Source organism: Macrobrachium rosenbergii, chromosome 31, assembly GCF_040412425.1.
Source record: "Macrobrachium rosenbergii isolate ZJJX-2024 chromosome 31, ASM4041242v1, whole genome shotgun sequence".
NCBI lineage: Eukaryota > Metazoa > Arthropoda > Malacostraca > Decapoda > Palaemonidae > Macrobrachium > Macrobrachium rosenbergii.
In genome coordinates, this window is record NC_089771.1 from 24,416,950 (window position 1) to 24,479,401 (window position 62,452).

General features: G+C 35.8%; 3 protein-coding genes and 2 long non-coding RNA genes across 6 annotated transcripts; all 5 read left to right on the forward strand.

Annotated features, from left to right (window-relative positions):
* Positions 1-22,827: 22,827 nt before the first annotated feature.
* On the forward strand, positions 22,828-28,649 carry LOC136855255 (uncharacterized). The gene is made up of 5 exons (XR_010857969.1): positions 22,828-24,035; positions 26,213-26,308; positions 26,584-26,715; positions 28,044-28,113; positions 28,598-28,649. It is a non-coding gene; the product is annotated as an uncharacterized lncRNA (long non-coding RNA).
* Positions 28,650-28,687: 38 nt separating this feature from the next.
* Positions 28,688-60,503, forward strand: LOC136855421 (uncharacterized). Of its 2 annotated transcripts, none has more exons than XM_067132421.1 (9): positions 28,688-28,720; positions 28,853-28,921; positions 29,351-29,488; positions 30,058-30,121; positions 30,432-30,484; positions 31,166-31,288; positions 31,768-31,894; positions 32,697-32,992; positions 60,426-60,503. In XM_067132421.1, the coding sequence occupies exons 1-9, from the start codon at positions 28,700-28,702 to the stop codon at positions 60,447-60,449; spliced, it is 915 nt and encodes a 304-aa protein (XP_066988522.1). In that variant the 5' UTR covers positions 28,688-28,699; the 3' UTR covers positions 60,450-60,503. The 2 variants fall into 2 exon arrangements, with proteins under 2 accessions (XP_066988522.1, XP_066988523.1); XM_067132422.1 differs by lacking the exon at positions 60,426-60,503 and adding an exon at positions 52,015-52,121.
* On the forward strand, positions 40,470-49,620 carry LOC136855420 (uncharacterized). The gene is made up of 4 exons (XM_067132419.1): positions 40,470-40,694; positions 47,237-48,055; positions 48,365-48,520; positions 48,810-49,620. Exons 1-4 carry the CDS (start codon positions 40,590-40,592, stop codon positions 49,338-49,340), a joined length of 1,611 nt encoding a protein of 536 aa, XP_066988520.1. The 5' UTR covers positions 40,470-40,589; the 3' UTR covers positions 49,341-49,620.
* LOC136855422 (uncharacterized) lies at positions 42,481-43,634 on the forward strand. The gene is made up of 3 exons (XR_010858029.1): positions 42,481-42,581; positions 42,777-42,932; positions 43,200-43,634. It is a non-coding gene; the product is annotated as an uncharacterized lncRNA (long non-coding RNA).
* On the forward strand, positions 53,693-57,310 carry LOC136855419 (uncharacterized). Its single transcript, XM_067132418.1, has 4 exons — positions 53,693-53,947; positions 54,894-55,721; positions 56,027-56,182; positions 56,472-57,310. The coding sequence occupies exons 1-4, from the start codon at positions 53,843-53,845 to the stop codon at positions 57,021-57,023; spliced, it is 1,641 nt and encodes a 546-aa protein (XP_066988519.1). The 5' UTR covers positions 53,693-53,842; the 3' UTR covers positions 57,024-57,310.
* Positions 60,504-62,452: the final 1,949 nt, after the last annotated feature.

Below are 62,452 nucleotides of genomic sequence, written 5' to 3' on the forward strand. Positions count from 1 at the left end.
GTTGCAAAGAGAAGGAATCCAGCAATATCACATTTGTTCAACCAGTTACACAATGCTCTTCCGATACATGGTTATAGCAGAAGCAAAAGAGTCAAAATGACATTGTTTATGTATGAAGACCTGGACTTGGACAAAGTTGTAAATTGAAAGCCTTTTTCAGATGGTCAGTGTCCTCCAGTGCTTGCAGTCCTGACAACTTTGACAACTTACCAAGTTATAAGAAATTACATAGCTGTCATGAAGTAAAAGCTGATGTAGTAATGTACTACAAGTGGGTGACTGCCTGCAGCAGGAAGGATGAACTTCCTGCTGCAGGCCTTTGTATACTTTCTTGTCCAATGTTTAAAAGCTGCCCCACTTTTTTTTCCTGCACATTGACCTCCAACAAAGAGCATGTTAGATCAGGTCTGTAGCTTTCATAATGCCATGTTCGTCTCCAGGCTAACACTAACAGTATTAGCAGGTTATACCCAAAAACTATTTTAGGATGTATCTTTACCTCTTATAACATTAAAAAAAATTATTGTAGGGGTATTATTAGCTCCATTAGAGAGTTGTGCCAGTAGTTCCGTTAAATTGATGTGGCTTCCTTTATTTAGTCATCTGAACTCTCAGGGTCTGATTTTACCTTTGTTTTCCGTGTTGCTCAGTTGTGAATAGAATTGCTGCAATTATTCGTCTTTGTTATTGGTTGGGAAAAAAAGGATTCTTATTTTTTGTGTTCATTTTTCAAAATTTATAAAATATTTTCTGTTTGCATTTTTACCATTGTTGTAACCTTACACCTGACCTCTGTCACAGTTTGGTAACTCCCCTTTTTAGCATCTCTTTTAATCTGTTTGATTTGACTTTAGTGTTAGTTTTTTTAACCCGTTACTTAAGGTAACGGTGTTTTTGAAGTTGAACCATTACCCTTGGTTATATGTTCTGTTAATCTCTCTCAAAGTAACTAGAGTTTGCCAGGAAAATTGAGGGATTCCTGAGCTTTCTTTTGAATGGCCCACGTTTCATCAGTGGTGTTCAGAAGAGGACTGCCATTTGACCTTGTTTTCTTGCATTTCTGTTCATCGTTGGTGTGTTTTTCATAAGTTTTCACTTTATTGATTTAGATGTATACTAAATTCCCTCTTCACTCTTGTCGTGTGCACTTTCTGCCTGAATGTTTGATATCTTCTCATTTTTGTACCAACTGGTGTGCTCCCTTCTCATCACATGTCAGTCTTGTGATGTCAGCTGTTTTTGAGCTGTACCAGTCCAAAGTATCATGTAAAACCATCAGTTACAGTAAGTTTCCCAATTGGACATACTTGGTTTTTCCTTTTCATTCACTTTTAAGTTGAGTTTTGCTAATATTGATTTTCCAATTCCAAGACTTCGTCCTCGGTGTGGCTCTGCTAGTAACAACAGTTCATGATTTTGTATAGTAACAGCCCTCTGGTGCTTCCATTTTTATATATTATTTCGGTTTCTGCTGTTACACATAAACCAATAAGCACCAATGCTTAACGAACGCCAACATACACAGTATCTCAAAGTGTAATGGTATACTGAACCTGTTACTGTTAGTGCTTCACTTACACAATTGGTCTTGCTGGCGCCCTCATATTCTTAATACTCTGTCAGATACCCTCTTAAGATCATGCTTATGTTGTTTCGTGTGTCACTTTCATGTACATACATACGCATGAAGTTTAATTTTTCTGTTGTAGAGAGCCAACCAGACAATTAAGTTCTAAACTGCTCCTCACTTTTTTGTTGTGGGGGTCCATTGGTTTTCAAGCCTGGGGGCATTTTATACAGATTGAAAAATTTTGAACATATCAAAGGGAATTATATGTACTACAGTCAAACGGAAGAATTTTGTGGTCCAAGAAGCAATTTGTAGAAACACCAGACATACAACTTCTGTATGGTGGGTTTTGTTTCAATCAGTTACTGTATGTAAAAGTTACGGAAGATTTTATTGTCATAAGGTGGATGACAGTAGCCCAGTACTTAATGCAAATGTAAGATTATATATTGGCTTATATGATTATTATTTTATGTTCACTTGACTGAAAAGAGTACTAATTTTTAGCTTCCATCAATTCATTTGAAAATATGAAAAAGAAGTATTTTTGTGGCAGGTGTATTTTTTACGGTTTAGTAACTTTTTAATTAAAAATATCTGTGTTTTGTTGACCCATGCACTTTTCATTATTGTTATATAAATCAATCTTGTGTGTGTCTCACACAGCCATTTTCATTGTTTTATTGAATATCTATTCCTCGTTCTCTTACTCAACCCTTTGCATTATGCTCTCTCTCTCTCTCTCTCTCATGTTTATTATTGTTATATTAAATCTTTTGCTCATTCTCTCTCTCTCAGAGCCATGTTCATTGTTTTAATGAATATCATTTCCTCGTTCTCTTACTCAACCCTTTTGCGTCTCTCTCTCTCTCTCTCTCTCTCTCTCTCTCTCTCTCTCTCATCTCTCTCTCTCTCTCTCTCTCTCTCTCTCACACAGGGCCGTTTTCATTGTTTTAATGAATATCTCTCTCTCTCTCTCTCTCTCTCTCTCTCTCTCTCTCTCTCTCTCTCTCTCTCTCTCTCTCTCTCTCTCTCTCTCTCTCTCAAGTCTCTACCAGGTTCGATACATAAAGCTATTCTGTACTAAAAAGTGGTGGGAAACCAAAACTTTTTCATTGAGAGTGCCGGATGGGCCAAAGAATAAGTGAGTAATTGCTGGCTACAGCTCGTGAAGCTCGTAAAAAATCCACACGGTTACAGTATTGTTGGAAAGTGGCCCAAAGCTGTTACTATAATGGGAAGCGCAAAATGCGTTGGATTTCTTTTTAAAAAGGTCTCTCAAACTATTAAAAACGCTCCATTTAGATCATTATTCCATAGGTAAGTTTGATAAAGAATTTTGTGAAGGAACCCCATTTTACAAAGGAAAAAAATCCGATTGGATGTAGAAAAAGTGGCCGTTTTATGAACAGGTGGTAAGTGACAGTTATGCCTCACTTGGCTAGAAATATATACTTGACACTAAAAGTAGGCAAGTTGCTCGCAATACACTGCAAAAATATGGTTCGCTTGGCCAGTGGACGCAGTTATTTTATTGCAGTTTAATTTGGAAATGAACCACATTACTCCTGTTTTGACCAACAAATTCCAGTAGGCAAAGCAGCTCAATACGTTGTAATTTCGGATGTATACAATGAGGAAATAAAATCACTATATAACCAAAGACTTTTATTCAATCCCAACCTAACAAGACAGAACTAATTTTTTTTTTTATGAAACCGCCAATGCGATACCCCCAAGAAGGGAATGTCATGACAGAAGGAATAGTCAGTTATCACATTTGAAAGACTCCAAAGAGTTGCTCTCAAGGCAACAGCTGAGTGCCAAGATGGGAAATACCCAAAGACACTTCCTTTGTGCTTTCCCAGATGTATTCTCTAGAATGTTCGACCCTTTAAAATGTAAATGAAAACTTGTGTACAAAATTCAAGGGCATACTGGTAAGGTTACCATTGAGACAAGCTTTAGCTTATGTTAACACTCTTGACTGTGATCTCGTACTTAGGCAAAAGCTAGGCCGACATACAGTCTTATGAAACATGGCGTGAAAAACCTGTAGCCTTTTACATCCAGAAATTTCATTCGTAAGCATAATGGCCAAAAAATATCCCATTTTCTCTGAATAACTAGTGAGAATATCTACGGTGTAAGACACACATTACGACATTCTACTTTCGTTTGAGATTCTGAAACCATGAGAGTCTCTCTGACGTCTTCACAAAGAAAATGGGTCTTTTATCTAACCTTCAAAGAAAATATGACACTAAGCAATGGACACTATAAGATTATTTATTTCGAACGTCTCAGCCATTTGACATTGGATTTCTACCTGGCAAAATTCTCCACTTTGAGCTCTAACGAATAATTAATTGTAAATATCACTTGATAAGGCTATTTTATATTCACCTACTGTAATATTTTGTATAAAAAATTTACTTTATTTTCAAAACGGAGTTGACAGAGATAACTAGATTTTGGGGCCACAAGGCTATTTCCTGGCATCTTCCAGTATTATGCTGTCACATTTAATGTAAAATTGTCATTACTGGCAAAATTGGAGTCCCTTCTACTTCAAATTTTTAAAACAGATTATTAAGTTTCATTTGGCAGTTTTATCATTAGATTTTGTTCATTGAAATACTTTTGCCTGTCCAACTTGACCAATCTAAATTTGAAGATACAATACATTTAATTACAATTTGTTAAATACCATTCATATTGCGTTTAATTATAACTTGTTAAATACCATTTATATATTTGCCTACTTTACATTTTTACTTATATAACTTTAGCTAATCTTAAATTTCTGTGATTACATTTTTAGTCATCCTATCAACATTATATGCACCAAAATATTTTTGTAATTGCAGATTAAATTCCTTAATTCAAAACTTTTAGAAGTTATGATCTGATGCAATACTCAGCTTACATATTCTTGGCTACAAGATAAGCAAAGCACGGATTATATTTTCAGATGTCTTTGTCCAAACAAATGAATTACAGGAATTTTACAAGTACACCAAAGAAAAGGCTAATTAATTTTATTTACTTCTGAATTACATGTTATCCTTTTGGTCTCTGTTACAACAAAAACAATTAATTACACCAAGCCACATACAGTCTCCCCAAAAGCAGACAAGTGACCCAAATGCCTAATTTGTCTTATGGCCAGACACCATTCAATGTAAGTGATTGAGTCAGGTAAATGGTCAGAGACGTGCAAAGCTAATGTCCTCCTGCCCCGTTCTTCCTCCCCCAGCAGGACAGCAGGTCGGACTAACGTCAGCCTTCACTGTACACGTGGACCACCAGGCCAATTTAGGTTCTGTGTGATATACCTTGCAAAATTCATCCCATTGCCAAGTAATTAGGAGAAATGCCCTGCACTCGATTGGTATGTTCCTTCAGGTGTTTTGAAGGTAGAATGTCATTCAAATATTTCAGCCTCCAGTTTTTACATGACTATGAAAAAGTTTTGCTCTGATCACCAAAAAAAGGGGGGCCAGATTAAGAATAGTAATTTCATATTGTTCATCAAATACAAGACTAACAATTTCTGTATGTTTTGCTCATCAGTTTAAGTAACAAGACCGAGCTGACAAAAATGAAGATTTCTGTTCAATACTGAACAGTGCAACATGTCTATGAATATTACAACTTCATGTTGCTCACTAGAACTAGCCTACACATTCAAATTCCAGTTTCACATATTCACTAGGCAGTATAAGACAACTAAAACTGCTGCTCTGTATCAATCACCAGCACAGGGCTACAGAATAAACAACAATGCCTTTTCATACTGACCATTATGACAAGCTTACCAATGCTACACCCATGATCAAAGAGTATTGGCAGAAAAAACTTCACTGTAAGCTCACTGCTTTTAATTGACATATCATACTTCAAAATCTGCCTTTAAAATGCCAATACCAAACTAATGACAAACTAATTTTCAATTATTTTTTTTTTAGTCTGCATTTAGGATACTTTAAATCATGGCCTTTTATCTTATCCCATCTATAACCATCACAACTGGCTTTCATAAAACAGTAAAAGTAGCCAATTTATGTATTGTTTCATACAGTACTGAAACGTACTACTGTTATCAAGTGTTTCGCCTAAGCTGAAACACTTTTTAGGTAAAAACATCCCTAAACACCCTTTTATCCAAAAATCTCTACCAAAGACACACAATTATCAGATTAAACCTTTTCAAAACAACCTTTTTTGGGAGATCACTCAGTTTTTAGGTAAAATTACCACACACTTAAAGACCTTCAAGCCAAAACCCCAAGAACTTAACATGCTTTCTAAGCATAAACCTAATAAGGCAGAAGACAAATTAAGCCAAAGTCTTATGAATCCTAAGAATAACTCCCTGGCTTAAATTTTAAACAAAAACTCTCTCAAACCAGAAAAAAAATCTAACAGATTTTCTGGTAAAAAATCACTGAAAATAACTGAATTTTTACAGCCATTATATATCTCTAACATACTTCACAGTCAAAACTCCTGATTTAAAAGGCTTTCTACCTCAAAACACAAACAAACTAAGTTTCTACCAAAAATAATAACTAACACAATTCCACTAAATATCACAAACTAAGAATTTTTGCAAAAACAACAGGCTAAAAGTCTCTTTAGGTAGAAACACCAGTTAGGACATCTTGAAAGCCCAAAGTATCAAAGCTAACAGACATCTTGAAAGCCAAAGTATCAGAGCTAACAGACATCCTGAAGGGCAAGTTATAAAGCTAACAGATTTCCTAAAGGCAAAACCATGAGAGTTTACAGACCCCCTAAAGGGAAAACAAATAACAAACAGAATACATGACGGTAAAGGCATCACATAAAAATCATAAATGAGAACTTATCACTTTATAGAAAATACAAAAACTAGCATACTTTCTAACACAAAACTTTAATAAATGAACACGTCCCCAGAATGTAAACAATACAAGCAGCATATTTTCTGAAGGTAAGATACTGTTCAGAAGCAAACCTTCTTAGCTTAAGTTTCACAAATTAGCAGGCTTCAATAAAAATGTCACACAATAACAAACTTCCTAAAAGCTGAGGTGTCAAAACAAACTTCCTGAATGGGAAATGTTAAGAGAAACTTCCTGAAACCTCAAAGTGTACCAAACTAACATATTCCTTAAAACGTGAAATTAACACACAATTTCACTCACTTTCTAAAAACCAAAATTATCATAAACTAACAGGATTTTCTACACCAAAATCTAGCATGAATAAAAGACTTCCTGAAACTCAATTGATCTCAAACCAATTTTCCCTTGAATCCTGGCCTTGTTTCAAACACCAGCAAACATATCCAGTGCTTTAAACTTTGTCATGTCCTCAGATGATTCTAATCATGATGAATCCTGATTCAACAACCCTGTGCTAACAAAGCAATCTCAAATTATCAGAGGCAGAGCCTGAAGCCTAAAATTACTGTAAAGAAACAACCCACAAACTGAATCTCAAACTACTGTACTTACTCCAAACAACATTAGACTTAGCTAATATGAACTAATACTGAATGGCATACTCAATTGTTACAAATTTGTACTGGAACACCAAATTCCACCATCACCAGCTAATTCATGAATTACTAAACTTCTATGTCACTAAGTGATTTCTGCATACCTAACTCTACTATCACCAACAAACTGTTCAAAACTAAAGTCACTGTCTTCAACATGCTCAATACCAAATCCACTGTCACCAACAAATTGCTCAACACCAAATCCACTGTCACCAATGAACTGCTCAATACCAAGTCCAATGTCAACAACAAATTGCTCAATACCAAATCCACTGTCACCAATAAATTGTTCAGCACCAAATCCATTGTCAACAACAAATTGGTCCATACAAATCCACTGTCACCAACAAATTGCTCAATATTGAATCTATTGTCAGCAAGAAATTACTCAATGTTGAATCTATTGTCACAAACAAATTGCTCAAAATCAGACCATCAAAACCTGTTGTGAATCCCACATACTGACTGAACAAAAAATCTGATCATGATGGACCCTTAACAATCACAAGCCATAGCCAAAGATTGTGAAGCTTTCCTGTACACCAAAATTTACAACCACGAGCTAAGAGAACATCAACCCCAACAACTACGATTAACCAAACTTATTTTCAACAATACTCCAATTGTTAAGTCATCATTCCAAATCTTTACTATTGCAAACTTTTACCTGGCTTTCCAAGTACCATGAGTAAGTTGACTAAAACATAAACCAACACCATAAAAAATGACATATTCAATCCTTAGCTCACTATCTTCTGTAGGCTTCCTGAACAACATTACTAAATGAACATTGTTAACTTAGACCTTCATAATACTGTAGCTGCAAAAGACCAAAACTTACAAAACCTCTACACAAATCCACTGACAACGATAAGCAAATTGAATATCAATGTAAACACCAGGAAAATGTTTAACCTAAAATCACAACCAGTGTCTTATTACCAATATCATGCATATTAACTGCAAAATCTTCTGACATTCTTGCGAATTCTCAAGTTATCAAGACTCAGTAAAGTCTGCCAAGAACATTTTGGAGCAATGAAAACACTATAAAGGTTACACATCTACATATCAGCCAGGCAAAAAAAAATAAAAAAAGCAATTCTCATATCACATATTCTTCCAGCAACAAACTGACCCCAAAATATGCCCCACAATTACTTAACCACTTCACATCAAGGACATGCATTTCCAATTCTAAGGGCCAACATAAATCTCAGTACACTATTACTGTACATCACTTCCATTGTCTACTGTAGACTGTAGGCAAAGTCTACAGACTGCTGAAACCTATGAATATGAAGTCAACTGACACATTTCAAAATCTGACATTAATTAATTCTGTAACTTCTGTAAGGAAATGGCAACTAGCTTCTCCATAGAAACCACTTCACCTAAATTTTACAAAGCTTTACATGGAATAAATTCATCAGTTAAGCCTTCCATTACAAAGGTAACCTAAAAATGAGTTCAGTTTCCCCATTCCATTAAATGGCAGAGAAAAAAAATTGTAAAATTAACCTTTTGGGTGCAGTGAAGTCTTGATACAGTATTACCCCACACAGCCTTGCAATGCAAGTATGCATTTTGCCAAGGTATTTGCTCATAGTTTGACAACTTTTCCAATATAGCCAAAACCACATTTTTACACACTACCTTGTCAAAAGACCTGTCAAACAGTTTTGTTTCTCTAAATTTTTTACACATTACCTTGTCAAAAGACCTGTCAAACAGTTTTGTTTCTCTAAATTTTATGTAAAAGCCTACCATTAAAATTCTTTCTGGATTAACAAACACCTGCTTTTGCCTAATTACTGGCTATGTTACGAACTTGCAAGGTCCCTCACACAGACTTCTAAAAATGACCACCGTGGTATTTAGCCCTCCTTTATTTCAAGTACACGAATGTAATGTTAACCTAAGACAAGAAGGCGTTTGAACCCCAAGCTGGTACCCCCTTTTGAAACGACTGTATGTGTCAAAAATATACTTAAAAGTACTGTCATATACTCAACCAAAAGGATGACCTGGAATTTTGTAAATGTTCTGAGACTCTCATTTTATACCTTTAAAGACATCTGATGGGATATAAATTACATTCAACACTTAAGAAATAAAAATTAGTATGTGATTCAACTAAAAAAATCAGTAAAATTATCAATTCTGTCCAAGAAAACAAGCTTTCTAATCTTAGTAAGTGATACTCTTCTAGTTAAAATTTTTTATACAGTACTGTATCATGAAATAGTACTTTCAACAACAGGACCTAATAATTAACTTATAGTAAAATGTGTCATTTCAGAAAAAACTTCCCCAAATGAGAATTATTCTTGGAAATTATTGAAGATTTTGAAGTCTTCTTTTACAGCATTTTTTTATATTTCACTAAAGTAAATTTAAACAATTAGCCCTGCTGGCCAGGAGTCAGTTTTGCTTATAAACGTTTATAAGACAGTCCATTAACCTATCACACGTTTATAAATAAATTTGCACAAAGCTCTAAGGAAAGAATTTTGCCAGATATTAAACCAATTATACAATGGTTAAGAAATAAAAAAATATATACTTAATAACATGTCTTTTGCTCAACTGTTTCTTGTTTTCCACAAAATTAAATAAAAGAATAAAGTTCTGTAACAAGACTCTGGAGAAAATCATGCTTGAAATCTCAAAGAAAATTTAAAACAGAATGTCAAAATGTTTAAACATCACAGATCTTCTCAAGTTAATCAAAAAAATGAAATATAGGTTAATAACAATGGTATAATGATATAATTCTAGCAATAAAAATCAAAAGCCTTGCCACACTATATCATAAGACACTACATGTCAAGCATGCATTTATGTACAATTACAGCCATAATAGTAAACATACTCTAAACCATGTCTTAATAGTATCCTTACCACAGGCCCCCTTTCACTTCCTACACAAACTTTCTTTTACATCTGAAACGGTCTAACATTTGGAAAACATCTGAACAAGCACAAAGGAAGTATCTTAGGCTTTTTCCATCTCAGCAATCAGCTGTCAACTTTGAAAACAGCTCTCTGAGTCGATTTCCAAGCTGATAACTAGTTATTCCTTCTGCTGAAGCATTCCCTCCTCAGGGCCTTGCAATGCTGACTCCAAGTTCTTTATTTTGAGTCTCCAATTTTCAATCTCCAAATTTTTTCCAGGTTTATATCTATGCAAGGTATATATATGAGGACTTCTGAACTTGGACTTATTCCCCATCAATAGCTAGCCATAAATCACGTAGTTTTCTTAAAAATTCCCAGGTTTATGGATTAATGTTTAAAGACAATGCTCAAATACTCACTTTGTCCTCACCATCTAAAGAGCAGACCCTCCCTTTGCAAAAATTAAGACGAGTTAAATAAACTCAAAGTTTATGGTGCAAACTTGAGAATTATGGTCATTCCATAAACCAACCAACAATTACTGTAGTTACCTTTCTTAGCTAAATGAGGTTCAAGAGACTTGATGAGAACTGAGCAATAAGTAGAAGTACAGATGTCCTTGCACAATATAATCAACATATAATTAGGTATTATAAATTTTTCTCATTATCTAAATCAAATTTCACATGCTAATAGAACTCTTGATTATATTACTAACATTCAATAAGAACTGTATGAGACACGCTAAGAATCAAAACTCAAAAAACAACAGAAGAATATTTTATACTTTAACCCTAAACCAAAAATAGTCCCCATATGTCAAGACACTCCTGTATAGTGTTGAAGGTTCTAAAATCTAAGAGACCTATGTCTGAATGAATAGAAAGGAAATCTTTAAATTATTAACATTTATAGTGAAAAACATCTAGAATACTTCATCAACATACAGTATAACTATAAAAACTGACTGAAATGACATTTTTCCTTGGACGAGACAAAATTTTTCCATTTAAAATTTCTTTCTTTTATAAATATTAGAAATTACAATGGTCTCCTGAAATTACCTGTACTTTACATTCCTTCATAGTCTTTCCTATTGTAAGCAAGTCTGTAACACTTACACATCTGTAACAAAGTCCAACAACAAATAAATATTTTCACTTTTAATTTTACTGTCTATCAGTTTCAAAATGTTGTGTCATGTTTTGTCATCCAATTTTTTTAGCTAAAATTTATTAAAACTTACACATTTCATGGATAATCAATACCTTCACAAGAACCTTACAAGAAGAGATCTGTGCGACTTGGTTGTCTCCTGAAGCAGCTTAATAATAATAGCTACTTATATTGAAACTATCCTAATACCTAAGAAATGAACTTCCTTTCCACAAAAAGGAACTGGAAAATATCTAATGTTCTGGTGAAGAAAAATATTGGCTCATGCTCAAAATTATTTCAACCCTCTGAGAAAGTGTCTATGTGACTGCAACATTAAGAAGGATGGACCCTTCTCTACAGTGAGTTCGCTTATTGCTTCTATGTAAATACCCTTATTAATGCAGTAATACCAAACTCCCCTTAGCTATCCTTAAACAAACACTTTTAATATGAATTTCTTATATCTAAAACACAGTATTCAATAATACCAAAATTCCCTTGAATTTGACAAGTTATTTCATATAACAGAAACCCTTAACAATATTAAAATTAGCAGCCCTTGCAATTTGAATTTACATACATAAAAAACTAGCCAACAATAGGAAATTACTAGTGTAAAGTAGCAGCTTCAAGTTTAAATATCAATTCATATGTCTATAATCTTGTACCTTTATCAACTGTACCAAGCTTTCTTGAAATAATACTTCCAATTTGGAAAATTCCAATGCAGCAGTGTCTTGATATATGAAGAGATGCCGTGATAATAACTCTTTTGATAAACCTTAAAGCAGTATCTACGTAATTAACTTATAATTAGTTTAATTTAGATGTTTTGTAAGATACATTATTTTCCCAGCAACCTTTGTATAAATTTAAAGACTATCACTCAGTATAAATTCAAAGACTATCACTCAATCACTTTAAAATTGTGACATATTCTCCATCTGTTAAATTTAACACAAAAATTAATACTGTACACTTAATTCTGAAATATCTTGGATTATCCACATCTAAATACTCTGATATGCAATATCCCTCTTGTAGTAAACCAAGACTTTACATATCTTAAGGGTCTAAATACCAATGCTTACTCAACATTACAATATGTAATGCTGGACTAGAAGCTATTTAAAGTCCTGACAGTACAATATATTAATGGTTAAGGTCTTGAAGAACATAGGAGAAACTTTGGCTATAGCTTTAGCATTATGGAGGTACAATACTTTGACATTATCTATAATATCCACACAGAGAAAAACTGTCAGTCATTTGTAATTTTGCAAAAATTATTGCCTGTCCTACAAGGGTGATGCCTAGAAAGTTCTACTTCTCTAAACCTAACTACCACCAAGTAATGTCTATACAAGATCAGTGAATGTACTCTTTATAACTAAATGTAATAAGCCAATAGCCAGAACAATCAAGTTACTTCAGATAATCAGAATGGCTTGCCATTAACGTAATTAATAACAGAGGAAAAATGTATCTTGATATGTAGGACTGACCAATACTTGATACAGTATTACAGAACAAATATCATGTTGAAGGATACTGCATAACCTGATATTAGAACATTACTGTCAATATTCATTAGACTTCCAGTCACCTGATACTAATCTCCTGAGAATTTTTTGCAAACTGTATCCCTTAATGATTGATATTAGACTACTAAGCTTTGAGTATTCTGAGAAATGCAGAGCCATATGGAGGGTGACTTAAACTGGCAAGAGATTTGGATCTGACTATGTATCCTCAACAGTACTGTATATTCTAATCTACCTGACAGCTAATACTGAACTGACAGGAGACAAAGACAATAAATGTCTTGAACTACAATATAACATATTTAACTGATTACAAATTCACTTGAACACTTAAGTATCCTTAAATACACCAAGGTAGACAATTACTATTAGGTAAAAATGATGTACTCTGAACCATATTAAACTAACAGGATGTTCAATTGAGAGTTCACTACCATCAGTAATGATTACAATGACAAATTATATTGGTTAAAAAAAATAGCAGAACTGTAGAACTGTAACAAACAAAAACTTTGTTTTCTTCTGAAGATGGAAAAAGAAACAGAATCTTGTGCCATGCTCCTTTGGATGCTCGATATTCCATTTGCCAACTTTGGAATTTCTGAAAGAATGAGAGACACGTTAATTGCATCAAGTAAACTTTAGGATATCTTCGCTTACAATAATAAAATGGGAGCATAATTAGTTGGAAGCATATGGTTTATATACACTGTAACTATAAATATGGCTAATAAACAATAATACTGTACACTTAAGTTTTTTGTTCAATGGTCTAGTTCTCAGCAAAATGGTAAATTACATAGCATTTGATGGTGGCTTACAGCTCAGATTCCAGGATGCTCCTACATAAACAATCTAGTTTGTACTAATTATTTAATTATTGGGTTTTTTCTGACATCACAACTACTAACCACTAATGCCACTCTGGTTTGTATACCTATGAATCCACTCTGGTTTGTATACCTATGAATAATACAATTTACTTAACAAGTTTGTAATGTTTCATACTAAACGGAATAGGGTCAAGATACGGCTAATAAAAAATTCATATCACAGACCCTTAGGTAAACAAAAAAATTTTCTGATACTCAACCAAAATGGTAATTGACTGCATGATATTGTTGTATAAAGCACCAAACTCCAAGCTATGTTGCTGTAACTGGGATGTGTTCAATCATCTGTAATGCCCAGGGACCTGAAAACAAAGAAGTTTATTATTAATACAGCTGGAATATGAAACTTTGGCCATAAGCCATGCCCTGGGACTTTGAGACCACTCAGCACTGAGAGGAAAATTGAGAGTAAAAAGGTTTGAAAGGTATAACAAGATGAAAACCTCACAGTTGCACTATGAAACCTAACCCACAGCAGAGGGATCAGACACAGTACTATCTGGAGACAAAGAATCTCAAATGATAATACCTAGAACATGTCACCAACCCATGAGTTAACTGCATGTTTCATTGTTGCTAAAAACACCAGAAAGCTTGCTGACTACACATACTTGTGCAAACCAAGGATAACACATAATGAAGTAATAAGGGAAATGAAAAAAAAAAAACATGAAATTAATTACTAACATATGTGTAATAAAGGGGTTGTAGGTTGCATGATAAAATTACTATAAACTAGTATGAGAGGTACTGTTTGGTTGTCCTAACAAGATGCTTGGAGTCTTTTAGTAACATGGTAATGTTTACTAGAATGTTTGTGGAAATGATAAGTAGAGTTTACTGTTGTATGCAATGAATATAGTATTTTGTAATGATTATAACTTTAAGAATGCAGTTCCTGACTGTTGTTGCATTTGTATATTTCAACATGACACTTCCAGTAGAAACCTAAGTACACTTCAGTACAATGTAAACCTTAACCTATTACAGTACACCCTCAAGGTCCATACCTGTCAATATGAATGTTATTTAAGACATCAATGATCACAGCAAAAATGGTTTACGTATCACTAACAAATAATGTAAATTTTGCTGCACTGTATCAACCTCTTGGATTACAGTGTAGTAATAAGGTTTTTCTAAGATTATCAAACCAGAATAAAAATAAAACTTACATTCAATGACTGACTCCTGTTCTATCATGATGACTGAATAGCATTCCATCTGACATCATTTTCCTGTTTTGCCACTGAAGTGGGAGTCCACTCACCTTACTACGAAATCATTTTGATGCAAACTGAAGTCGTTTCGATACATCTTTAAAGTCAATTTGATACAACTGAGGCCATCTCAATTTCAGCAATTCAAATACTAAAACCTAATTTCTCCAATTATTCAAAATCTTTTTTTCCAATACAATTGTTGCATTTGCATTATATACAACATTTTATTCCTTGCAACTTGAATAACGTTAGCATACTTCAAATATCATGAATTTTACAACTTTAACTTAACTTGGTAATGGTAATTTGGCTATTTTCTTCTGAATTAAGTTATTAACTTTGCAATTCACAGCATTGTACAACCAAAATCTTACCCCTAACCAATTGATATTGCATTCTAAATTTCTATTTAATGGTCCTCCAGTTTCATTTACACAAAAAACATATGTCAAGCTTTACAAATGGTTTCTAAAGAAAAACTTAATTAATGATGTTTACTTCAGAGTTAATGTCACTATGTCAATTTACCAATAATTATCTTAAAATAATATATTTGTAATAATAGACCACCTAACTACATTTTTCACTACTGGGGACATTTCTTAGTTCTCTCTTAATGGATTGGATTTGCCAGTTTACTAAATAATCTATCTAAACTTAGCACTTGGAAAGGATGTAGAAATGTTTTTTAAACACAGTTCTTTAACAGTCAAAACGCTATCATGTTTTTTCTTCTGTTTTTGTGAGATGGCAACCTTGGAATTGACCAACTGATTAAATGACCTAGGGTTGCATCGAATTGTCTTTAAGATGTACAGAAATGACTTGAATGAAAATGACTGTAGGTCTTGAAGCAAAGCCTTGTCTGTAAACAAAAATTTAAACTATATTAATTACTCATTGGAAAAAAGTTTGATACAAATAATTACAACTGAATAAGTCTATAATTACAATGAAAGTGTACCATTTAACTCCATGAGTTATGGAGTGGAAAACATGAATTTCCTATGTTTTATAATTCATTTTTAATATTTACAACATACATTTTGCTAGCAATCTGAGATATTTGACACCCCAACCCCCCTTCTGCCCTACAATTATTGGAGTCTACAGTGGGTTATTTGGTGAGGGAAAAGACAAAACAAGTGAAATACTAATGTGTATTCTAACCTAAACTAACCTAAGGTGACAGGTCCTTGCCTGGCAAGGAAGGGGGCCTTCGTGCCGCTGGATCCCTCAACTTAACCTAACCTAAGGGACTGAACTTTTAAATCAAATAATAGGATTGCGACATAATCTAATCACACCTAACCTTACCTAAGTGAGGAAGTAAAGTCCTTCCCTGGTGGGGGGGAGGGTTCTTTTGCCTGGGACTTGAGCCCCAATCTAGCCATGGCATGGTAAATTAAGATAAACTGTGTGGTTTCAACCTATTCAAACCACACCTAACCTTACCCTGACCAAATATAACATGAGTAACTGGATCCTTGCTTACCTAATTCATGGTGTCACTTTGAAAGCATTCCATAGCTTTATCTTGATCAGAATCAGAAGCTTTTAGAGGTACCATGGGGACATTAAAATACATCCTTCTATTTCCTCTTTTATTCAAAATAAAAATTATGTACTTTCTAGCCTTTCCTCTTTTATTCAAAATAAAAACGATGTTCTTTCTAGCCTAACGATGTGCTTTCCAGCCTGAGCTGAACTACCATGCAGAGTCTCCTATGACAGCCTGTAACTGAGAGTCAGGTATTCTAAATTATAGCAAATATTGCTCATAATACTATGGCCCATCAGGCATCAAAGCCCATGGTTTGCACAAATCTAGGGCATTTAACACACCTCTGTTCCTTCAGTAACACCATAAGCCAAACTTCTACTAAACTCACAACAACGAAAATATTCAATACATTTTGTTTCGTAAGTGCTAATCTGAAGTTCTATATATATATCAAGAGCATATTTTTCATTTGCGATTCCAACTTACACTTTAAATCTTTAATTTCTACATTTCTTTATCTAATACACTTGTTACATAGATTTTAGGCACTTAATTTCACTTCACTTTCCAAGAAAATTACGAGAATCAAAAATGTGTAGGATTGTACCGTCTACTGTTTCACACACTTCTGAGGGTCCTGAAAATACAAATCTGTCAAAATTGTGGCGATCTGAACCAATTAATCAACCAACTCCTTTACAGAAGTATAACAGCCTTCGGCCCTACAGAAATCAACCATGGCCCCACACTTCTGCATTTGAACGTTAGTTTAGGCAACGGGACCCTGACTAGGATACCATAAGCTACTTTAGATTTTCAATGGAGTTTCCATATATGTTTAAATTAAGTAGGGCACTTAAACTGCAAGACAACTCGCTATGAAAACTACTTGACACTTAAGGGAGGTAAGCAATAGCCTAGTAGTATCTCGGCATGTGTAGCCGGTTGAAATATTGGTAAAATTTTATAAGTTGTCAATAAGACTCCAGCCAGCCATGTCTGCATGAAAAACCATTTTGGGTTTTTCAAGCAAAAATTACTAGGAAATGTTAGGGCATTAAAAGAACCTAAAATTACCAACCTAACGTAACCTTGAGGGTGTTTACTGGTTATAATTTTGCCGTATTAGATATGGGGGGGATATTGTCTTACTTTATAAAGTCGTAATTTGATTATTTATCATTTGCACATAGTGTTTACAGGGTTCAAAATAACGAGAATGAAGAGCTCTTTTAAAAAATGTAGGTTACAATTTTATATTGTGTATTGGCAACTTATAAAATAATACCAAAATATTATGATCAAGACTTTCTTGTTTTTGAGACACTTCCTTCACAGGTTACGTTTATTATAGTTTATATCTAACCTATATACATCATAACGACATTTTTAAGTTCTTGGACAAGATTTAAAAGCAGAGTATTGATAATAAACTGTTAATTAAACAACTAAAAATTGCTACAGATGGAGGAGGTGAGTCTATTATAGTCACTTTGGCAACTCATCCTGACACATTTGGCCTATTTTATACCTTCAATAGGATTTATGACAACATAATTCATTAAATAAATAATACAGTAACCTCTGACTGTATCAGAACTATAAATTAACAAGCACTGAACACAAATAAACTTAAATTTTAGTGAAAACTTACGAATCTTTTGCGGTACCTGTGTTTGTTTATGAGAATGTTTATGAGAAGCAACACAGCTTCTAAGGGAAAACGAACCTAAAAAAATTAAATCATAACATATGAAACCATTGCATTATTTGCATGTATAAAAAATAATTTTTGCATATAAATTTTTAACTCAATTATTAGTATGTTATAAATTCATATATATTATTTTATGACATTAATTATGCAAGTTATTTAACGGTTTCTTAACATTTTCATATTTGATTTTAGGCTTTTTTGGGGGGAGGATGAAGTCTAAACAATACCTCTATTGACATTTAAAGTAACTCTGCAACTAATATATAACCTTCGATTTCACCTAAATAATTATTTTTGTCAAATAAATATAAGAAAAGGACTGACAATAAATTATTTTCATAAATTCTAATATTAATTCTTTTTTTGTCGCAAAAATTACCAAAATAAATTTTTAAAAACACTGCATAGCAACTATTGTAACTTACGGTTTAATTAACAAATAGCTATACTCTAAACTTTATTCATAATGAACAAGCCCACATGGCCAACTGATTTGAAATTCCAGCTTCCAGAGAATATTAAGGTGTTCATTCGAAAGAAGTAACAGAAGGTTTATGAAATCCGAAAGAAGAGATCAGTTATCTCTAACTAATCAACAGGATACTGTTCATAGTCTCTCGGTGGTTAATTAAAGCTCTTGGCAATGTAAACGACTTTCAAAAAGTCCAATTCTCTTCTTTGTATTGTGTACAGTTTTCCATATCTATGCTGGTGTTCTTGTGGAAGTGTTAATACAGCTACGGTCTGCATTATTTACTAAATCTTGTTTAGTTGCTATGTTTTTCATTAACAATTTCCGTAATAATGTTAGCGCTGTATAATTTATAATTAGCTTTTGTCACAAATTTAAACTAGCGTTTTGGATTAAACAAATCACCCGTAAAATGAGCAAGTACACTAGAGATAAGTCATAATAATGCTAATCAGTTAAGCCACAGGCACAATAAAGGACACAATAAAAACTCACAATACAACAAGGCACAATAAATAAACTATGAAACACAGTAAGCCTCCATGATTTGGAAAAAATAATCAACATTTATGTACCTAGTTCTGTTACGTAACATCCTCTCGATCACAAGTCTGCTTGATAATCGCAGCCCAAAAACAGGTGGACCACAAAGAAACGGAGGGTTCTCTTTGTAGCAACTGCTCGAAAATGACCGTGTGACACGCATGTAGGGGTTGAAAAACGGCCACCAACAACTCATCCCCGAACCCACCCCACCCCGCAACACCCACAAAATCACCCAGTGAGGCGTAGACTAATAGAACGCGCTCTTTTTTACCGGAGCTTGGCGGGATGAGAATATGTGGCGTTGTTTGGGTGCGATCCTGACGGTGACGTATTGTTTCCCGCTAGGCGAGTGCCTAACTCCTCCTCTCGCAATGTGGACTTTGGAGGATAATTTATGGTTGTGTTGTGATTTTGCGTAATTGTTGTTTTTATAACTGGTTCTCACAGATAATGTATATTAAATGCTATTGGTTTTGGTATTGTTTCTTACAGTTGATGTGCTGTATATCTATTACTGAATAGGATTCTTACTGTAATTGGACTGATTTGCGTCCGTGGTAGAATGAATGAGAATTCTCAAATAAAACTGAGAGAGAGAGAGAGAGAGAGAGAGAGAGAGAGAGAGAGAGAGAGAGAGAGAGAGAGAGAGAGAGAGAGAGAGAATCCGGAAAAGCAGTTTCAGTCAATTACATATTTTACGATCCATTTTTCCCGTCTATCACCGGAAATAGACGGAAATCCGTACTACATATACAGACGAGACAGAAAGCTGACGGTATATGGATTTCCTGAACTGTAGACAGTTGAGAGAAAGATCTTAGTTTTCGATAATACAAAAGAATAACGAATATAATCTCTTGTTTATTGATATTTGTCATATGCATGCGATCAAAACATTGTAAACTTATGCTTAACTGTTTTTTATATAATATAGATGAAATCAAAATCAACATTTATATAATATATATCATGAAACCAAAACACTGAGCAACCTCTTGTTTCTGAGAAGTTTCTCAGCTATAATATACTTGAGACAGAGACAGTTAGTGATCCCTTGTTTTCCTTAAATATTCTGACCTTCAGGTGCCCTTAGACAATACCAGAAAGCTCAGACTGCTAAGACTTGAGACTGAAAAGGCTGAAAACAAGGTAACGTACTACGTATGGGTCATTGGTAAGACCAAGATGTTGTACAGGTATGTATAAGGACAGAGCAGCAACTGGGCACGGCATTTCTACCCTATTCATTTTTCATTTTCATTCCACTGTCATTTGGCCATACCCTGTACCCCTTTAGTTGAGAACATCTCTCAGTTACTCTGCCCTCAGCTACCCAAAGGTAAATTTCTCGAGGATTTTGTGAGAGCTTTGTAGCAAAGACCAGTCATCTTAATCTTGTTGGGCGTGATCCACTGAATAAATGTATCCTGGCGTGGAAATCAAGATGATACATAACGCTTTTCCAAAGGAAATGATACGCGAATGTACTCTTTGTATAAAACGACAATCAATGAACGATAAGAATAAAGAGGACAGGTGTTTACCTTGATAATAATTTCGACTTTTGTTCGCTTTTGCACAATAAAACTACGAAAGCACGGGCTATGATTTTGCTGAGCAACTTCCTGGTCAAAGATGGGCTGTTATTGATTGACACACAAAAGCGGACAACGGAGAGAGAGAGAGAGAGAGAGTAAACAGCAGGCGTAGTAACTGAAATTTGAGAGACAGACAGGGAGTAATAACTGAAATGAGAGAGAGAGAGAGAGAGAGAGAGAGAGAGAGAGAGAGAGAGAGAGAGAGAGAGAGAGAGAGAGATAAAATAGCAGGCGTAGTAATTGAAATTTGAGAGACAGACAGGGAGGGAGTAGTAACTAAAATGAGAGAGAGAGAGAGAGAGAGAGAGAGAGAGAGAGAGAGAGAGAGAGAGAGAGAGAGAGAGAGAGAGAGAGATAAAATAGTAGGAGTAATAACTGAAATTTGAGAGACAGACAGACAGAGAGTGAGTGAGAGAGGAAGAGTACTAGCTGAGAGAGAGAGAGAGAGAGAGAGAGAGAGAGAGAGAGAGAGAGAGAGAGAGAGAGAGAGAAACTAACGCTCTATAAGGCAGTAAGATGACCTCTTTCGCGAACGATAAAATACTTTTAAACAAAACAAGCGGCTGGACATACAACACGCAGCTATATTACCTATAATACACTTACCAATTCTCGTCTCTAAATAAAGAAATAAACATAACAAAATCCTATCTTTTACGTATGTAAATTAAAAACTTAATATCTAGCCACACTATCTTTATTTTGCTTAAAAGAAAACTATTGTGCCGACTTTGTCTGTCCGTCCGCACTTTTTCTGTCCACCCTCAGATCTTAAAAATTACTGAGGCTAGAGGGCTGCAAATTGGTATGCTCATCATCCACTCTCCAATCAACAAACATACTAAATTGCAGCCCTCTAGCCTCAGTAGTTTTTGTTTTACTTAAGGTTAAAGTTAGTCATAATGGTGCGTCTGGCAACGATATAGGATAGGCCACCACCGGGCCATGGTTAAAGTCTCATCGGTCGCGGGTCATACAGCATTATACTGAGACCATCAAAAGATAGATATATTTTCGGTGGCCTTGATTATACGATGTACAGAAAACTCGACTGCGCCGAAGAAACTTCGTTGCATTTTTACTTTTTTTATTGTTTTCACACGAAAGCAAGAAACTAAACCGATGGTAAACTCAAATAAACTTTCTATTCGATAACAGTTATTTTATTCGCTATTTCCGAATACATTTCACTTCTTTTTTTTTTCAAAGAAGTACCGTTACTATAAACATGCAAGGCTTTTTAAAGCTCTCGTCCAAATAAGGGTAACATGACACAAATATAAGCCTTAAATTTGCAATGAATTACACTACTTAGAAATCACTGAAACGTCATATTCTAAAAGTTCCTCTTTTTTGTGGAATATATAACTGTAATTACGTTCAAATTACATTTGAATAACTGCACTGTATTATTTTATATGTAACAACTGTATTTACCTTCAAATTATATTTGAATAACTGTACTGTATTCTTTTATAAATACGAGTAAGACTGCTTTTGCCTTCAAATTACATTTAAGTAACTATTCTAGAATTTTATTGGCCAATTTGCAAGATTTGCAATCACTGTTGCCAACTTCTGTAGTGAAACTTACTGATTTGCAATAAATACTATGCTTTTGGTTATACAAACAAACTAGAGACAAGAAAAATAGTTTATTTTATATCATATGTGGTTGGTGTTAATTCTACCTTCACTAATATTAGTTCTAATAAAACCTTGTTTATAATTTTACCTTATACTGTTATTTCTGTCCTTACATCAGCTGAGATACCATCGAACTCTAAAATATGTTTTTTTTTTTTTCTTAATAATCTATCTCACAGTTCACGTCAAATCTCCGTATCACAGTTCCATCTCTAGTTCTTCAGGGAATACTTAACATAATATAACCTATCACAACAATCAGATGCTTTATTTAAATTACCAGTGTATTCATACCGCCAAAAATGGCGGTAACATGATGGAAAACCGCAACACTGCCCAATGACGCTGTTGCGGTTTCGGACGCAGCGGAAATATCCATCTTATTAAGTATTCATCGGGAGTTCTGTTTGCAAAAAACGCCTCCGAATTGCAGTCATTATATTCGGTGACCAGGAACGAGTTTGGGTTATCAGTCATGTTTAAAAGGGCAATGGTATCAAAATATCGTATGTCAGTGATTTTTAAATGAATTCATTTTTGTCCTGTTTTGCATTAAAATCGGTTTTATTTGATCTAAGACAGAACCTCACATTGTTCAGTTTTAACCATTTCGTAATGGACAATTGCTGGAAGCATATGATGCATAAACAATACTTGCCAAATTCATATTAAAAAGATAACAAAATAAACAATACACTTCCATTTATACATCTAGGTGTCATGTGTGTAGGCCTATGTACATCCTTGCAAATAACATGCATACGGACGTGCCTCATCAACTTAAAGAAAAGAAACATGATTGCATTGTTCATACACCTGAACATTAGACCTACAGCCAAACAGCGTTGCTGTATACCTAAAGCTTTAGTTATATTAACAGTATTCCCCAACCACGAGTCATTGTGTCCCGTACTTGCCCCAAACGGATGGGAATAATAGGTGCAGTTCAGGCACTCCGCCCTGCGATGGACAGGATGTAAAGGGGAGAGAGAGAGAGAGAGAGAGAGAGAGAGAGAGAGAGAGAGAGAGAGAGAGAGAGAGAGAGAGAGAGAGAATCCCCCGCCCTATGACCAACGAAACCGCCTTTGATCTCTATATTTTATTCATGTTCGTTGCATCCAGATGCGTTCGTTGTGACACGAATAACACGAATAGCCATGGATGAATTATAGGTGCCTAGAATGACATTAGTCTTATGTGGGTTATATATAATAAACTGCATTTCCCGGCGTCGAAGACGTACCTAGGCCTATCCTAACCCCCGCGGAAGGTTCTGGTGGCTAGTGGTTTGCGCAATCTTGTCAATCCTCTTATTTATCTACTTAGTCATCTATTTATGTATCTATTCATCTATTTACTTTATTAATACAACGACATATCTTCACATTTGTTGTGGTTATGTCCAGATATGTCGTGACTAGTAATATACAATTAATTAAAACAATTATATATAGGTCTAATAATGTTTCCCCACATGTACAGTCATTGCTTTACGATTTCCATCGATACTCCATTTTGGTGAGAGCTTTAGGTGCTATGTGCGTGTACATCAGTTTGTACATCCGTGTGTGCATGTGTACGTGTGTTTCTGTCGTAGGTTATATATAGGGCGGGGTCCGTTTTGTTTTTGTCATATCAGTGTAAGCTCTGTCAGTGTCAGCGTCACCTACGGTTACTTTTGATTACAACCAATCGGAGCCTCTTGATTTCGGTAAGTTTAATATCATTTTAAATAAGTAGGGGTATGAATTGTGTTTAGACAGAAAATATGTCTAAAAGTTTTTTTTTCTTTTTTTTTGGAGAATGAAGCTTCAGGAGACATATCAGGGGTGCTACCCCAAGGGAAATCACGAAAGTTCCATATGTAGATGAGACAATGACGGAAGGAAGATAAAGATGGTCTGGACATGTTGGAAGACCTAGGCCTGCTTAGACGAGAGCTAATTGAGGTTGGAGGAAAGTGGAAATTTGTGGAGAATAGAACACAGGAAACACATGAGTGGCGGAATTTCACAGAGGCTCTTTGCGCTGCAAAGGCGATGACGATAATGATTATTATTACATTTAGGGAACAAAAATTAATTTTTAGAACATTTCTGATGTATTTTATTCTGCCCTAAAATGGAAGACTGCCGTATCTGCAAAAATACAAAACTGAGAAAAATGGTAGATACTTCCTTGCCTTACCACTGATTTTGCTGCAGATACTGCAAATGGGACCCCCTAAATACTCGTGGAATCCATTGAAGGATCATTCTGAAACTGCAGTAACTGTGCATTAGTGTTTCACGAGCCCAATGGGTGGCATATCTCAATTTCGAAAATTTTGCAGATACTGTTATTTTCCATTTTAGGGCATTATTGTGAAATGCTCTCCGGGATATCATCTTATGTAATACAATTCATTACAGCAACGGTTCCGTTGTCAAGAGCTACAAATTTAGAACAGGCTTGCAAAGTGGTGTTCATTTCGTCTTGAACACTTGTTCTGAAGGAGGAATTTTGAGGCTCTAATTTGCATAGGGTGGAAAATCTACCATGAAAATAGGACAGTTACTCATTCTGACATATTCTTGGTCTCATTGTTTCCCATTTCCACTCCCACTGGACTCCCAAAGTAAGCTGGACATTTCTGTAAAGCTTATAAGAGCTTATGTGACCAAAGCGTTTGGCTTTGCTTAATAATCTCTGGAGTTTAAGATCTTTAGTGAATGTAGAGGCTAGGCTCTATAGCAGTGTGCCTTCATTTACTTCTCATGTAGAGATGGAATTAATGATTTCTGTTAATAAATAAATATGCAACATGTATAGAAAGTTGTATTCTTGAAATAATATATATATACACACACACAGCACATATGATTATTTGAGCTGGTGCTACATCAACACTGTTCAATAGTGAATGTTAAAAGGAGCTAGGCCAATAAGGTACTTATATGGTAAATACAGGGTGGCATAGCAACTTGCTATGTCACTTGCATAACAATAGGCCGTGAAATTAACTCGTCCATACCATCCGGTTTCTAGTGTCCCACTGACATGTTAACATTGTTTGATCGCGGAAATCAGGTTCCAGAATCTGGAATATGGACGAGTGTTTTCTGGAAAACGTTGTGGTCTCACTCCAGTGACTCAAATAGATATCATAAACATAAGAAAAGACAAAGACATAAACAAAAAATAAACAAAAAGCGTAATAAACAAAAACAAAAAGCGTAATTATTTCGGTTCTCGACTGGAAGGAACCAGGCCGCGGTTGTAGTCTTTCAGGTTTACCCAAAAACCAGCGAAATATCTTTTTATTTTACTTTCATTCAAGGATCATGAAGCAAATTGGGTTTATAATTACTTCAAAATCTTTCTGCTCAACTGCATATACCTTAAAAACTCTTTAATTACCATTATGAATTCCTAAATTCATGGTGACGCTGTAAGATTGCAGTAGCTGGGCAGTCATTGTAAAATTTAATAGTTTCCCATTAATTTATTCCCTATGAAGAAAACAGATATAAAAGTTATGGATAACTATTATAAATATTAAAGCACCTCGTTAATCCCATGGAATTAGATGTAAAATAAAATAGATGATTACACTCTGCTTCTTTGTAAAAAATGCCCAAATGCTTTGACTTAGAATTGAATCTCTTCTATACGTACAAGAGATATATAAGAATCTTATTGGGATTTTTTTTTCTTTACAAATTAGTTTACTCGAATGACTTTCCTCACAACCTGTTTCACTTCTTGGTAAACAATCTTTTCGAATACTCCATGTTTAAGAAATGAACCACATGAATCATAAATACTTTGTTCATTCCCTTTTGTTCTCCATAATCTATTAATATGATAATTCACCTTCGTTTTTATGAATGACATTTTCCCCAACAGGTGGGACAATGTTCACCTTGAGAGTCCTCGTCTTGGTGGCGGCATACCTGACCTTAATTGCTGCCCACCCCCATAATCATCGCCATTACCACACAGGTGAGCTTCAGAAATGCCTACAGGTGGGACTGTTTCAAGAGCTTTAGCTTTATCTTCGTGGTGCTGAGTGTCCTGTCAGCTTTCTTTCAAGAAACGCCAAGTTTAGACTTCATGTTTGAAGAATTACTTGCATTTCGGTTTCATAAAGTACTAGGTAACTTTATCTGAGCTGAAATAATGGAGGCATTTCACAGACAAACATTGAAACTGTTAGTTTAAAGTTTACAGTCACTGAAGACTCAAGGCTAGGCCTAATTTCTTCTTCTTCTTCGCAGGAGAATGTATGGAAATGAGGACATCAGCCAGAACTGGACGTACCCAGTGGATCAGCCATCCTTTCAAGTGCATGAAGGATATCAAACTTCCAAGAGAGGAACGCCAAGCTAAGCAGATCTTGTGGACGCAAGGTAAATTATTAGACAATCTTCTAACCAACTTTGGAATATAGAAACCTTACCCTCTCTTTCTCTCTCTCTCTTTCCTGATGTTTATGAACTTTGTACGTTTCCTTTTAAATTACTATTCTATCTTCTGCCTTCTACCTAGCTTTGGGATATAGAAATCTTACCCTCTTGATTCCTGAAGTTTATCAAACTCTTTCATTTTCTTTTAAAAGATTGGTCTAGCGTCTTTATAAAAGACTGAATTTAACGTTTTCGCGTCTATTTTCATTTACTCTACTCATATTAACTGTTTTATTTTAAAAGACTGGTCTATCGCATCTATAAAAGATTGAGTATAACTTTTTCGTGTCTATTTTTAAGTACTCGACGCAAATTAACTGCCTCTTAAAGTCTACAGGAAATCTTTGGAACACAGAATATTCTTCTCCTTTTTTTCAAATCAAGATTCATGCTTATTTACATTCTTTTAAAAGACTTTGTTTGTCTCTCCCGTAAGGAAAAGGCACTTTCATCTGGAGTTTAACATCAATACCTTGAATTGACCTTGTAATCAGCCTTCAAGATGAACATGTGAGGGACATTCACGCTTTTCCTAGTTTACTGAACGTTCGCAAAAATAAACAGGGCTGGATAATTACTTTAACTAAATCCCGCCTGGTACCTTTTTCGGATTTACGTTCGCTCTGAAATATGATTTATTTATTGGACAAAAAAGGAAAACTGCTTTTCATGGTGCTTCACTTTCTAGACCGATTTATTTAATTCATTGTTGCTGAGCGGACCTTGCCTTAAGGGTTAATTCAGTTTTGAAATTATTATTTTTTTAAAAGAAATATTGTATATTTCATCAGTTACAGCTTCCGCTTCAAGTGTATAGTGGAATCCCTCTCCTGTGAAGTGTTTTTATTCTGTCATAGTTAACTTTGTATTGTTTAAAGCAATTTATTATATATTTAACTTTGTATACCTTCGCCTGGTCTTTCGAGTACAATTCACAATAAAAATGTTCATATTCATAGAATTTTGACTGTGAAATCGTGAATTTTGAAATATTCAGTTACATGAACTAGTCACAATACCAAGAATCTAGTGTCTTCCTCTATTCCGTAAAGATTTACATGTCACTATTTAGATATTTTATATAACAGACAAATGATGAATGTTCTGTTTAGATGAATTGTTTATCTTCACAAGTTGGAAATAATATTCAACCTACTGGGACATATCAGTGTTACAGGTATGCTTTTAATAATATATATATATATATATATATATATATATATATATATATATATATATATATATATATATATATATATTTTTTTTTTCAGGCCCATGACTATATGCTGAGTTTCTTCAAAGGAGACAAGATTGACAATTTGAAGTACAAAAACTTGGAGGGTGAGCCATTATTAATATATATATATATATATATATATATATATATATATATATATATATATATATATATATATATATATATATATATATATATATATATATATATATATATATATATATATAGCTAAAATTTACAAAATATACATTTAGATATTATCTAAAGAGTATGTTTAGCTATTATTAAAAAATATACATTAGCTATCATTTAAAAGATGTGCATTGATATTATATAAAAATATGCATTCAGCTATAATCTAAAAATATGCAATTAGCTATTATTAAAAAAATAGACATTAAGCTATTCTTTAAAAAATATACATTCAGCTATTATTTAAAAAATATAGTTAGCTACTATTAAAAAATATACATCTAGCTATCATTTCAAAATACACATTTAGCTATTAATAAAAAAAAAGTACATTTGGTATATTTAACGAAATATACTTTCAGCCATTATTTAACGAATATTTGTGCTGTAATTCAGAGGTGAAAACGAAGAGACACGAATTCTTCGCCCGCTGTATGGTAGACTGACGGACTTTTGAAAACAGATGGGTCACTGATGAAAATCCAAAACAGTCTCAGGATGGATTCGTCTGATGTCTCAGTGAGTGTGAAGATTCGCCTATAGCCCCTCTTTCTTGAAGAGGCGTGTTCATATTGGTATATCACCTGGAAATTATATTATGTCTTTTATTTCTTTGCTTGAATAATGAAGCGTTTTTTTTTTTTGTTTCAGGCCTTGATGAAGATGCAGACAATAATCAATATTTGTGCAACAAATAGCACCGGAGGGAATGCAACAGAGGTGAGAGAGAGAGAAAGAGAGAAGAGAGGCAAAGCAGATTAAGTTTGTGTGAGTGTGTAAGAGAGAGAGAAAGAGAGAGAGAGAGAGAGAGAGAGAGAGAGAGAGAGAGAGAGAGAGAGGCAAGGCAGATTAAGTTTGAGAGAGACGAGAGAGAGAGAGAGAGAGAGAGAGAGAGAGAGAGAGAGAGAGAGGCAAAGCAGATTAAGTTTGTGTGTGTACGAGAGAGAGAGAGAGAGAGAGAGAGAGAGAGAGAGAGAGAGAGAGAGAGAGAGAGAGAGAAATGAGCAATCGAACACTGCCATAATTATGTAACAATTTTGAAGTCAACAAAAACAAAGCTCCTTTAGCAAACCTGCACATAATTTATTTTCAGAAATGCTTTACCTGAAACACAATGATAATAAATCTTTTAACCATCTTTCCCCAAAGCAATTCCTTCTCCTGAGAAGCTGTGTACGGCAGCTGGTACAAGAACACTGCACATTGCACCAGCAACTCCTGAGATCTTACTTGGAGAGAGGCAGAGATGCGTCAACTGCTTGTGCTAACGTTAGCACTGATCACCAGGTAAGCGCTATCTTTAGCCTTCTTAAGAGGTAGCAATGGCTGTTTTCTTGGTCTAAAACGTTAGAGTTTTTGCTTAAGCTTACTGATTATAAACTTCCTTGATGATGTTATAATATGGAGAAGTTATATGTAATTTACATGAAAGGGAAGGCTAGCATTTTTGCCTCATTTTCTTGTTAACTTCAGGAGAAATACCTAGTTCAAGTGTTATAACCAACATATCTTGTCACATAAGATGTAGTGCTTTCAATAGCAATTTGTAACTTTTTTGGGGTCAGTCACTAATATTCAAGCCTTTCTTCCCAGGTACATGAGAAACCATTTCCCACTTTTATTAAGTTCTAAAACGCAAGAGCACACAAACCATTACCAGAAAAAGTATATAAGGCTTTTTGTAAACAACTGATAAGTAATTTATTGATTATCTTAAGAATATCTTAAGTTTTTGACTGAATGATCATTTTACATGTACTCACCAGCGTCATTGTTCAATAATGTTTCAATCGTAATTGTTCCAATAATATTTAAATCGTCATTGTTCCAATAATATTTCAATCTTGTCTTTCCAGAATCTGTTGCTTGAGGAGCTTTTCGATACGTGTATGTCTGAGCATGCAGTCAAGTCTGCTTCAGGTAAATAAATGAAAATTTTTTTGAAAGAGAGAGAGAGAGAGAGAGAGAGAGAGAGAGAGAGAGAGAGAGAGAGAGAGAGAGAGAGAGAGAGAGAGAGGAGTAGCCATGATGATATATATCAATCGTTTAAAACTACAAAATTATGAAATATCCTGATAGATATTTGTAATCTATATCTGTGTGTTCGTTACACGTACCATACGTATTAACACCCATTTTAAAGGTAAATGCAGCATATTCAGGTTACTAAGCATTCTCTTGTTTCAAACAAGAATGTCTTTTAAAATTAAATTCATTTTCTGTTTGGCAGGTACAAAGGAACTCTCTGTTCTAGCAAGCTCAAACAAGGGTCGCTTTGCCCAGGTAAGCCCCTTGACAAAGGAAATATTTAATGAAGAATATCAGTTTATAGTAGATAACTAGTAGTAATGGATGTATTCAAAAAATAGTCTACTGAAGAAGGGAGGAGGAAAATAAATAGTGTAAAATATCCCTGAAAAAATGACGTTTGCAATTGAGAATTGATCTAATATGCCATTAGTGATGACAGTCTCAAAGTGGTTAGATGAACAATTCACGAATTATCTTAGTTCTCAAATTCTCAAATCCATTTTAGACAGTATAGGAAACGGGAGATTACCCAAAGTCACAACCAACCTTGGTAAGACCTGAATGTTCCCTAGATTTGGTTATAAGAACAATCTCTTTGCAGTCAAGAAAATTAGTCGAATTCAGGATGTTATAAAAGGTAATTGTTGAATTCAGAATGATCTGTAACTGTATAGAGTAAAAAAAGTGAGAATAATTTGTAAGATCAAGGTAATTATATTTCTTTAGAGTTAGCGGAATTAGAGTATGGTTCTTGGAGCAAAAGCAGAAAATTTTCAAGAATTATGCCAGAAATTACTGTAGGTGACCATTCCAGAAAAAAAAGCCCAGATTAAAATCCCAGAATAAATCCCTTGATAAAGGTAGCTATTGATACCAATAACCTCGAAATTATACAAAATATTAAACGTTAATTATCAATTATCTCATTTTCAGACGATGGTCTCGTCCAAGATCTGCGTGGCCGAGAAGATGAACTGGTTCTCTCAAGAGACAGGCTTCAATGGCCAGCTGTACAGAGACTTCGTGTCCAATTTCACCTGGGAGTTTGCCCCTGAAGTGAGTATGATTTCTCTCAGAATTATGACGTTGAAGAGGAAAAAAAAATGTCATCACTTGCATCACAAAAGCTAAATACATAGACGAATGGACTATTGGTACGTGAACCAAAGCAGGAAGGGTAACCTCCCTGCAAAATCGAATAAATCGTTGCTCTGTGACAAATCTCGTAGAAGAATTTTTATGTATGAAGACTGCAGAAAAATTTGCAGATTATATGTTAGCTTTGCTGTATAACTTAAAAAAGGATAATATAATAAATCTTTATAAAAAAAACGAACATTTTGACAAATTTATCAGTTTTAACATGCTCCATTTCTTTTATACACAGGTTAATCTATGAGCACTGCTGCTCCCATATTCTTTTCAGTGCATTCTGATGAATACCTAATTGTATATTATATAAGGATATGCACCATTCTAAATGTTTAGGATCCCATTTTACTAAATTAATTGATTTCCTTTTTCTATCAATGCAGGGAAGGAAGGAAGTCTTAAGAGCAATGGAGGAATGTGACACAGAACTGGAAGGCAGCGCCTACAACCAGGTCCACCAATGGGAATCCTGCCTTGCTCCTAAGGTGGTGGAGATTTGTGGGTTCAACAGTAAGTTCAGAAGTCCTTTGGAAAAGTTAGTTTTTTGTCCTAAAATTTGCAGAATTAGAAATTAATGCAGGAGGGCGGTTAGCAGCCTACAAAAACAAGATTTGTAAGAAACCTTTTAGATGGCTGACATCAATTACTGTTTTAAAATGATTGGCCAAACCGGTCGAGAATAATATACTTTGTGCTTAATTAATTTCTTGTGTTCGTCTATATTAGCAGGGGCTTTAGTTAAAGTAACTGCAAAATGTATATATTTGCCATGTATACAATACACAGACCTACCCTAACCCTTGACCTCGTCACACGATTGACCTGGCCTCTCGTTCTGTTTCTTTCCAGACAACATCACCAAAATAGGCCTACAGAGGCTTTCGGTGCAGTACAGGCAATATGTATACACATGCAATAGCCTGCAACATTTAGGCCTAATCTAACCCATGACCTCGTTCCAGAGTGACCTGACCCCTGACCTCTCTTTTTCTTTCTGTTACTTTCGAGAAACCTTTAGTTTACTTAATTCACTTTTAGTGTGCCTATATCAGCAAGGGACTTTTGGGTAAAATATGCAATACATACAGGCCTAATTTAACCCGTGACCTCGTCACGCGATTGACCTGACCCATGACCTTTCTTTGTCTTTGTTTCTTTCCAGACAACATCACCAAAATAGGCATACAGAGGCTTTTGGTGCGGTACATTTGCAATATGCGTCATATATCTAGGCCTAATCTAACCCATGACCTCGTTCCAGGATCGACCTGACCCTGACCTGACCTCTCTTATTCGTTCTATTTCCTTCCAGACAACATCACCAAATTTTTCTTCCCGTTCATCAACGCCGACATCCAGAAGGCGGCTCTGGAATACATCGAGAATCTGACCGACGACGATGACGACGAAGAAGAAGAAGAGTTGACGACTATGCGGACGACTTCTCCTACGACGATGAATACGACTCCCAGATGGATAATGATGATGATGATGATAATGAGGATGATTATGATAATGATTACAATAAGACCTACGAAGAGGATCTGGTTGGTGGTGGAGATGAAAATGATGGGGATAAGGATGATGGTGAAGCCGAGACTGTTGATGGTAAGATAAAATCTAATGACAGTTTACTGTGTGTGTGTGTGTGTGTGTGTGTGTGTGTGAGAGAGAGAGAGAGAGAGAGAGAGAGAGAGAGAGAGAGAGAGAGAGAGAGAGAGAGAGAGAGAAAGAGAGAGAGATTCAATGGACAGGTACAGAGAGAGAGAGAGAGAGAAAGAGAGAAGAGAGAGTGACATTCAATGGCATGAGAGAGAGAGAGAGAGAGAGAGAGAGAGAGAGAGAGAGAGAGAGAGAGCTGAGAGACAGGTACAAGAGAGAGAGAGAGAGAGAGAGAGAGACTAATATTTCATTCCCCAACCACTTTTTCTTCTTCTTTCTTCTTCCTCCTTCCCAGACGGCCTCTCGAGATGAACCTAAAACCCATAAAGACGAAAACGGAAAAAAGACGCCGCGATGGTTAAGGTGATCGATGATCATGGAACATGAACTGAAGAATAAGGAGTCGGTCGAAGATGACGCTGAAGAGTTTATGGCTCATTTGAAGGTAATAATGATAATGATGACGATTATGGTAATGATAGTGAAGGTATTAATAATAATAATATTAATAATAATAATAATAATATACACACACAATGATAATAATTTTACAAGGTTATTATTATTATTTACATATTATTATTATACTTAGTTATTATTATTATTATTATATTATTTTTATTATTATTATTCTTCTCTCTGAGAGAGAGAGAGAGAGAGAGAGAGAGAGAGAGAGAGAGAGAGAGAGAGAGAGAGAGAGAGAGAGATTTCCTATTACCTGATCTTGCATATAAAAAAAAGTTTAAATCATCCATTTAATTTTCAATATAACTTCAAAGAAGAAAAATAAAATTACTTGAAATTCCCCATAAAATAAGAAGCTAAATAGATCAATTAACTATATATATTAATAAATCAATATATTAAATTATGTATATATGTATATATATAAGTTAATATATTAATTTAGTATGTAAATTCAATTAATGTATTTAATATATATAAACTAATATATTAATTTAATATAAATTCAATCAATATATTTATCTTAATGCATTTCCTTAAAATATTTATCCCCTTTGAAATCTATCCACAGAAGAAACAGGTAAATTCCCCGGACGCCAAACAAACGAGCACCGAGCAGGGCACAAAGCTCCTGTCCACAGAAGTCTCTGAAGCAGAAGACCTCGTCACCACAGAGGCCTCCGAATCGCCAGCGCCGTCGGCCTCCTCGACTCAGGCGCCAGAGGGCGGCAATGACTTCGAGGGAGAGTTGTCTGTTGAGGAGACTGTTATTCCTTAGGTCTGTTAACACAGACAAGTGTCTTTGGTCAAAAACAGCGACCCCCATTAGGATTAAGCTGGGAAGAAGATTAAAAGTTAAAAGAAATATACTGGAAATTTGTTTGCTTTAAAATTGGGAGTTAAAACAGCGCCCCCGACTCGGGACTAAGCTGAGAAGGAAATTAAAATTTTAAAATACTAAAAATTTATCTAGTTTATATTGATAGTTAAGAACAGCGATCCCGACTAGGGATTAAGCTGACAAGAAGAGGATGTAAAATTTATATAGATTAATTCAAAGAATATAAATTTAAAAATTCAATAACGAACATTTATTGGTTTTAAACTGACAAATGTGAATTTGCCTAAAATAAGACGTGAATTTGATGTAAAATAATTCAAAGATTGAAAATTTAAAAAATAAATATTACCTCACTGAAAGAATAAAATTAATTTAAAGATCGTAATTTAGTCCCAAATCAAACACCAAATATAAGAATTTCATATAAATTTGTTCAGAAAATAAATTCATGAGTTTTTATTATCATTCAAAGAACAGATAAAAACGAATAAAAATATTTCTGATTGCTTAGAAGTGCTTACTGTAGAGTTTTCACTAATGTACGCTCTGTTCTCAAGTTAGATTTTCAAATATATATAATATTCATCATCAGATGATTCTGTTGTTTAGAAATGGTAATAACTCCAAAAAATGTAATTGGTTACTATTTTTTCAATTTCACTATTTTCCGATTGCGTCATTATCACAGAAAAAAATCACTATTTTTTAAATGTTCTTATTTTCCAGTTACGTCATTATCAGAGAAAAGTCATAATCAGGAATGGCGACTCAGTCTGTTCATGCAAAATTGTCACTATTTTTCAATTTCACTATTTTTCGATTACGTCATTACCAGAGAGAAGTCATATCATCCGGAACAGTGACAGTCACTTAATCTGTTTATGCAAATTTGACACGCTGGATTACCATTTTAATAATGAGTTGTTGAACGTACTCTGAGTTTTTACGGTCATCCTAATTTTGGGAACGGTCATCCTAATTTTGGGAACGGTCATCCCAATTCTGGGAACGGTCATCCTAATTCTGGGAACGGTCATCCTAATTTTGGGAACGGTCATCTTAACTTTGGTAATGGCCATCCCAATTTTGGGAATGGTCATCCGAATTTTGGGAACGGCATTTTAATTTTGGGAATGGTCATTTTAATTCTGGGAACGGTCATCCTAATTTTGGGAACGGTCATTTAATCTCTTTGTTGGTAATTTTAAATGGTCATCCGAATTTTGGGAACGGCATTTTAATTTTTTGGGAATGGACTCTGGGTAACAGTAATCATTAATTTTGGGAACAGTAATCTTAATTTTGGTAAAGACTCCTAGATATTTTTAACAAAATGACACATTTCAATCATCACAAAATAAAAAAAAAAATAAGACAAATTTATCATAAGTGTGTATATAATCAGAAGTTCATTGTAAAATTAATACTTTTTAAAAGACAGATTTGTAAACACATATTTTATACGCCGGAACTCACAACCATGTCAAAATTACTTTTAGTCAAAAGTAAATACCTGTTATTGTGGGTCAGTTGGGGATAATTTTCCGTCAAAATCAGTGGTTCTAACTATACCTGTACCTCCAGGGGTACGAAACTCAAACCTGGGGGTATGAGACATGACAGCTGGGTGCAATGGTAATTGTTTATTTACCATGAGAAAGTAAAATATATTTTTCCCTAATTTTTTCCTCTTACTATAATTATCCCAGTTAGTTTTTTTAAAGATACTGATGTATTTCTCATAATTATTACTGTTATAATTTGCATTCATTGTATCCTACTAATTGACACTATTCGTTTGACATGAAAAAGTACCTTTGTTCAGTAACTGAATACATCTGATAATTTCTCGGCAAGGTTTGTATCGCTAATCCTTTTCATATGTTTGTATTGTATTTAAATTGGATGGGGGTGCGAGAAAATTTTCTTAGATATGAAGGGGTGCGGGGACTGAAAAAGGTTAAGAACCACTGGTCTAAATATACAAAGCTTTCACCTTGTAACTGTGAAAACTTTTGCATAAGATACAAAAACCCAAAAGAGATGAATATTCTGTTCATCCCTGAATATTCATCTTGTAAAGTTTTGGATCAATGCACATACATTTATATTTACAACTAAAAAGGTCTATTGAAAATCAAATTTACCGTACTGGTACAACTGTGGTATAAATTTCGAGAAATTTATACCTTGAGGTTTCAGATATTTTCAGAAATTTTTAGACCAAAACTAAACTGAAGCCAAATTTTGATCGCTGGTAGAAAAAAATAATATTCCCATTTCTGCCAAAATCACTCAATATTAATTCACAGAAAATTACCAATTTCTTGTCAAAAACTACAGTTTAATACACTTTACCTGAAGCTAACCTGACACACTTTGGTGGCAAAGTCAAGGAAAAAATAAATGATCGATAATTATCAGTACCTATAATACTTCATTTCTTTCTCTCATATAATCAGTTGTTTACCTGCACTGTTCGAAGTCATGATAATCTCCTGTAGTTATCAGCACCTCTTTAAAACTTACGTATTAATAAACTTTTAAACCAAAAACCAGTCTTTCAATACATTCTTTTTGTCAAAATGGGGATGAATTTATATACATAGAATTACTACCTTTTAGCAGGGAATTATTTATGGATTAACCGAGAGGAATTAGGATATAAATCTAAAATCATAATTATTGGTAATAACCGAATATCGTCTTCAGTGAAATAAAATGTAACTTTTTTTGCTAGAGAGGTCTATAAACTTTTGAATGAGGCTTTACACTTATACATCACAGGATTTGTGTACCGCATATTAGCAAACATGACACAACGTCTTCCAGTCTTTTACTTGAAGGAAACATCCTTAAAAAAATAGGACCATCATTGTCAGTTTTTTTTTTTTTTTTGGGATGAAAATCTCCCTATTTATATGCAGACCACTTTTCCACATCAGAAATTTTTGCTGACAGCATCTAGAGCTGCAACTTTTTTATTCAACGGCATAGGGTCCGTTTGCAAAGATGAGTCATGACTACTGCAAATTTTTTCAGTCAAATGCCGGTCTTCACTATAACTTCTGCTAGTTTTCTATAATCACGAAATATTTTATTGCAATGGGTCTGTATCAGTCATCTGCACTATAGCTTCTGCTAGTTTTCTATAATCATGATATATTTTACTGCAATGGGTCTATTTCAGTCATCTTCACTATAGCTTCTGCTAGTTTTCTATAATCACTGAAATATTTTATTACAATGGGTCTATATCAGTCATCTTCACTATAGCTTCTGCTAGTTTTCTATAATCATGATATATTTTACTGCAATGGGTCTATTTCAGTCATGTGCACTACAACTTCTGCTAGTTTTTTTATAATCATAAAATATTTGATTGCAAAAGGTCTTATTATTTTCTATACTTGCCTGAGAAGTACTTCCATCATCATGAAATATTTGCAACAAAATAATGGCATCTTTATTAAAATTCTACATGACTGTCCATATGAAAGATTAGTACCGCAGTGAGTTCGTAACTTCTAAGGAAAAAATTAATCCTTGTACAAAGACATCTCAGATGAAGAAAAACCCAGAAATATTATTACTGTGGGTTCATATTCATAAAGTAACAATCAGCATAAAACCAGTTTCAGCCACATAGCATTTTACACTGTTGAAAAATTGGTAAACACACAACCATCAAGTATATTTTGAAGCATTTACACCAGCTTGTTGAAATCCTGCCAGCCATCATAAGACACCAAGGGTGTATCCACTACAACATAAAATGTATTCAACATAAGTTGACAACTTATTGCCAACATGTCACAAACAGGTTAATAACGAGTCAGCGACTTATTAGTGACTCTAACCGGTGCTTAATACTACAGGTTCGTCCACTGCAATAACAAATGTCATAAACACGTCAACAACTTGTGACCAACGCATCACAAACAAGTTGATGGCAAATCAGCAACTCACTGGAAGCTCTATCCAGTACTTCAAACGATTATCCAGCATTTGCCAAAGCTCGTTCTCAACTTAATATCGTTGACACGTTGTCATCCTGTTTGTGACGTGTATACGACAAGTTTCCGACATATTTATCGTATTTGTAGCGCGGATGCAACCTAAGATAACAGCAACTCAGAAATATACGTCAGTGTCCAGATTAAAAGCAAAACCGTTGAGAGAAAACGGTTCTAATTCGTGTGAGTTCAAATTTCACCATGTTTGTTGATTTGCTTTCATATTTCAAGTCTTATGCCGGCAAGTAGATCTGACAATATCGAGCGTTAGCATATTAACAAGCCAGTGTTGTCAAGACAATATATAAAGAGAGTGAAAACAGTGAAAAGAGGGTGAATTTCACCCAAGAAAGAGAAGGAAAATAAAAAAACTTGGGTGAGAAATGATCATACGTAAGGAGAATTGTTCACTCATTTCCTGTCAGATTTCTGGCCTCTGAGTGACAAGAATTCCTGGTAATATTGAGAAATCGAGAAGTTACGAGACCATCGTGCTCGGTTTATTAACACACGCGCACACACACACACATATAAATATATATGTTGTGACTCTAAAACGTCACAGACAGTTGTTAGAATAAGAGATGTTAAATTAAAACTACATCTACAGTTCTTTTTATTTTCCGAATATTTAATACTTCGATTTTAAACATCCCTGACAAAACCAGGCAATATTTCATCTGAGCTGAAGGAACCGCGTCCTTGACAAGGCAACGTGTTGTCTAGTGAATGCCTTTCTGTAACCTTCTCTCTCTTTCTAGAGTGAAATCTCCTTTTCACTTGATTTATATATAATGATGAGAACAACGACTTCTTCATATGTCAGTTCTCAATACTGTCAGCATAAGCCCTGAATTATGAAAACAAATGAACAAATATGTCGGGATTTTAACTCGTGCGGAATTAGAACCGTTTTCTCGCAACGATTTCTATATTGATCTGGACTTTGACGCATATCACTCTCGCATCAGATAAGGACAGCGTTATCACATTTTTCTTAGTAATAATTTTACGTATTATTTGCAGTAATATTGTGATTACAGAAGGAAAGTAAATTGTATTTAGAAATTCCCATCAAAGGCATCTCTTTCTTAAATGAAGCGCAAGGTCTCCATTTTATTTATATTACAGAGAGAATATATATATATATATATATATATATATATATATATATATATATATATATATATATATATATATATCTCTTCCTTCGAGGAAAATCTCTAAACACAATCTACATTCCTTCTATAATTATAATATTCCAGCAAATAATAATATATAAAATTATTACAAAGAACAATTTGGCAACGCTGCCCTCCAAAGCTGCCGAATCGGAATTATTAACAATTATAGCAGAATAAACGATTATAATGTAAAAATTCTTTCATTATTCCTATGTTTCACAATAAACTTTCTGACATGTAGCATAAAATGAGAACAAAATTCTCTCTCTCTCTCTCTCTCTCTCTCTCTCTCTCTCTCTCTCTCTCTCTCTCTCTCTCTCTCTCTCTCTCTCTATATATATATATATATATATATATATATATATATATGTATATATATATATATATATATATATATATATATATATTTCTGACTTTATTAACCTTAGCATGACATCATTTATAAAGGTCATTCTCGATCATTATAATTTACTTTCTTCTCCCAGAAAAGAGCAATTTGTTGCACTTATATATATATATATATATATATATATATATATATATATATATATATATATATATATATATATATATATATATAACATTAAACAATATTAAATTTTAACATGCGTTATCAAGAGCGTTCAGATAATGAGGGATACGTGTGGTGGAATGTTGCACAACGTTACGCAATCGGCTAAGTTACCGGCATTCTTTCACCAGAAAACGGTTATCTTACGATTCATAGGTTCCTAGACCTACTTATTAGTTGTTACATACATTTATTTTACTTACAGAATACTAAAAGTAAACATAGAATTAGATAGAAAAGTACTCATCCCTTCTACGTAACTTGGTTAAGCAGGTTTCAACACTGACGTCACCACAAACATGGCGCATGAGTCACCAGCGCAGGTCCCACGGCTCAGGCAACATATATAACATTGGCAACGCTCTTCTCTCAGTCTAGAGAGCGAACGATACCTCTCCTGTGTGTGTGTGTGTGTGTGCGCGAGCGTCTGAAACTATAAACTCTTAAAAGAGGAAAATACTGCAAAATGGCTGCTGTGGCCATGGTTCTCGATAATATGTTAGGTTGTGTCAACACGGTGTTCCTAAGTTACACGGACATTCCTGAAGATACGAGGAAATCCTGCTTTGAGGTAAGATAAAAAAACGTTAAACTTAAGACATTCAAACTACTCTGTGGGAGATATTTTATTTATGTAGCGACAGGATAGCGGAGCGTATCGAAGCTTCAATGTTTATACTCTTCTATATTTCTTACGCCGTAAGGTATCTCTTATTTATTTAATAATAATAATAATGATACTAAGTTCTTAGTACTGGTGGGCGTCTGATCAGCTGTCACCTAACGTTGTGCTTGGCAATACGTTTACGAAAAGAAGTGTATTAGGGAACTTTCATTCTTGTATATCATAGGTTTTTGAAAACGTCATGTCACTCCTGAAAGAGGGAAGGCAAATGGGTGATGATAATAACAGCAGTAATATCGGAAAAGGAAAAGAAGGAAAGTTTTTACACATGACGCAACAACATGTAACGAGATTTGGTCTACGATTCACGACAGCCAGTTTGAGAAGAAGAACGAAAAACATGGTTAGCTTTACAGACGAGATCCTCAAATATCTGGAGGAAGGGAAATAGTAGAAAATAACGTCAAGATGCATAGAATATAGGAAAATAACGATTACTTAAACCAAGTCACGTTTTAGGCTAATGGTTTGCATTTAAACAGTCATAAGTAAGAATACTGCTGCTAATGTGGATACAATAAAAACGAATGCAAAATGTTTAGTTTAGGCTACGGTTAGGATCTGAGGATAAAAAGTACTTGAAATATTTTACAGAAATAAGTCACATAAACAAGGAAACGCTTCCGGCATCCTACAGGAATAAAATAGGAAGGGTGCAACTGTAAAGAAAATTTAGCTTACACCTAAAAGACAGACACACACAAAGAGAGAACGGATTCAAGTTTGTAAAAGAATGGTGATGAATTAAAGAATTAGGTCCTTATTTAATGGAAAGAATAAACATTTCAGTTTCTTTATGCTCGTCAGAATTTTCAAAAATGTTCACTTATTGTTTCAGGGACTGTTTCCACTGTTCAGATGCCAAGGATGTTCCAGCAACTTCAGTGATGAATGCCAACCCAGAAACCTTTCATGTGGGCACACACTCTGCACTCCTTGCGCAGAGGCATTGCTTGCAGGTGAAAAACCTTGCCCTGAATGCTTTCAAAAACATCAAGAAAGCAAGGATGGCAAACCACAAGTGAACTACCAGCTATTAAGAGTCAGTCGCTCTACGGGAATCAAAGAAATTAACATTGGTGGTGTAAATAGTACTATGTTGTCTGCTGACTTTTCCCAGTATCACAACAAGCAAGACCTCGAGAAGTGCGTCGTTCATGACAGCCCCAAAGTCTTGTTCTGCCTCTCTTGCAGTACGTGGGTTTTGAAACCATAGTGCTAGACCATCCAACTCTCCTAGGGGCACCTGGTAGGGTCATCCAGCTTAACGACGCCATACATAAGATCGTGAATTGAAGTACGACAGAGGTTACTGCCCGTCCTCGGAGGTCGAGACCATGAAGGATGACTTCGAACTGGAATATGGAATGCATGACCTCTGTCTCAAACACTGCACTCAGAGAGAAGTCATCTGCGCCTGCTGAAGAACTCAAACCTCTTGCTAGGCAAGGGAGGAAAATGACGAGAAGTGAGGAAGGTAAGGGCGTTTGAAAAGAATTGACCGATTCATTTCGTGCCACAAATGCTCCGGAAAGGATGACGGGTTCTTGCAAAGGGCTTCTTGACTTCCAAGAGGAGCTGAGGCCATCATCACCCAGGAAAAGAAAGGCCGACGCCACCACGACCCATAATGGTGAAACATTTCCAACGGTTGAGAAGAAATCATTTAGAATCATAATCCTCAAGACAAAAAAAGATGTTATATCAATGATAATAGATTTCGAATTTACTTCCATTGCTGACATCTATTGCTAAGAACACATTTGCATTCAAGTAAGCATATAAATTAGTAAACAAGTAGAGTTTTCATAAAAAAAATATAGAGAGTTCACGCAGGTATAAGTACAGTTAGCCATAAATGATTATGAAGACAAGCTCAAATACGCACACACACACACACAGACTGGAATGTGAATTCCAGGTGAGAAAAAGCTAGAAGAACACTAAGAATGTACCTCTCTTTTCCAGGAGATCAAAAGGTTAGCCGAGGGAAGGGAACCACTTTATGCAACACTGCAAGAGAACGGAAGACACAGATGGGCCCGCGTTGCTCTCAAAGACCAAACACTTTTGCTCTACGCACTCAATGAAGGAAAGGCACCCAGTGATGGTGTTACTCTGCCAGTAAGTACAAATGCAGCCTTTTCAGGGGAGGAATAGGAAAGCAATCGATATTTAGGCAGCTTTTTATAAAGTTAATAATGTATAAAAAGTCTCTGCACTTCAGTATGCTTACAAATTAGTTACTGTGTTTCTAGTGTTCATATTGTGTCCAGTCTGTCTGAAATTGTTTAAGTTTTCATTGCACTGCTAGATTAATAAAATTCACAGAGAAATTATCAAAGTAATATGGAAAAATATTAATTGTTTCATGCCATCTTTCCTCTCCAGTACAAGTTCGTGGAAATGTTGCTGGAAAATCGCAAGAAGACGGTGTTTCTGGAACTGGAGGCTGACGGAGAACCCTTGCAAGGAAGAGTATTCATTCAGTTACAGAGGGAAAGCCCTCTGGAACAGCAAATGTTCCTGATGTGCTCTGGGAAGAAGGGTGTCTCCTTCAGGAACACCAGGTTCTTCCAGGACGAAGGGGGATATTTGAGTGGGGGACTTTACCACAAGCCTGATGGCTCCAAGGGCAGGACCATAGTTCCAGACCTCGGGGACTGTTGGGCGACCACTGTGTACAAGGGCATGAAGACTTTGGGTGCAGTCGTGGGCCACAAGACTTCCACCAAGTTCCACTTCATCCTAGGGAAGAGTAAAGACCACATTTTCGACGTTGTCGGCTTCGTAAAGCAAGGTCTTCACGTCATAAAGCTGCTGCTAAGCTGAACCAGTTACGAAATGCTACGTCAAAGACTGTAATCTTTATTCCAGTGGGACAGTGACTGACACTGACAAAGCACAGTGACAGACACTGACAATGAAATGGACTAGTGATTGTATACAAAACAATTCTCTGTATCTGTATAATACCTATCTCCTCATATGTATATATAATTTTTACAGTTGTTCAGTAATATGTAAGATGCCTGTGTAGATAAAATATTGTATTTTTTGTATGTACCTGACAACCCACCGGACTGTCTCATTTAAGATGGGACATTACTCATTAGAATCTGTTTATACGTCTCTCCAGTGGAGAGGAAATTTTTCCATGTATATTTTTATTTTTACTGCTCTCTTATGTTGTTGATTTTTGTGAATAAATTAATAAATTGGCCTTTGATAAGTTTACATAAATTCCACTGAAAGAATTTCTGACGAAGATAAATAATATTCGTTTGGGAATTCTCTATTGACTTAAACTTTGTGTTGCCAGTAGGCATACATGTCTCTTCCAGAGGACTGACACAGAGCCTCTCGTTCTTAAGATCCTTATGGCAAACCATATCCTGAGGGGTCTCTGTGGTAACTCTAAACGAACCTTAACAAATAAATGATAAAAAGAGATGTTAAAAAAACTTAATTCAAGAGAGACAGAGTGAGGGTAACGTAGGCTTTGAGCTTGACAAAACTCCATGATCCATAGATGACATAAAGGTGAAAGAAGTGTGTAAGAAAGACTGTAGAAGGCTAATGGTAAAGAGGAAGAAAGGGGTGCCTTTTATCCTAACCAGAGAATGGCGATTTCCTCACTTACTTTATGTCCTTTTACCACTTCATCCAAATTCCTCTTGTTTTCAAGTTTGAGTTTTTAAACATACCTGAATCAAGAACTGGTGCTCTGCTCTACAACGAAAGCTAGGAGAGCATCATAGCAGAGACGAACAAAGTGAAATATAAGGTAAGTGTCACTTACCACTGGTCTGGCTCTGGACCAGATTCGTAAAGACCTGGTGACTAAAAAGGTTAACACTATAATTGACCATAAACATATGACGTCTCTGTAACTCTAACTGACTGATAGAGAATAGAATAGCATGTAGAATTTAGGCCAACAGCCAAGCGCTGGGACCTATTAGGCCATTCAGCGCTGAAACGGAAATTGACAGTAAAAAGTTTTGAAGTGTAACGAGAAAAACCTCGCAGTTGGACAGTGAATCAATTGATAAGAGAGGGTAGAAAGTACGATGGAAGAAAGAGAATGTGAACGGAGGCACAGTAAAAGGAATGAAAGGGGTTGCAGCTAGGGGCCGAAGGGACGCTGCAGAGAAACTTAAGCAATGCCTACAGTGCACTGCGTGAGGTGCACTGACTGCACTACCCACCTTCGGAAATGAATAATGTATCATTAATTGTTACTAGCAACAACACATTTGAAATAGTGATATGTTTCCTACACGAACTGATCCGTTTACGTACACTGTCGTCGCAAAATCTATGGTCACTGATGTCATAAATATATATTTTTGCTTATACTTTTTTTTTTACAATTAAAGGGGGGAGAGAGAGAGAGACGGACAAACAGGCAAAGACAGAGAGAAAGACAAACATTTCCTCATTCCCTCAACCACTTTTCTTCTTCTTCTTCTTCTTCTTCTTCTTCTTCCCCAGAAGCCCACGAAGACGGAAACGGAAAAAGACGCCATGATGGTTGATGGTGACGCCGATGATTTGATGGAAATTGACGAATTGAAGAATAAGGAGTCGGTCGAAGATGACGCTGAAGAGTTTATGGCTCATTTGAAGGTAATAATAATAATAATAATAATAATAATAATAATAATAATTATTATTATTATTATTATTATTATTATTATTATTATTATTATCATTATCTCTGTCATATATATATATATATATATATATATATATATATATATATATATATATATATATATATATATATATATATATATATATATATATATATAAAATATATATATATATATATATATATATATATATATATATATATATATATAAATATACATAATTTCTGACATGGACAACCTTAGGATTACTTCATCACTTATAAAGATCATTCTCGCTCAGATTCAACAAGTGTTATCAAGAGCGTTTGGAGGAATGTTGCACAACGTCACGTAATCGGCCAAGTTACCGGCGTCCTTTCGCCAGAAAATGGTTATCTCGGACGATTTATAGGTTCCTAGACCTACTTATGAGTTGTTATATACATTTGCTTTACTTATAGATTGCTAGAAGTTTATATAGAGTTAGACAGAAAAAGAATTATTCCTTCTACGTAACGTGGTTTAATAGGTTAAACACTGACATCGCAAATATTGCGCAGAGTCATCCGCAGCAGGTCTCACACCTCTGGCAAGTTACATATCATCAGAGCTCCTCACTCGGTCTAGAAAGTGAACGGTATCTCTCCCGTGAATGTGTGCAAGCGTCTAAAACTCTGAACACTTATAGAACACGAAATATACACAAGATGGCTGCTTTAGCCATGGTGCTCGATCATATGTTAGGTTGTGTCAAAACGGCGTTCCTGGGTTATGGACATTCCTGGAAAATGCGAGAAATCGTGCTTTGAGTAAAGATAAAACTGATATAATTTCGATATCTGCATTCACTTTCGGAGATATTTTATTTATATAGTGACAGGTTAAGAGGAGCTATCGAAGCTTTAATGTTTATACTATTTTATACTTCTAAGGCATAAGATATGTATCTCTTTATTTAATAAATGATAATTTGACATCGTGGTTCCTTGGGTTCCTTGCGTGGGCGTCCTTTGACCCAGCTGAGTCACGCAACCGTTGGCTTGGTAATACGTTTACGAAAAGACGCATATTTGGGAACTTTAATTCTTGCATGTGATAGGTTTTTGCAAACGTCATGTTACTCCTGAAACAGGGAAGAGAAATGAGTGATGATAATAACAGCAGTAATAACGGAAAAAGAAAAGTAGTCTACACATGACGCAACAATATGTAACGAGATTTGGTCTAGGATTCAAAACAGTCGGCTTGAGAAGAAGAACGTAAACAATGGTTAGCTTAACAGACGAGTTCCTCAAATATCTAGAAGAAGGGAAATAGTAGAAAATAACGTTAAGATGTATACACAGAATGTAAGGAAATAAAGATTACTTAAACCAAGTCACGTTTTAGGTTAATGGTTTGTATTTAAATAGTCATAAGTAAGAATACTGCTGCTAATGTGGATACAGTATAATAAAAACGAATGTAAAATGTTTGGTTTATGGTTAGGATTTGTGGATAAAAAGTACTTGAAATATTTTACAGTTATAAGTTACATAAACAAGGAAACGCTTCCAGTAGCCTACAGGAATAAAATAGGAAGGGTGTAACTGTAAAGGAATTTTAGCTTACACCTAAAAGATATATACATACACACACACACACACACACACACAAAGAGAGAACAGATTAAAGTTTGTAGAAGAATGCTGATGAATGAAAGAATTAGACCATTATTTAATGGAAAGAATAACAGTTTCATATTCTCTATGCTCGTCAGAATTTTTAAAAAATGTTCACTTATTGTTTCAGGGGCTGTTAAGATGCCAAGGATGTTCCAGCAACTTCAGTTATGAGTGCCAACCAAAAAACCTTTCATGTGGGCACACGCTCTGCACTCCTTGCACAGAGGCATTGCTTGCAGGTGAAAAACCTTGCCCTGAATGCTTTCAAACACATCAGAGAAGCAAGGATGGCGAACCACAAGTGAACTACCAGCTATTAAGAGTCAGTCGCTCTACGGGAATCAAAGAAATTAACACTGGTGGTGTAAATAGTGCTATGTTGTCTGCTGACTTTTCCCAGTATCACAACAAGCAAGACCTGGGGAAGTGCGTCGTTCATGACAGCCCCAAAGCCTTATTCTGCCTCTCTTGCAGTTCGTGGGTTTGTGAAAACTGCATAGTACTAGACCATCCAACTCTCCCTAGGGGCCCCTGTAGGGTCATCCAGCTTACCGACGCCATAGATAAGATCAGAACGAAGTACGAAGAGGTTGCTGCCCACGTCCTCAAGGAGATCGAGACCATGAAGGACGACTTCGAACTGGAATATGGAATGCATGACCTCTGTCTCAAACACTGCACTCAGGAGAGAAGTCATCTGTGCCTGCTAGAGGAACTCAAACCTCTCTTGCTAGGCAAAAGGGAGGAAAATGTCGAGGAAGTGAGGAAGGCCAAAGGGCGTTTGAAGGAGTTGACTGATTCATTTCGTGCCACAAATGCTCCTGACGGTATGGCGGGTTCTTGCAAAGGGCTTCTTGACTTCCAAGAGGAGCTGAAGGCCATCATCGAGAAGGAAAAAAATAGCCTGGTGTTACCACGTCCCAAAATGGTGGAACATTTCAGAATGGTGAGGAAGAATTCAGTTAGAATCAAAATTCCAAGACAAAAACAAAAATATACTTTAAGAAAATAGACTTGGAACTCACTTCCATTGCTGTTATCTACCTGCATGCAATTAAGCATATAAGCAAGTAAACAAATAGAGATTGCATAAAAATACATAATTTTAGCTGGTATAAAGTACATTTAAGCATAAATTAGTAGGATGACAAGCTCACATACACACAAACACACATACGCACGCTCAGACTGGAATGTGAATTCCAGGTGAGAAAAAGCTAGTAGAAGACTGTAAGAATGTACCCATCTTTTCCAGGAGATCAAAAGGTTAGCCGAAGGAAGGGAACCACTTTATGCAACATTGCAAGAGAACGGAAGACACAGATGGGCCCGCCTTGCTCTCAAAGACCAAACACTTTTGCTCTACGCACTCAATGAAGGAAAGCCACCCATTGGTGGTGTTACGCTGCCAGTAAGTACAAATGCAGCCTTTCAGGGGAATAATAGGAAAACAGTCAATATTCAGACAGCTTTTATATAAAGTTAATCATGTACAAAAAGTCTCAGGACTTCAGTCTTTGCTTAAAAATTAGTTACTGGGCTTCTGGTGTTCATAATCTGTCTATTCTATCTGAAATGGTTTAAATTTTCATTGTACTTCCAGAGCAATACAATTCAGAGAAACTGCCAAAGTAATAAGAGGAAATGTTAGCTATGTTTCCTACCAACACTTGTTAAATCATGCCATCTTTCCTCTCCAGTACAAGTTCGTGGAAACGTTGCTGGAAAATCGCAAGAGGACGGTGTTTCTGGAACTGAAAGCTGACGGAGAGCCCTTGCAAGGAAGAGTATTCATTCAGTTACTGACGGATGGCTCTCTAGAGCAGCAAATGTTCCTGATGGGCTCTGGGAAGAAGGACGTCTCCTTCAGGAACACCAGGTTCTTCCAGGACGAAGAGGGATTTTTGAGTGGGGGAGTTTACCATATGCCCGATGGCTCCAAGGGCGGGACCATAGTTCCAGAAATCGAAGATTGTTGGGCGATCAGTGTGTACAAGGGCATGAAGAGTTTGGGTGCAGTTGTGGGCAGCAAGACCTCCACCAAGTTCCACTTCATTCTAGGGTCGAGTAAAAACCACATCTTCAACGTTGTCGGCTTCGTAAAGCAAGGTCTTCACGTCATAAAAGCTGCTGCTAAGCTGGAACCAGTTACGAAATGCTACGTCAAAGATTGTGGAGTCATTATTCCAGTTAGGACAGTGACTGACACTGACAATGAATGTACTGAGTGATTCTATACAAAAACAATTCTCTGTATAACACGTATCTCCCGATATGTATATATAATTTGTACGGTTGGTCAGTAATATGTAAGATGCCTGTGTAGATAAAATACTGTATTTTTTGTACGTACCTGACAAACCACCGGATTGTCTCATTGAAGATGTGATATTAGTCATTAGAATCTGTTTATACGTCTCTCCAATGGAGAGGAATTTTTAATGTATATTTTTTATTTTTTTTACTGCTCTCTTATGTTGTTGATTTTTGTGAATAAATTAATAAATTGGCCTTTGATGTTTACATAAATTCCCACGAAAGAACTCTGACGAAGATAAATAATATTCGTTTGGGAATTCTCTATTGACTTGTGAAACTTTGTGTTGCCAGTAGGCATACGTGTCTCTTCCAGAGGGACTGATACAGAGCCTCTCTCGTTGTTAAGATCCTTATGGCAAACCATATCCTGAGGTCTCTCTGTGGTAACTCTAAACGAACCTTAACAAATAAATAATAAAAAAGAGAAAGAGAGAGAACATCAACCGGCATAAAAGAACTTAATTCAAGAGAGAGATAGAGAGTAAGGGTAACGTAGGCTTTGAGCTTGACAAAACTCCATGATCCATAGATGACATAAAGGTGAAAGAAGTGTGTAGGAAAGACTGCAGAAGGATATTGGTAAAGGGGAGGAAAGAAGTGCCTTGTAGGGCAAAACCATCAACTTTTATCCTAACCAGAGAATGGCGATTTCCTCACTTACTGTATGTCCTTTTACCACGTCACCCAAATTCCACTCCTTGTTTTTAAGTTTTGAGTTTTTAAACATACCTGAATCAAGAACTGGTGCTCTGGTCTACAATGAAAGCTAGGAGAGCATCATAGCAGAGACGAACAAAGTGAAATATAAGGTAGATGTCACTTACCACTGGTCTGGCTCTGGACCAGATCCGTAAGGGCCTATTGACTAAAAGGGTTAACAGTATAATTGACCGTAAACATATGACGTCTCTGTAACTCTAACTGACTGATAGAGAATAGAATAACATGTAGAATTTAGGCCAAAGGCCAAGCACTGGGACCTATTAGGCCATTCAGCGCTGAAACCGAAACTGACAGTAAAAAGTTTTGAAAAGTGTAACAAGAGAAAAACCTCGCAGTTGGGCTGTGAATCGATTGATAAGAGAGGGTAGAAAGTAAGATGGAAGAAAGAGAATATGAACGGAGGCACAGTAAAAGAAGTGAAAGGGGTTGCAGCTAGGGGCCGGAAGGACGCTGCAAAGAACCTTAAGTCCTACTGATGCACATGAGAGCACCAGAAGAAGTACCTTATCGTGGGAAAAATGACGTGATTCATTGCTAAAGCAATTATTGAAAACATCTATTCCCCACTACAGAGGCTGATTCATGAACAAATGAACTTGTAATTACTTTTTAGAACAGCCAGTGACAGCCCACAGTCACCTGACTGTCATAGTGAAATGAAAGAGATGAAGCCAGAGTTTTAGAAAGGTTAAGTTGACATTGCAATAACTATACAAAGTATAGGACTTCAATAACCCTATGAAATTATTGTCGTGGGAGCCATGATCACACGACAGAAGTAATTAGACAGGAAATACCAAAAGTAATGAGGTGATATTTTTTGAAATGCGCCAACTTTCTTATCAACCAATACTGTAGGTTGTGGAATGGAATGGAATATAAGATTTAGGCCAAGGCCAAGCGCTGGGACCTGTGATGAGGTCATTCAGCGCTGAAAGAGGAAATTGTGAGTAGAGATTTGAAAGGTGGACATGAGGAAAAAGTCGCAGTTGTACTGGGGAACATTCGTTAGGAGAGGGTGGATAGTAAGATGGAAGGAAGAGAATATGAACAGAGGTGCAGTAAAAGGACTGAAAGGGGTTGCAGCCAGGGGCCGAAGGGACGCTGCAAAGACCCTTAAGCAATGCCTACAGTGCACTGCGTGAGGTGCACTGACTGCACTACCCACCTTCGGAAATGAATAAGGTATCATTAATTGTTACTAGCAACAACACATCTTAAGCAGCCATAAGTTTCCTACAGAAACTGACCTGTTTACATAAACTGTCGTCGCAAAACCTACGGTCACTGATGCCATAAACATATTTTTCTTATACTTTTTTTTACAATTAAAGGGGAGACAGAGAGTTACAAGGAGTTACAAGGATTAAGATGTCTCAACGACTAATTAGTCCATCCGAGGAGACACCATGTCCTCACTTATCTCCAGGAGCAGGTTTTACTGTTCATTCACAGTGTTCTTCTAATGATTTTGTCTAGCTTTCTTTTACACTCTTCCACAATGTTGCTGTTTACAACTTCTGGTGGCAGTTTGTTCCATGGGTCACATATCTTGTGTGTGAAGAAATTCCCACAATGAGATGTGTTGTATCTCTTCAGTTTTAGATATTTATCCATTATTTCTAGACTGGTTTTCGTTTAATGTGAAGAGGTTACTGTCCACTTTTGTTACGCCATCCAGTATTTTAAGAGAGAGAGAGAGGGAGAGGGAGAGACGGACAAACAGGCAAAGAGAGAGAGAGAGAGAGAGAGAGAGAGAGAGAGAGAGAGAGAGAGAGAGAGAGAGAGAGAGAGAGACTAATGTTTCCTCATTCCCTTAACCACTTATTTTTTCTTCTTCTTCTTCTTCTTCTTCTTCCCCAGACGGCCTACTCGAGATGAACCTAAAGCCCTTGAAGCCGGAAACGGAAAAAGACGCCATGTTGGCTGATGGTGAAGCCGATGATTTGATGGAAATTGATGAATTCAAGAATAAGAAGTCGGTCGAAGATGGCGCTGAAGAGTTTATGGCTCATTTGAAGCTAATAATAATAATAATAATAATAATAATAATAATAATAATAATAATAATAATAATAATAATAATAATAATAATAATATAAATTATTATTATTATTGTTATTATTATTATTATCATCTCTGTTTCTCATATATATATATATATATATATATATATATATATATATATATATATATATTATATATATATGTATATATATACATATACATATATATATATATATATATATACATATACATATAATATATATATATATATATATATATATATATATATATATATATATATATATATATGATTTAAAAGGTCGAAAGGCCTCATTGTAAGTCAGTACTGCTTGATAATGTCATAAAGGCGAAACAGCTGTAGCGACAAAGATCAATAAATGGAAGAAGGAAGTCTGCGAATCTTTCACCAGAAACTGACGAACGAGAATCGGAAAAAACTCCGTCGGTGTGAAGATAACTGCAAGAAACTTATTGGTGCCACTAAAGCAATTATTGCTTTTAACGAATATATATATATATATATATATATATATATATATATATATATATATATATATACAAATGGGAAATGAGCATAATGTAAGAAGGAGAATTTTTCAACTAATTTCCTGTTTGACTTTAGGCTCTGAGTGACAAGCATTCCCGACAATACTGTGAAATCGAGATGTTGTGAGGTCACTGTGAATATATACATATATATATATATATATATATATATATATATATATATATATATATATATATATATATATATATATATATATATATATATATATATATATATATATATATATCTTTATAAGAGTAAGGCAATTGAAGACCTTCCGATTCTTTTAAAAGAAGATAATCCTTTGAGGAAAATCTCTTAAGTATAATTTATATTCCTTATATAATTATAACACCCCTGCAAATAATAATATATAAAATTGTTTCTAAGAACACTTTGAGAACACTGCCCTCATATTCTACCATTCGGCGTTATTAGCAATTAGAACAGAATAAAGGATTGAAAAAAAAATCCTTCCATTATTCCTAGCTTTCACAACGAACTTTTTAAAGAGCAAATGCAGCATAAAATTAAATTAAAAATCCTGTCTCTCTCTTTCCCTTTCTTTATATAAATATGTACATATATATATATATATATATATATATATATATATATATATATATATATATAATTTCTGACATGGACAACCTTACGATTACATCATCATATATAAAGATCATTCTCGACCAGATGCAACAAGTATTATCAATAGCATTTGGTGGAATGTTGCACAATGTCACGTAATCGGCTAAGTTACCGGCATTCTTTCAACAGAAAACGGTTATCTCGGACGATTTATAGGTTCCTAGACCTACCTATGAGTTGTTATATATGTTTCTTTTATTTAAAGATTGCTAAAAGTATACAGTATATAGAATTAGATAGAAAAAGAATTATTCCTTCTACGTAACGTGGTTTAACAGATTCCAACACTGACGTCAACACGAGCATGGCGCATGAGTTATCAGCGCAGGTCCCTCAGCTCATGCATCAACGCTCCTCACTCGGTCTAGACTCTAGAGAGTATACGATATCTCTCCTTCGTGTGTGTGTGTGTGTGCGCGCGAGCGTCTAAAACTATGAACACTTAGAGAAGAGGAACTACACGGCAAGATGGCTGCTTTAGCCATGGTGCTCGATCAAATGTTAGGTTGTGCCAAGACGGTGTTCCTAAGTTACATGGACATTCCTGAGGATACGAGGAAACCCTGCCTTGAGGTAAGATAAAAACCGATATACTTCAGACATTCAAACCACTCTCTGGGAGATATTTTATTTATATAGTGACAGGTTAGAGTAGCTTATTGAAGCCTTATGTTTATACTATTTTACACTTCTTAAGGCATAAAGTATGTATCTCTTATTTATTTAATAATAATAATGGTACTAAGTTCTTGGTACTGGTTGGCGTCTGATCAGCGGAGTCACGCAACGCTGGGCTTGGCAATAGTTTACGAAAAGACGTATATTTGGGAACTTTAATTCTTGTATATGATACTTTTTGAAAACGTCATGTTACTCCTGAAACAGGGAAGACAAATGAATGATGATAATAACAGCAGTAATAACGGAAAATGAAAAGAAGAAAAGTCTACACATGACCAACAACATGTAACGAGATTTGGTCTAAGATTCAAGACAATCATTTTGCGAAGAAGAACGTAAACAATAGTTAGCTTAACAGACGAGATCCTCAAATATCTATAGGAAGGGAAATAGTAAAAATAACGTTAGGATACACAGAATATAAGGAAATAAAGATTACTTAAACCAAGTCACGATTTAGGTTATTGGCTAGTATTCAAACAGTCTTAAGTAATATATGGTAATGAAAGTGGATACAGTGTAATAGAAACGAATGTAATGTGTTGAGTTTATGGCTAGGATTTGAGGATAAAAAGTACTTGAAATTTTTTACAAAGAATAAGTTACATAAACGAGGAAACGCTTCCGGTATCCTACAGGAATAAAATAGGAAGTGTGCAACTGTAAAGGAATTTTAGCTTCCACCTAAAAGACATACCAACAAAGAGTGAACAGATTGAAGTTTGTAGAAGAGTGATCGATGAATTAAAGAATAAGGTCCTTATTTAATGGAGAGAATAACAGCTGAAGGTTCTGTATGCTCGTAAGAATTTTTAAAAATGTCCACTTATTGTTTCAGGGGCTGGTTCCACTGTTCAGGTGCCAAGGATGTTCCAGCAACTTCAGTGATGAATGCCACCCAAAAAGCCTTGTATGTGGGCACACAGTCTGCACTCCTTGCACAGAGGCATTGCTTGAGGGTGAAAAACCTTGCCCTGAATGCTTTCAAAAACAACGAAGAATCAAGGATCTCGAACCACAAGTGAACTACCAGCTATTAAGAGCCAGTCGCTATGCGGGAATCAAAGAAATTAACATTGGTGGTCTGAACAGTACTATATTGTCTGCTGACTTCTCCAAGTATCACAACAAGCAAGACCTCGAGAAGTGCGTCGTTCATGACAGCCCCAAAGTCTTGTTCTGCCTCTCTTGCAGTTCGTGGGTTTGTGAAAACTGCATAGTACTAGACCATCCAACTCTCCCTAGGGGCTCCTGTAGGGTCATCCAGCTTACCGACGCCATAGATAAGATCAGAACGAAGTACGAAGAGGTTGCTGCCCACGTCCTCAAGGAGATCGAGACCATGAAGGACGACTTCGAACTGGAATATGGAATGCATGACCTCTGTCTCAAACACTGCACTCAGGAGAGAAGTCATCTGCGCCTGCTAGAAGAACTCAAACCTCTCTTGCTAGGCAAAAGGGAGGAAAATGACGAGGAAGTGAGGAAGGCCCAAGGGCGTTTAAAAGAGTTGACAGATTCATTTCGTCCCACAAATGCTCTGGAAGGGATGGCAGGTTCTTGCAAAGGGCTTCTTGACTTCCAAGAGGAGCTGAAGGCCATCATCACCCAGGAAAAAGAAAGGCTGACGTCACCACGTCCCATAATGGTGGAACATTTCAGAATGGTGAGGAAGAAATCATTTAGAATCACAATAAGATGTAATAACAATAATGATGGATTTCGAACTTACTTCCACTGCTGATATTTATTGCTAAGAACACATTTGCATGCAAGTAAGCATATAAACTAGTAAACAAGTAGAGTTTTCATAAAAAAAATAATATACAGAGTTCATGCAGGTATAAGTACAGTTAGGCATAAATGATTACGATGACAAGCTCAAATACACACACACACACAGACTGGAATGTGAATTCCAGGCGAGAAAAAGCTAGAAGAAGACTGTAAGAATGTACCTCTCTTTTCCAGGAGATCAAAAGGTTAGCCGAGGGAAGGGAACCACTTTATGCAACATTGCAAGAGAACGGAAGACACAGATGGGCCCGCGTTGCTCTCAAAGACCAAACACTTTTGCTCTATGCACTGAATGAAGGAAAGTCCCCTAGTGATGGTGTTACGCTACCAGTAAGTACAAATGCAGCCTTTTCAGGGGAAGAATATGGAAACAACCAATATTCAGACAGCTTTTTATATAAAGTTAATAATGTATAAAAAGTCTCAGGACTTCAGTCTTTGCTTGAAAATTAGTTACTGGGTTTCTAGTGTTCATAATGCGTCTATTCTATCTGAAATGGTTTAAATTTTCATTGCACTGCCAGAGCAATACAATTCAGAGAAATTGCCAAAGTAATAAGAGGAAATATTAGCTGTTTCAACACAACACTTGTTAAATCATGCCATCTTTCCTCTCTAGTACAAATTCATGGAAACGTTGCTGGAAAATCGCAAGAAGACAGTGTTTCTGGAACTGGAGGCAGACGGAGAGCCCTTGCAAGGAAGAGTGTTCATCCAGTTACTGGCGGATGGCCCTCTGGAGCAGCAAATGTTCCTGATGGGCTCTGGGAAGAAGGACGTCTCCTTCAGGAACACCAGGTTCTTCCAGGACAAAGAGGGATATTTGAGTGGAGGAGTTTACCATAAGCCTGATGGCTCCAAGGGCGGGACCATAGTTCCAGACCTCGGAGACTGTTGTACGACCACTGTGTACAAGGGCATGAAGACTCTGGGTGCAGTCGTGGGCCACAAGTCCTCCACCAAGTTTCACTTCATCCTAGGGAGGAGTAAAGACCACATTTTCGACGTTGTCGGCTTCGTAAAGCAAGGTCTTCACGTCATAAAAGCTGCTGCTAAGCTGGAACCAGTTACGAAATGCTACGTCAAAGACTGTGGAATCTTTATTCCAGTTAGGACAGTGACTGACACTGACAGCACAGCGACTGACACTGAGAATGAATGCACTGAGTGACTATATACAAAAACAATTCCTTATATCTGTATAACACCTATTTCCTCATAAGTATATATGATCTGTACAGTTTTTCAGTGATATGTAAGATGCCTGTGTAGATAAAATACTGTATTTTTTTGCACATACCTGACAAACCGCTGGATTGTCTCAATTAAGATGTGATATTAGTCATTAGAATCTGTTTATACGTCTCTCCAATGGAGATGAATTTCTCATGTATATTTTTTATTTTTTTTACTGCTCTCTTATTTTGTTGATTGTTGTGAATAAATTAATAAACTGGCCTTTGATGTTTACATAAATTCCCACGAAAGAACTCTGACGAAGATAAATAAGATTCGTTTGGGAATTCTCTATTGACTAATGACACTTTTTGTTGCCAGTAAGCATATGTGTCTCTTCCAGAGGAACTGATACAGAGCCTCTCTCGTTCTTAAGATCCTTATGGCAAACCATATCCTGAGGTCTCTCTGTGGTAACTCTAAACGAACCTTAACAAATAAATGACAAAAGAGAGAGAGAGAGAGAGAGAGAGAGAGAGAGAGAGAGAGAGAGAGAGAGAGAGAGAGAGAGAACATCAACTGCATCAACCGGCATATAAGAACTTGATTCAAGAGAGAGATAGAGAGTAAGGGTAATTTAGGCTTTGAGCTTGACAAAACTCCATGATCCATAGATGATATAAAGGTGATAGAAGTGTGTAAGAAAGACTGCAGAAGGCTATTAGTAAAGGGGAGGAAAGAAGTTCCTTGTGGGGCAAAACCATCAACTTTTACCCTAACCAGAGAATGGCGATTTCCTCACTCACTGTATGTCCTTTTACCACGTCATTCAAATTCCACTCCTTGTTTTTAAGTTTTGAGTTTTTAAACATACCTGAATCAAGAACTGGTAATCTGCTCTACAATGAAAGCTAGGAGAGCATCATAGCAGAGACGAACGAAGCGAAATATCAGGTAAATATCACTTACCGCTGGTCTGGCTCTGGACCAGATTCATAAAGGCCTGTTGACCAAAAGGGTTAACAGTATAATGAACCATAAACATATGACGCCTCTGTAACGCTAACTGACTGATAGAGAGTAGAATAGAATTTAGGCCAAAGGCCAAGCGCTGGGAATATTAGGCCATTCAGCGCTGAAACGGAAATGGACAGTAAAAAGTTTTGAAAAGTGTAACGAGAAAAACCTCGCAGTTGGACTGTGAATCAATTGATAGGAGAGGGTAGAAAGTAAGATGGAAGAAAGAATATGAACGGAGGCACAGTAAAAGGAATGAAAGGGGTTGCAGCTAAGGGCCGGAAGGACGCTGCACAGAACCTAAAGTAATATTGATGCACACCAGAGCACCAGAAGAAGTACCTTATTGTGGGAAAAATGACGTGATTCATTGCTAAAAGCAATTACTGAAAACTTTTATTCCCCACTACAGAGGTGGATTCACGCACAAATGAACTTGTACTTACTTTTTTAGAACAGCCAATGACAGCACACAGTCACCTGACTGCCATAGTGAAATGAAAGAGAGATAAAGCCAGAGTTTTAGAAAGGTTAAATTAACATTGCAATAATTATTGTAAGGGACCGCATGTCGGTCCTATGGGCACACGTACGTGTGAATCAGCCATCGGACAAAACAAGACAACAAAGTATCCCTCTCTCTCTCTCTCTCTCTCTCTCTCTCTCTCTCTCTCTCTCTCTCTCTCTCTCTCGTGCGTCTGCGGCGATCGCTCGAAGGAACGCAACTTCTACCATACAATATCCCTGTCTATTTCTCTCTAACCACTGTTGTCTCGATTCATGTACAATCACCGCTACTTGCATTGCCATACAAGCATTCCGGTCATGTACTTATAATGTTCCACCAAATCTTCTGTATCAAACTGTATGTATGTTTCTGTTTGTGAAGACGCAAAACGTCTCGCCGTTTCACATATATTATGCTACTGCATTGTATTTATTAATCTGTCTTGAATCTCATGCAACTGTCCATATGTGGAATTTCCTGGCCTTTCCATTGACATATGTGTTTTATCATTGTACGTTTATACTGTCTCTCACAATCGCCATCTGTTTGTCTGTCGACAAGCACAGGTGTCCGAAACATAATCTATGTTTTGTCTGTGTGTAGAAACTACATTGCGGCTAGCACCAGCTGATAACAACCACGAAGATTCTGTGCCTATATTCAGTAAGGAGCCAGTAATAAACTAGACAACACCCAGCCAGTATGTCACTTCCAATACCTTCCTTGCACTATGCAAACTATAGGACTTCAATGAACGTATGAAATTATTGCTGTAGGAGCCATGATCATACGACAGAAGTAATTAGACAGGAAATACCAAAAGTAATGAGGTGATATATTTTGGAATGCGGCAACTTTCTTATCAAATAATACTGTAGGTTGTGGAATGGAATATAAGATTTAGGCCAAGGCCAAGCGCTGGGACCTGTGATGAGGTCATTCAGCGCTGAAAGAGGAAATTGAGAGTAAAGAGGTTTGAAAGGTGTGACAGGAGGAAAAAATCAAAGTTGCACTAGGGAACAATTGTTAGGAGAGGGTGGATAGTAAGACGGAAGGAAGAGAATATGAACAGAGGTGCAGTAAAAGGACTGAAAGGGGTTGCAGCTAGGGGCTGAAGGGAAGCTGCAAAGAAGCTTAAGCAATGCCTACAGTGCACTGCGTGAGGTGCACTGACTACACTACCCACCTTCGGAAATGAATAACGTATCACTATTTGTTGCTAGCAACAAGACATTTCAAATATCTTTTCTACAAAACTGATCTGTTTACGTAAACTGTCGTCGCAAAACCTATGGTCACTGACGCTATAATCATATTTTTTGCTTATACTTTTTTTACTATTAAAGGGGAAAGAGAGAGAGAGAGAGAGAGTTACAAGGAGTTAGAAGGATTAGGATGTCTCAAAGACTTATTAGTCCATCCGAGGGGACATCATGTCCTCACATATCTCTAGGAGCAGGTTTTACTGTTCATTCACAGTGTTCTTCTAATGATTTTGTCTAGCTTTCTTTTACACTCTTCCACAATGTTGCTGTTTACAACTTCTGGTGGCAGTTTGTTCCATGGGTCACATATCTTGTGTGTGAAGAAATTTCCACCATGAGATGTGTTTTATCTCTTCAGTTTTAGTTTCTATCCATTATTTCTAGACTGGTTTTCGTTTGATGTACAGAGGTTACTGTCTACTTTTGTTATGCCTTTCAGTATTTTAAGAGAGAGAGAGAGAGAGAGAGAGAGAGAGAGAGAGAGAGAGAGAGAGAGAGAGAGAGAGACTAATATTTCTTCATTCCCTTAACCACTTTACTTCTTCTTCTTCTTCTTCTTCTTCTTCTTCTTCTTCTTCTTCTTCTTCTTCTTCTTCTTCTTCCCCAGACGGCCTCCTCGAGATGGACCTAAAGCCCACGAAGACGGAAACGGAAAAAGACGCTATGATGGTTGATGGTGACGCCGGACGCTGAAGGCAATAATAATAATAATAAAAAGTTATTATTACTATTAATGTTATTAGTATTATTATCTCTGTCATATATATACATATATATATATATATATATATATATATGTATATATATATATATATATATATATATATATATATATATATATATATATATATATATATATATATATATATATGATGATATATAAAAGGTGAAAGGCCACATTGTAAGTCAGTAGTCGCTTGATAATGCCATAAAGGCAAAACAGCTGTCGCGAAAAAATCAATAAATGGAAGAAGGAAGGCTGTGTATTTTTCACCAAATTGACGAAATTGACGAACGACAATTGGAAAAACTCCTTCAGTATATGAAGATACCTGCAAGATACTTATTGATGCCACTAAATATAATTGGTATATATATTTGTATATATTACAATATATATATATATATATATATATATATATATATATATATATATATATATATATATATATATATATATATGTAAATATGAAAAGAGATATAAGTAAGAAGGAGATTTTTAACTAATTTCCTCTTTGACTTCAGGCTCTGAGTGACAAGCAATCCCGATAATACTGAGAAATCGAGATGTTGTGAGGTCACTATGAACAGTTTATATACATACATATATATATGTACATATATATAGATGTGTATATATATATATACAAATACATATTCTTCCATATTTTCAAAATTCATCCCTCAGTCGTCAGCTTTTGAGTAGGATTAGCGGCGGGGAAAAGGCGCCATGTCACAGTTTGAACTCATGAGGACTAAAAGTCTAAACCCCCCCCAAGTCACCCGATCTGGGGTAGAACAATATCACTCCTTCGTCCCCACATCACGTGATTTGTGGGGGTGTCAGGTAGCCGTAGAGAAGTCACTGATTTAACCAAGGCGAAAACGGGATAAAGGGGGTTACTGTTTTGAACTTTAGGAACTTAGCTTTCAGGCCTCTTTCTGTATGAACCTAATACTGGCTTTGGGAACTGCTTTCAGATTCGACCTAAGCCTCTGTTGTGCACCTCACCCATACCCCAAGATGCCGCGCCACTGGGGCCAAGACTATGCCATCAGACGTGCCACTACAGCCAGAGGAAACACACTGAATGTGCCTCATCTTTTTCTTCACACTGACTGGGCTGCAATTGCCAGAGTATCCCGATCTAATGACAAGAGCTCTGCAACAACAGGTTAAGGTACATCTGTGAATGCAACTCCCTCCCAGTTCTGTTCCCTCTCGTGAATTTCTCTCCATGTTTTCCGAATTTCCAATTTTTCATTCTCCTAAGCAAAGCCCCCTTTGTTCAAGCAAAACCTACCAACAAAAAAAGTCTACCTTAGTTTAACCAGACCACTGAGCTGATTAACAGCTCTCCTAGGGCTGGCCCGAAGGATTAGACTTATTTTACGTGGCTAAGAACCAATTGGTTACCTAGCAATGGGACCTACAGCTTATTGTGGAATCCGAACCACATTATACCGAGAAATGAATTTCTATCACCAGAAATGAATTCATCTAACGGCTGGCGGGCCTAGGAGAGTGCTAGGCAAGTACTATATCGACCCATCCAGTGAAGAACTTAACCTACCAACAAAGCACCCCATGATTCGCCCCCCATGACTTGTCCTAAGCTCCAATTTAAGTCAATTCAGTGATCAGAATTAGATTATTCCCACCATAGTGATAACCAAGGACTAATTAAAGTTAACCGATTAATTCCTCCACGGTGCAGACTCAAAGTTTCAAACGAGAGAAACCCCTTGATTTGGAATGCTAACCTGGGCTTCTCTTCCAGGAATCCTGTTACTCGGCTCCCATGTGGTCAACCCAGCCTTGTGAATCAATTATACTTAGTAGTACTGCCATTTCTGATAAGCCCAGAGACTCTGATACACAGTCCCGGGACACTACCCAGTTCCTACTCCATT

Bases quoted from the DNA above. Each gene is read 5' to 3' on its own strand.
- LOC136855421 (XM_067132421.1), top strand. From the start codon at position 28,700: ATGGATTCGTCTGATGTCTCA. The intron at 29,489-30,057 runs GTAAGCGCTATC...TTGTCTTTCCAG, and splicing joins ACGTTAGCACTGATCACCAG to AATCTGTTGCTTGAGGAGCT. The intron at 31,895-32,696 runs GTAAGTTCAGAA...ATTTCCTTCCAG, and splicing joins GGAGATTTGTGGGTTCAACA to ACAACATCACCAAATTTTTC.
- LOC136855420 (XM_067132419.1), top strand. From the start codon at position 40,590: ATGGCTGCTGTGGCCATGGTTCTCGATAATATGTTAGGTTGTGTCAAC. The intron at 48,056-48,364 runs GTGAGGAAGAAT...CATCTTTTCCAG, and splicing joins TGGTGGAACATTTCAGAATG to GAGATCAAAAGGTTAGCCGA. The intron at 48,521-48,809 runs GTAAGTACAAAT...TTTCCTCTCCAG, and splicing joins TTGGTGGTGTTACGCTGCCA to TACAAGTTCGTGGAAACGTT.
- LOC136855419 (XM_067132418.1), top strand. From the start codon at position 53,843: ATGGCTGCTTTAGCCATGGTGCTCGATCAAATGTTAGGTTGTGCCAAG. The intron at 55,722-56,026 runs GTGAGGAAGAAA...TCTCTTTTCCAG, and splicing joins TGGTGGAACATTTCAGAATG to GAGATCAAAAGGTTAGCCGA. The intron at 56,183-56,471 runs GTAAGTACAAAT...TTTCCTCTCTAG, and splicing joins GTGATGGTGTTACGCTACCA to TACAAATTCATGGAAACGTT.